This window comes from Vanellus vanellus, assembly GCF_965231255.1.
Source record: "Vanellus vanellus genome assembly, chromosome: 4".
Classification (NCBI taxonomy): Eukaryota; Metazoa; Chordata; class Aves; order Charadriiformes; family Charadriidae; genus Vanellus; species Vanellus vanellus.
In genome coordinates, this window is record NC_138909.1 from 19,414,262 (window position 1) to 19,475,209 (window position 60,948).

General features: G+C 43.8%; 3 protein-coding genes across 3 annotated transcripts in view; 1 reads left to right on the forward strand and 2 right to left on the reverse strand.

Annotated features, from left to right (window-relative positions):
- Window positions 1–4,349, reverse strand: part of LOC309671212 (AF4/FMR2 family member 1-like) — a gene marked incomplete at its 5' end in the record, with an annotated part of 40,571 nt that extends 36,222 nt beyond the window's left edge. Inside the window, one exon of the mRNA XM_082482417.1 lies at window positions 4,335–4,349. Within this exon, the coding sequence (XP_082338543.1) occupies window positions 4,335–4,349 (15 nt within the window). The remainder of the gene's footprint in view (window positions 1–4,334) is intronic.
- LOC309671545 (kelch-like protein 8) overlaps window positions 1–12,451 on the forward strand; it is a gene marked incomplete at its 5' end in the record, with an annotated part of 659,404 nt that extends 646,953 nt beyond the window's left edge. The window contains 5 exons of the mRNA XM_082482806.1: window positions 4,522–5,070; window positions 7,641–7,827; window positions 8,514–8,650; window positions 9,848–9,966; window positions 12,040–12,451. Coding sequence (XP_082338932.1) covers window positions 4,522–5,070; window positions 7,641–7,827; window positions 8,514–8,650; window positions 9,848–9,966; window positions 12,040–12,235 — 1,188 coding nt within the window. The 3' untranslated portion in view covers window positions 12,236–12,451. The remainder of the gene's footprint in view (window positions 1–4,521; window positions 5,071–7,640; window positions 7,828–8,513; window positions 8,651–9,847; window positions 9,967–12,039) is intronic.
- Window positions 12,452–26,089: 13,638 nt separating this feature from the next.
- On the reverse strand, window positions 26,090–60,435 carry LOC309671257 (AF4/FMR2 family member 1-like; the record flags this gene model as incomplete). Its single annotated transcript, XM_082482463.1, has 17 exons — window positions 26,090–26,444; window positions 29,145–29,374; window positions 30,753–30,796; window positions 30,899–30,992; window positions 31,613–31,684; window positions 32,875–33,011; window positions 33,856–33,919; window positions 34,897–34,988; window positions 36,017–36,263; window positions 39,299–39,390; window positions 41,960–42,250; window positions 45,709–45,871; window positions 47,306–47,343; window positions 47,475–47,529; window positions 52,599–52,650; window positions 53,025–53,052; window positions 60,421–60,435. 17 exons carry the CDS (start codon window positions 60,433–60,435, stop codon window positions 26,323–26,325), a joined length of 1,836 nt encoding a protein of 611 aa, XP_082338589.1. The 3' UTR covers window positions 26,090–26,322.
- Window positions 60,436–60,948: the final 513 nt, after the last annotated feature.

Consider the following 60,948-nt stretch of genomic DNA (forward strand, 5'->3'; position numbering starts at 1 on the left):
AAGCTCTGGGGAAGAGCACAAAACGAAGGCAATGCTGGTATTTGCCAGTTATATAACAAACAGCAGACATTGCAGCCTGTGCAAACACATAAATCTGCTTTTAATGTATCAGCAAAACCACTGAGCGGCTCCTGGCAGGACACCCTCCTGCACACGTGCGACACCACGCATCAGCAGTGTGGGTACCGCTGGGCAAGGCGCAGGGGCTGGGACAAGCACAGTGAACGCCTCCTGCTCCTCAGGCACGTGGGGACGAGAGTAACTGCACAGCCAGGGCGAGCGGCGATGCCCCCTGACAGAACCCACCTGCCCCATGCCCAGGCTGTGCCTGGTGGGAGAGGACGCAGCAGCAGGGCCCTCCTTCCCATGCCCCTGGCAGAATTAGGTGCTGGGGATGCTCTGCAGCAGGACCTGCACTGTTTCCACGCACTGACTCGCCACCTGGCCACAGGGAACACCACTTCACTTCGATGGATCGGCTTATCTACTAGCAACGCATGTGTTTTGAAAGCACATGTCGTTTACACATCCTTTCCCAACCATTCCTATCAAAGGAAATCGGAATGAAAAATAACCAAAGGGCTGAGTAGTTAAAATGAGCAAAGTGCATCCAAGACCAGCTTCTTGCCTATAAACAAGAGATTCAATGGAAATGTTCAGCAATCAGCATAACCGCTGAAAAGGGAAAGGCCACTGAGACGATCCTTGTGTTAAAGGAAGAGGGTAGCGAGCTACAGTGCCCCATCAGAGGGATCTTCCCCAGATCAAGGTAAACAGCAGAGCAAGCAAACACTTTAATCAAGTCAAAAAGTGTCATCCTTCACACTCTCACAGAAAGGTCACTCATCTGTTTCCCATATGCTGCACTATTTGCATTGGAGGGACGAGAGCAGGTATTACAGGGATTATTAAAAGTTACCAATCACTTCAAGATTTTTAGCAGTTGTTCAGCCACAAAAGATAGAGTATTCCCCATAAAGAGGAGGTATTTTTCAAAATTCCGATCAGAAAGCACAAAACAGTCTTTTCACTTATAAAATTCTAGCATTCAACTATGTTAAGAGAATGTAGGTAGTGAAGGTAAAGGAACAATCCACTACTTATTTGCGTTACAGGAGTGCTTTCTTACAGCCTTTGTCATTCATCAGTCTGCGCTAACAAAGGGATGGCTGAGTTAAGCAACCGGTACTCCTGGCAGACTCAAATTACATCTTCATTTTCAGATGAAGGCGTTAAAGTGAGTGGTCTTGCAATGTAAAAATAAAAAAAGGGTGGGATATTAAATTATAAAGGATAATTTGGAGTTTTTTCTATCTCTGATTCAACACACAATTTCTCTACCCTTTTTAAAAGTGTGTGTTATCAACACAAGTGTAACCTGCCTGGTGAGCAGTAAGTCGAGGCTACAAGGAGCTGAAATTGCACAGTTACATACTGATCAACTGTGGGAACCTGCTTAGAAGGCAATTTGGGTGAGGTCGAAGTCATGCACGTCCTCTCTTGGACTGTTAGCATCTTAAATGTTTACATTTCTGTTGTAAACTTCCTAAATAAAAAAAAAAAATACAAACACCTAGATAGAGATGCCTCAGATCCAACAGGTATTCTATGCTTTCCATACCCCTGCCCAAATTCACAGCCACCTCCAGCATACGTATTCATAGCTTAATCTTCAGGCTGTTAAATGCAATGGATGTGTGACAATATCTCCTTTAGTGTAACATCGCAGAGCTCTCCAGCTTCAAAGAACTGAAGGAGAGAGCTGAATATCCTTCCAAGCCTCATTTGCTTCAAATACAAAGATGTCATCTTCACCGTCACTGTTGGAAGACCTAGGCTGCTGCTGCTGCTGCTGTTGCTGCCGCCTTTTTCCCTTTATCAGATGTTGTTTTGCCTGCTCTGGAACCATGGATTCTGAAGCCATTGGCTGTTTCTTCTTGCACTGTGTCCATCTTCAAAAATTCATGCCAAGACAAAATCCAGCCCATCAGGAGTCAAATCCTAAAATGCAGTTAAATTCTGTTCATGTTCCTGTTTGGAAAAAAAAAACAAAACCCAACACAAAAAATGATGAGACATTAGGTACTGGTAGTACCTAACAATTTGATTACATGTTATAAATACTACCTATAACCTTACTTGGGGAAGGTGGGAGGAGAAAGCAGGGAAAAAAGACCCACAGTCAAGAACCCTACGCAGGTACCTTTAGGAAAAGCCATTGTTTGTGAACTTGTTGCCCACGCTTCTTGAAAAAAAGACAAGAAAAAGAAAAGGCAAGGATGTATCCTCCAACATTCCTGATCTCACTGCTGTGGATGGCAGAGGAACAAAAGCGACACGGCCCACACACAACCGTGTTTCTTTGGTCCTTAAATAGCATCTCTCATCACTGCTGCCATAGACAAACTATTGATCTGACCCCGATGGGTATTTTGTACATACTTATTACTCAGCTTTCCTCGGTCTCTTAAAAAGCTAAAGCAATCCTTAAGTGTTTTATGCATTTATGCAAATGTAAGCAAAATATAAAAAGCTTCTACACAATTAGAGAACAAGAATTTACACTTACAGAAAAATCTTGGAATGAAAATGATTTCCTTTTATCTAGCAACCTTATTAATCCAACAGATTGATAATTAAAGCATGACAATGAGGAGCAAGTTTGCTCCTGCTTGCTAGCTTTTATTTTATACTGTTTACCCAGCTTAGCTGAAGATATTTAAGGTGTCTAAGTTTTATACAGCTCGGACTAAAGGAATTGTAGCCATACTAACATCATAGCCTTCCCAGGGCTGAAAGACAAATCAGGGATACCACAGACAATGGGGAGAAGGTTTTTTCTGCTTCTGCCACTCGAGTATTTTACTCTTCCTGCTACTGTGAGCTTCAGTTAGGTTAAGATTTAAGTCCAGCTTTTTATTTGGAAAAAAAAAAAAAAAAAACAAACTTAAGCATTAGGGGAAGAGCAAATATTTTTCCAGTTCAGTAGCATATTTGAAGTTTCAGCTCTGTGTGCCTAGAACTCATGAAAGCCACCTCAGTGAGATTTAGGCCATGCATCCACACGTTTTGTGGAAGATTATGAAGTCCACAAGAAAAAATGAAATACTGTTTGAAAGCATGGAGTTACTGATCTAGCTTACAAGCAGGAGTTCTGTTAGATTTTGGCAAGGAAAGCAAATGGATTTGTAAGGTTTTAAGACAAAGTCTCTGGAGACGGTATTTAGTAGCGTGTTCCTCTCTTACGCTGGCTACGAAACTTTGGTTTTCATGTTTTCTGGTTAATTTATTATGCATTCATTCTTCGTTTTATGCTAAGAGTTGATGATTGCTGTAGTTCAGTGATTTCTGCTCATGGACTCTGGTGTTGGAGGAAGTGGACTGGCTGAAGTAACAAAAAAATTATTCTACAATAAAAATGTAAGTCGCATGTCTAGGAGCAGACTTGACTTTCTTCTGGGGTATTTGGAAAGCGTCCATGCTAAATTTAGAACTCCTCAGGCATCGGTACTGGAGAAAAAGCAGGAAGTCATACTCATTTCTGCTGTAGGTCACAGGGTTGTTGCCAGCTCCTCGTCCTGTGCAGTGACAAGGCTGTTGGCTGCACTGGGCCAGGCAGGTTAAAGTAATATCACACGTGCCTAGAATATTCACTGATGGTGCTGTAAGCAAGGTAAGTATTCTTCCTTCAAAAGATACCTAAGAGAAAGATCTTACTTATTCCAAAATCACAAACTAGTTCACAGATATTACGGATCACAGGATATTTACATAGTTTATAAGAAGGAATACCTTTTCCTGCTGAAAACTTAATTTCTACTATGCCAGATTTGACAAATTCCTATACTAAGATGTTTTTCTAGTTAGCTAGGGGGAAAAATCTTGATATTTTGGTTCTCTTAACTTCAAATTAATCCTCAACTACTGGTATTCACCACCTTTGCTTTGTTTAACATTCCCTTTGAAGAAGTCACTATTATCATTGAGATATAAGCTTCCGAGACAACCTACTTAAGTTACAAAAGTGAACATAAAAAAGCAAGAGGAAAAATGAGAGAGGTTGAAATGCTGTACAAGGGTTTTGAAAAGCACCACGTATTATTCATTCAGAGGTCAGATATAGCATCTTTAGCTTACACTTCCAGGGAACTCTTGCTTGTTTTGGTCCTGTCAGTCTCCTCCTGTCTCCAAGATGCATCTAGAAGGTTCCTAAGGATGTTTCATTTAAGAAATAGGACACGCCTCTTAAAGAAAAGCAAGTTCAGTGCATCAGTGCTATTGCTTCTTTGTGTTACGGCTTTGCCCTACTCTGGTGACCAAGTTACAACTCAGACCTGCTTGGGATACATTGATCTGATGTCAGAAGTACAGGGCAGATGGAGTTATTTTGCTTGAACAAAATACAGTAGCTCAATGCATATTGAGTTCAGGATTCTTATTTCGGCTTAACTGTCCGTCCTATCGTAGCCAAAACTGACATTCCAGTGAAAGACTGAGGGTTATTTTCTTCTTTTTTTTCAGGTTGGTCCAAAGCTTATCTCCTGCCACAAACTGGTGCTAGCTTGTGTTATACCTTACTTTAGAGCCATGTTTCTTTCGGAAATGGCTGAAGCCAAGCAGACATTGATTGAGATCAGGGACTTTGATGGTGATGCAATAGAAGACCTGGTGAAGTTTGTGTACTCCTCCCGGATTACTCTGACAGTGGATAACGTCCAGCCTCTCTTGTACGCTGCTTGCATTCTTCAGGTGGAACTGGTAGCAAAGGCGTGCTGTGAATACATGAAGCTGCACTTCCATCCCTCCAACTGCCTGGCAGTCAGGGCATTTGCGGAGAGTCACAACCGCATTGACTTGATGGACATGGCTGATCAGTATGCTTGCGAACACTTTACAGAAGTGGTGGAGTGCGAAGACTTTGTGAGTGTGTCACCACAGCACCTCCATAAACTCCTGTCCTCCAGTGACCTGAATATTGAAAACGAAAAGCAAGTTTACAACGCTGCTATCAAGTGGCTGCTAGCCAATCCACAGCATCATGCGACGTGGCTGGATGAAATACTTGCACAGGTAGGGCAGGCTGAGGCGCCGTGTGCCTGTCTTGTCACTGGTTTTGTTGTCTAATCAACTGTTTGTCCTTGGGTAGATCTCATGATGAAAATTGTTCTCGGCAGTTGGCACCTCCTCTGGTATTCGCAGTTGTGAGTTAACAGTAGAATATCAGGAAGAAGTCATATTCTTCAGTTTCTCTTGTGAGATGAGTACTCACTACATGCTCGTGGCTGGGGAGTGGGGAGCCAACAAAAAGCTGCATCTGTGTTAGAGCAGAAAATTCTTAGATTTACACATAGTAGAGTACATAAAGCCATCACTTCACTTGGTTTGATACTACTACAGCCTGAAACACTCACTTCCCTTGCTGGTAAGTGTTTGTACTTAAGAAAAGAGAGCAAAGCTGTTGAGGAGCTTTTTACGTGTCTAGGAGAGTAAAACTGTAACGGAGATGTGTCATATCAAGTTGTGCTACTTCTAGAATGTTCCTATATTTAATTAACAAAAGACCAAGACATGTTAGCCCTATAAGCAGGCTAGGAAACATATGCTAGACCATTTAATGCTCACTAGGCTAGCACTGCTGGTTACCTGTAGGAGTTAGCAGTTTAATGATCTAGACTTGATGAGAGTCCACTGCTTCTGAAAGAAACACATACGGGTATCAAAAGGTCACTTAGCTGAACTTATTTAAACACCCATCGGACCTCCTCCTGTCAAAGCGTTAGGTACGTCAGTTATTCAAGCTCCGTATGCGTTGATTATGGGAATTTAAAATACAGTATTTGAGACAGGTATAGAGAACCTGTGCTGGGGAGGAGGGTGGTACATGCTGTGCACTGCAAAATGCCCTGTGAATCTTAGCAGGTAGGATCAACTGTGCCATTTCAGTTGTCACTGAACTCCAGCTTGAATGTTTTGCATTCAGCAGAAGTGCTAATATTGGCATCATGTGAGTAAAGAGAGGTCCACTAGAATACTGCTGTCATTGTCTTCATGCATCATTTTTCACCTTTCCTGGTAAAAGATCACAACTGTTTATTAACTGTCTTCCCAAAACTTTCAGTTTCGTCTAGACTAGCATGATGGTTTTGGTAGAAAAATTCCTTCTTTAGTACACTATAATTAAATTTATAGGCAATATAATTTGAGATTTAAAAAAACCTTCATTATTACCCAGGTGTACAAGTAGATGAGATTAAGATCTTTGTTTTATTCATGGTAACCAGTCTAGAATGAAACAATGAAAAAGTAAACCCCTTCCTGTAAATATGGGTTATTTGCCAGAGTATACGGAGCCATCAGGTGATTTGGACATTATTGCTAGCAGAAAACATGCCTGGGCTTCGCGATAGTTATTATCCACATCATAATCAGCCTTAGGGGTTGCGCTGTCATCATGAGGTTCTGAATTTGTCAGCCTTGTGCTCTTACCGCATCACTTGCCTCATGAGTCTATGAGCAGGGCTATGGCTGTGCTTTTAATCGGCCAAAACCAAGACAGGCCAAAGTAAAGGAAGAAGTGGGACTGAAAGCAAGCGGGTAAGGAAGAACTGGTAGAAACACTTGCTTACTTCAAGGCAGGGACATGTGTCAGCCATGTAACAGCACCCTTTTGCTGCTCTGAGAAGCACTGGAGATACTGGACTTCACAATTGCTGCTGAGCTAACTGGGAGGCGCCTGACAGCATCGATTCCAAACCTTAGGAAGTCAGATGCTGGTTTGCTTCAGTCCCCCCTGCTAACACCTGTCCCACCTTTGCACCCGATTGTACTTCATATTCCTCACTGTTTCTCTCAAAAGGACAAATGAACGGTTTGCTGAAATAAGTGACTGTGGGGAGGAAGACATTTCAAGGCAGCCTTGGAGAGGCTGACCTTATTTCAGATGTGCCCTGTCGCTGGGGATTGCTCTGGGCAGTGACCACCTATAGCCTTACCCAGAAGGAGCCTTTCTTTCCTCAGCCTGCTCACCAGCTCTCTGCTAGGGAACCACAGGAAGGATTTGGGGAAGGAAACAATTAGCTCTCAACGTTGGGGTTTTTTTAATCCTGTAGTCTGTCAAGTCCACACTAGAGAAAGGTGTTACTGCACTATCAATACCTCCTTAATAGACAGACACTTAGTTCATGCTGATAGTGTTTCCTCTTTGACTTGCCACCCAAAGAAAATCAGCCATTCTAGCAAAAGCCCTCTTATACTGGCATAGCAATGAGCTGAAAATTCACCCCCTCAGCAGACTAACCTGACACGGGCTATCCTGGTACAGTCACGGATGCTGCCTGCATCACATCAGGCAGGTGCAGTTGCAGTACAGGCAGCGGCACTTCTTCCTCCGCTCAGCCTGGGCCAAGGGGCAGTTCTCCACCGCTGCTTAAATGCAAAGGGTTGTAGCAAACGTTTGTCACTAAAAAGAACTGTTCGTATCGCTGTTATTCTGGAAAAAAAGTATGAACGCCTCCCTTTTTAGTGAAGAGCGTGGGGCTGGCAGCTGGCTCAGAAGCTGCCATCTGTTATGCTTGCGTCACTGTAAATGGTGAGACTCAGTCAGTTCAGCCAGTTACTCCAACTGTGTTCATTTCTGTCAGGTACGGCTGCCTCTCTTGCCCATTTGTTTCCTTATGGGTGTTGTGGCAAAGGAAGAGATTGTCAAGCAGAATCTAAAATGTAGGGATTTGCTGGATGAAGCAAGAAACTACCACCTTCACCTGAGCAGCAGGGCAGTGCCAGACTTTGAGTACTCCATTCGCACAACACCAAGGAAGCAGACTGCTGGTAATTAAATGTGTGTCTGATTATCCCATAGGGAGTGGTGTGGAGAAAAGGCGGTGCGTCTGTGCAGGGTTAGGTAGCTTGGTAGAAATGGTTGTTAATGACTTAATGCAAAACTGGGAAAGCCGTTGTGTACCTCTCTGGTAATTAGCTAGTGTGCTGCATTGTCCTAGCAGAACTTTAGCTGTCATTTTCTTTCTTTAAAGCATTATTTATTTATCCTGATTGGCTCTATCTGTATTAAAGCTAGAACTGTTAAGTATGTTGTGACCAGGCAGCATGCTCACAGCTATACCGACAACAGTGGACACTTATCTTTTGGCACGAGAAGGTTGAGCTAACTTTTAAACTCTTTGGCTAACCTACACCAAAAGTGAGTGATGAATATTAGACTGCAAATCCGAATTTTTACATTTTTATATTTAACAATGTTTATCTCCCTGAGCAAAAAATCACAAAAAGCATATTTAAAATATGCATTGGTTTTGCATCAGCATAGATAGTTAATTGCCATAACAGCATGCCAAGCAAAGGCAAAATCCAGCACCCAGTTACGCAGGGCAATGACTGTGCCCCCTGAAGTGAAATATGACTTCTCCCGAACTACATAAGTTTCAGTTCACTCTGCTGTACAACTTTATCCCCCATCTTCCTGCTATTTTTCTGGAAACCTGTTTTGTCTTCTTCAGGTGTGTTGTTTTGTGTCGGTGGTAGAGGTGGATCTGGTGACCCATTTCGCAGCATTGAATGTTACTCTATCAGTAAGAACAACTGGTTCTTCGGCCCTGAAATGAACAGCAGGAGAAGGCACGTGGGTGTGATCTCTGTGGGAGGTCAGTAATGCTATTCTAAAGGCACTTGTTTGCTCCTTTTGGTGGAATCGGTACTTTTAATAAATAAATCTGTCTTCCAATGGCTTACCTGTTGGATATTCTTCAATTTAGTAAGGCTTCTTCCCCACGAAGGGGTTTGTGATTCGGAAACAATCTGAGAGCATGCTTACTGAAAAGATATTACTGTGAACTGGGAGTTGGGGTGGTTCAGCCTGCAAGAGGCTCTGGGGAGACCTTACTGTAGCTTTTTAATACTTAAAGGGAGCTTGTAAGAAAGATGGGGACAGACTTTTTAATAGGGGCTGTTGCAATAGGACAAGGGGTAATGGTTTTAAACTAAAAGAGGGAAGATTTAGACGAGATATAAGAAGACATTTTTTACAATGAGGGTGGTGGAACAGGTTGCCCAGAGAGGTTGTAGATGCCCCATCCCTGGAAACGCTCAGGGTCAGGTTGGACAGGGCTCTGAGCAACCTGGTCTAGTTGAAGATGTCCCTGCTCATTGCAGGGGGGGTGGACTAGATGACCTTTTAAAGGTCCCTTCCAACCCCAACTATTCTATGATTCTATGAACGGTACATAGCCTCTTCTCTTAACAGGCGATTTAATTTTTTTTTTAACCCATTTACAAAAAAATAGCCTTACACAGCAGAGTCACCGAGAATTTGCTAGTACTCATACTAGCTCCCTTCACACTTAACTCCATACAGGCAAGTCACTAAGACCATAAATCTTCCAAGAACAGACCTACCTTTATTTTTGGGTCTCCATCTTCTCAAACCAGGTCCGTGCAGTCCAGAGCAGCTTAGCACCCATGATGCAACTTCTCCTTGTAAACGGTAGCTCCTGTGTTGCTGCAGCAGAACAGAGATTTCCCCCCCCCCCCCCCGAAAATCTGGAGAGACTGATATAAATGTCCAAAACTGATCTGACCTGCAGTACTCAAGTGATGGGAAGATTTTTTTGTCTACATATCTCAAGCTTTGTATAAAAGTCCAAGTTAGAAACAGATCTCTGGTTGAGTACAGCATATAAAAATATAAAGTCTGTACTTACTAAAATCTTGATATTGAAAACATTTGAAGACTTTAACCTTTATTTGAGCTTGTTGTCTCCACATAGGCAGGGATATTGCATAAATGAAAACTGAAGTGTTGCCAAGCAATCTCTGTATCAAAAGATGCATATGTGTTTCGGGTAAAGTCTACGCAGTAGGTGGACATGATGGAAACGAACACTTAGGAAGCATGGAAGTATTTGATCCTCTCACAAACAAGTGGATGATGAAGGCATCAATGAACACAAAGAGGTACGTGATCCAAATTTTAAGTCCTAGTCTGCGATAAATAATTTCTTGCTGACGCTGAAAAACACCATGTCTGTCCTGTCTTTATTTGGGTTTCCAAACTGTGCTATTTTTAGTTTTGTTGTTGTTTTTTTTTTTTCCTATTTTGGGGCTTTATGCTATCAAACACCTTTATTTACTAGCTGTAAAGCAAATACAAATTTGCATCACATACTTGCATACATCACATATTTTCAGAAACACAACGTTGTGTGTAACATACTATTTCAGTGCAAAACTGCATAATATCTCTCTCTCTCTAGGGAGAGGCCCTGGCTGGTAACATTGGTTACGTTTACACTTTGGCTTTCTTTTGTCACTATTCTTTTCTTTCTTGGGGGCCTGGCTTCTGGAGCAGAGAGCTCTTCTACTCCAGCTGTGCTTACATTCCCGTATCTAGGGCATTTCTGCTATGCCCGATAAAGAACTTGAAACTGATAGACTTCTGTGGGTTTTTTGCGCTTTTTAAGAATGAGCAAGATGACTGCCAGTGAACACGCACAGTGAAATTCTTCATGCCCAGGAAACCTTCATGCTGCCTATGTTTTTGCCACAAAAGGCCAGACGCACTAAAACACTTAAAGTCAGATTGAGGCTTTTTCTTGCCTTTTGACATTTAGGATTCTTTTAAGGAGTCACAGATGGGTAATTTTTTGTTTCCGCTGTCATTTAAATCAACCTCTTGAATTCTACATTCTGTTTTGTTATTTGTTGTTTCTAAAAGCATCATGTACAAGCAGGAGTGAACTACTGAACACGGCTAAGTCCTCAAGCTATTTGTAGCTGTGACATAATCAAAGTAAAAGACCCAGACTCCCAGAAGGAGCTTCTTACTCCTCCCTACTGCCACCACCACAGGGCATATTCTCTGCAAGCATCAGCCCTAGATTTCTGTGACATTTCTTACTCAGTACCTTGGTAAATGGAAGGGCTGCTGTGCCTTGGCTACGCTCCATTCCTCCCATTCATGGACATGGTGTCCGAATACTTAGTTGAGAAAAAACTGCCACCATTGATGCCATCTATGTTACCTGGTGAGGCAATGCAAGATAAGGTCAGGGTATCTCCCCAGTGTGTGTTCTGTAGAAAGACTGTGCATCCCTTGCTCCTGCCTTGGTATCTTCGCACCTGCCCTCTGTGTAATGAGGCAAGAATGTTCTCAGTGAAATGGTGAATCACCTGTCTTGGTACTTAAAGCAGAAACTTAATGCTTCTAATGAGTCTAGACCATACTTTGCATTTTGTAATACTGATTGTATTCTCATAATTGTAGATTCAGTAGAAAAAAATCTGACAACTATTTTAACACAGACTTAATAAAAAAGAAGAGAATGGAAGAAATTGTAACTAAATCTTTCTAGAGTTCACTCATCTAATATCCAGCACAGGCTTGCTTTTAATATGTATTAATATCACCCCCCAAAAAAATCATTCCCAGATTGTAGCAGCAGCTATACCAGCAAAGTTAGAACCAGCAGGTTTTGGTTCTCCATAAAACAAAATGTGGTTCTTCAATAAAACAAAATAGGAGGCGTAAAATTCAGTACCAAGAAATCACATAGCTAAGCTAACCTCATATATCTAAGCGTGTAATTAGAAGACTTGGGTCTTGGGTGACATTCAGTCAAAACAGTATTCCGCGTCCCCCTGCCTTTATTCTTTAAACAGGAGCTTTGTCGTTTTGCAGTCTAGAAATATTCTAGCTGCAACAGTCCTGTTCATGGATCACACAATAACGTAGAGGTGCCTGGGAAAGCTGAGGTGAAGTCAAGATAAAACTCTAGAGCCCCTCTCACGGGAGGATGCAAACATACGAAAGACTTTCAGGATAAAGCTGCAAGACTGATGCAGGTGTACAGAGGGCCAGCCGCAGTTACTGGTCATTATTTATTATAAACTTCACTTTTAACATTTTCATTACTTTTTCCCCCATAGTTTGAAACAGGTACCAGTCAGGTAACATTGCACTTGATGTGTCTTTCCCATTCCTTTTCCTTAAGGACTTGCACTGAGGTGTTGATCCTGTGGTTTTCTTAGGAGAGGAATTGCTCTTGCCTCCCTTGGTGGCCCCATTTACGCAATAGGAGGTTTAGATGACAACACTTGCTTCAGCGATGTGGAAAGATATGACATTGATTCTGATCGATGGAGTGCAGTCGCCCCAATGAACGCTCCCAGGGGAGGAGTTGGCTCCGTAGCCCTTGTGGTAAGTGACTGTTTCCTCCCAAGTTGAGGCCATCTGAGGAACTGAACTGCTTTTCCCATCTGCTTTTACAAGGCAGAACACAGGATTTTGAACAAAATGCAGCTGGTAGGTCTTAGCACCTCTGGTCATCAAAATCCTACTGAGCTGTGCAAAAGATGAGGATATTTAGGATAATACTCAGATCAAACTGAACTGCCTATATGAAAACGCAACATAATAGAAGTAGTGCGCAGCAGGAGTCTATCTATTGTTTCCTGGTAATAATTGAGTAATATCCATGACTAGCGATGCAGGAGTGCTGCTTATGCCATTAGGTTCTTCTTGTAAATATTAGAGCACTACCTCCTCCTCCTTCTTTCCGTCCTTTGTTCTCTTCCTTTCGCTCAATAAGAATCTACATTCTTCTGGTTGTTTCAACCCGATTTTGCACTAAATTTACCAGACAAATAATGAGCATAAACTAGCAAGGTATATTTTGCACAGACTATATAACTAGGCTGTATAATAGAATTTCAGACACAGAAAAGAAATACTTTCCGCTTGCTCAGAAAGAACAGGAACTTATTTTTCTTTTTTTTTTCCTCTGCCATCTTCTTTAGGTGGGAACTCGTCGGCCCTGTGTCACACTGCAGGGCAGGGGCAGGCGTGGCTGTGTGCTCTTGTCTCAGCAGCCAGATCCGGGACGTGGGCCAAGGATCCAGCAATGTTGTTGACTGCATGTGAGCTCTGCTGCCTCCTCCAAATTCCAGAGGAACGATAGGAAGGGAGGCACTGCGGAGCTTTTAAACACCGTGTTTTGTATGGTAGGTTAAGAAATGCAAACAATACATTTTCTTTGTGAAGATGTTACCTCCTGCAACTGTAAAGCTTTTGGTGGCTTTCTATCAGTAGTGATACGGAAAAGTCTGTGAAAACATGGAATAAAAGTATAACTCACAGGAGAAAACCTGCCAAGAGCTGCAATCATCCCATTTCTGAGAAGCTGTAATTTCAGAATCATTTGAGGCAACTGGTACAGGGACTCATTATTGAACTGTAAACCAGGCATGGGGTGAGGAGAGAGAGCAGCAGTTAGTACTGCTGAGCCTTACCCAACAGCCCTGCTACGCATTTTCTGAAGGACTCGAGTGCCATTTAATGTAACTTATTTTCGGGAATGTAGTCTTAAACATTTCCTAATTGTGTAAGAGCTTTGTAACACAAAGCGTCTCAAGTTTTAGAAGGTAACGACATCCCTGTTGCACACTAAGAGAAGTGGAGCAGAGAAGTTCACTGCCCATGTCCGAAGGGACTGCTGGCAGCAGTGGAAATAGCAGGTACTTGGTCTGAAACCTGTCTTTCAATGTACTTTCTCAAGCTAATATACTCGTTAGAAAGCTGAAAAGATTCTTGACCTGAGCTTACCCACTAGAATACTGGAATTCTCAAGTCTTCAAATAAAATTTGTAGTAACTACCCCCCCAAAGGCAAGTTTCTGTTGAGAGGTCATTCCTGAAGTAACGAGTGTAATTTGTCCTACTTTAAGATGGCAGTGTGTGAAAATGTCAGCTTCAGAGGTGTCCGAGTCACCATTTTTATACAAAATGGAAACGTACGGTAAAAGTTGCAGTATTCTGTAAAGACCTTTAAATGCAGTTCTAGGAGATGACATGTCCATTTTCAGTAGCCAGTAGCAACTCAGTGGTAATTCTAGAGGTACAGGCTCTTTTAAGATAGTTAAGCCTCAAAACAGATGACTTAAAGCTTCTATAAGCCAAAGAGAATCAGCAACAAAAAGAATTGGAAATAAACCAGTACTTACACGAAAAATTGAAATATGAACTTGACAGTGTTGTGTACAAGGTTCTGTTGTTACGCATTCAGAAGCCCTGTATTCCAAGTAACGTCCAGCTGGAAAGACTGCACATTGCTGTTCCTGCATCACCACGAACAGACCGACAGCTGACAATCCTTTGTGACCAAAGTTTGTTCCAAGTGACGAGGGAGAGCAGCAAACTTCTCTGCACGCAGTACCAGGGAAGAGGCAGGGCAGTACGACCATAAGGTACAATCACGTTTCGCTGTTGAGTTACTATCATTTAGCTTTTCTGTTTCAAATGGCTTTGCACTTTGGTAGCACCCAGGGACAAAGTGGACGGTACTGTAAATAATGAAACATTGCAATAAAACATTTGTACTTCAAAGCACCTTGTTTCTAGCATGACTGGAGCATGCTATTGTGGGGAAAGGTTAAAACAATGAGTCTTTTTTGGTTTCTGCAGAGTATAATTCCCAACCGGAAACATTTGTCAGCAGAGAAAATCCTGCGTTATTAATCTGAGATAGCACCAGAACTACAAATATTTTGTGCAGAACTGTTTTTAGAAACATTATTGCTGGAAATGTGATAATGATGTCAAAATATCAAAAATAAAAAAAAGCGTAGGATTACTGTGGCAACAAAGTAATGACTTACCTGCATATAAAGCCCTCGTAATTTAACACCAGCAAACTCGTTTTTCTTCTTACTGGCAACAGGATAATGATGACAAAGAAGTACCCCACCCCCCCAAGGCTGAGGGGAGAATGTAGCCCACCCTGGCTCCCCGTGGTGAGGCAGCCCTCCAGTGGCAGCAGGCCCTAACTCCCACCGCATCGTCTAATTTAGAACTAAACTCGGGATTTGCTATAGCAAAGTATTTAAACATCCAAGCTCAGGAAATCGTGCATCATGTTTAGATGCAACTTCTGATCCCAAATGATCCCGAATCCCAAATTGTTACTGCTTCTGTTAATGTTTTTCCTGCACCTAAAAGCCTTGAACTGACCCATAAAAATCATGAACCCAAAGATGTCCGTTAGAACATCCTTTAAACACATAGAAAAAATCAGTTTGTAAGAATCAAGTGCGGTCACAGTTACTCACGTCCAAGTTTCCAGCCTGCTGATTTGAACACCGTCATGGGTTTCTGGGAGGAGCAAGACCAGACTCGACCACTCCCGACCAGCCCCCTTGGCCCTGTATCTCCAGTCACACTGGTGCGCAGCCAGTGCTTACGGGTCACCCTGCTGCCGCCCCAGCTTCTGGGACATGTCGCCTCCCATCTCAGCTCTCCTGCTGCCTCACAGCAGCCTTCACGCACGCCGCTGCTCCTCACCTCAGGACTTGGGACTGTGGCTTCCCAATTCCTTCCAAACCGTACGGCTGCCAAGGGCCACGCGTTGTGTTTGTCTTCAGGACATTTTAGTCTGAGCACTTTTACGTATGGAAGATCAATACAAAGACAAAGATTTCTCTTTAAGTCAGGATTCCGTTTGCTACATTCAAATAGTAATTTCTGATTGTATTTTTTTAGGACACACCATAACACCATGATGATGCAAGGATCTTGCATGTCTTCGTGTTTATTTCAATTTTGTAAATTATGTCTTCTCAAAATAATCTTAAATTCATACCTTATTGTTTACATTCAAAGAGGGTTGTGAGAATTTGGTTATACTTTCACAGCTTTGATTACTTTTTAATATTGCCGTTCCCCAAAGCCATCTCATTCCTAAGAGAGCCACGCTTGCAGCAAAACTGCTAAAACATTCAGACGTGGACAGAAGACTTTAGAAGGCAACGCATGTGCTACTTGCATATTTTAAACCATAAACAAAATACACGCATGCACTCTTAATCCCATCGGAAAGACTATTTCCGCTTGTTTGAACAGGGGTGGAGAGAAAATTATTTCACCGAAACGTCTGCCTGTAGAGGGGGATGCAGCCCTGCAACCAACCAAGCGTTCGCAGAGGGTTTGCGCGCACCCTGTGTTTACGCAGCACAACCAACAGGCAACCAACCCACTGCCTCGGGCTGCTGCAGGGAAGCAGGAGGTAACAAGGATGCCAGCCAGGCGCTGGAGGGATCCCGTGTCTGTCTCCAGGATCTGCTTTCACCTACAGTGGGATCCGGAGGCAGTTATTCCAGCGTCAGCGTTCTTAACCCTCGCAGCATGCACGCACGTAGGGAGACTGAACACATCAGGCACAATTTACTCATCAGAACCCAGGAACTTTTCTTGCTCCTTGTCTTGGTAAGACACTTTTTTTAGAGCAGTGGGAAGGTAATTAAATAAAAGCACAGTTGCCACCAGCATGACTTGCAGCAGGCTCTGAAACCAGCACTCTGTGCTCAATCCGACTGCATTCAAGTGCCAGCAAGAGAGATGCAGACAATCCAGCAGCAGTAAGACTGTCAAAGCCCCAGGAAATTTTATGAGATTACTTTGCTGCTCTGAGCTTGTGTATGCACTTCCCTAAAGTCGGGATGCCTTCCTGCATCCCAACTGCATGACCTCAGTTCTGTGTCTCACCGCCACTTGCAACAACATTTTGACTCTGGAGTGATTCCACCTCTTATAGGAGTTAGAAATGAGCTGCATGAGAAAATTCCTGTCAACAGGCAAAACCATCTACAAACCGCAAGCACTGAGGAACGGGGGCAGGCCCCGTCGACTCGGGGAAACTCCTAAGTAAAGAAAGGTTTGTTAAAGATGAAATTGAGTGCTCAAAATGCAACCCTGATGGCGCAGCTTCCCAACAACTCCAGCCCAATGTAACCGCCCTGAACCACAATGAGAAACAGAAGCGGTTGTGTTTCCCTCGTTTGCTGCCTGTCTGCTCCGTCTGCTGAGACTGCTGCAGGATGCTCCGTGTGATCTTGTGTGATGGGACCACGGCTGCGACACCAAATGACACGGAGACCCATTTTACAAATAAGTTGTCATCGGGTGATAAAAATTCAGCCAATAAACCTGGTCAAGCTTAAGTAGAACAAATGCTTGGAAAGTCCGTAACTCCATATTAGTCCCACAGTTAAATGGGGCTTTCTATCTTCATTTAGGCTGAAACTGCTTTTAAAACTATTTTGAACACCGCTGCAGTGCACATTTCTGCAAACCCAAGTACTCTATTCCAGACGCTCCACTTAAATTTTTTTGCTGGCTGCTTTTACCACATCTGTATTTATTTTCTGAACCTTTGCATGTTCTCTTGACTGGAACTGGCAGCAAATAAAGCACTCTTAGCCAGGAGATGAACCCTATATTTGTAATTCTTTCCTGGCTCTGTCAGCATGGTTGGTGTTGCTGCCACTTCACGGCATTTTAACGCAATTCCTTGGATTCCAGTTTCATTTTCAACATGTTCCAGCACACACACACACACAAAGTCAACAGGCAGCTTTGTAATTTCTGCCATCTGACTTGTCTGGTCTGCAGGGATTATCGTGTTCCATCACTTCAAGCAAAAAGCCCATGCAGATACACACCTGCCATAAGTTTTGCACTGAAATGGTGACTCAATCTTTCAATGAGTGCACACAACCTACATCAGGTGGTGCGGCAGCCAGCGTCCTGACAGAGATAATAAGACACATGTACACTGGGCTGTGATGAAGAGAATGCACGCGTGCGTGGCTACGGCTGCCTGCCTGACTTCTGAAGCGGCCCTGCTACCTGGCAGCGTCCCACAGGATAATTTCTCTCATGCTTATTAAATTAACGGTCTTGAAAATTAATAGTCTAAGCTTGCAAGTACACAGCTACAGCCATTCCTGGGAGTGGCAGCGAGGCTTGGCTCTGGTTCAATAGCCAACGAGAAACATTTTTGTGTCCTTATTTGCTTGATGGGTAAGACTTAACTTGGGCCAAGAATCGTAAGCAAATTATCTTCCCCTACACACATTTTCAGTACACCTAACTCAGCACGGGCTGCTGGAAGAAAGTAATTGCAAAACCGTGAACTGTCCTGACACAGTCCAAGTCAGATCTCCAAATGAACAGCCGCCAGATGAAACAAACAGCACATTACAGCTGCCAATATCAGTGCATTTAGATGTCACATTGTCATTGCACGTTAAGCCACATGGCAACTTTCTCCTCCTGCTTCTCACTTTTCTTTTGTCCAAGCAGGTGCCAGCTCCCCAGCCAAAATCTTGGTGAATGCGGGACAGAAAGGACAGGAATGGAAAAGCAGAGCCAAAGAGCCCTTCTTTCTTCCTGTCCTCAGTGGACATCCTAGCTGCTCTCGCTACTCCCATTTGGTTCCCAAGGTCTTCCTTTTACCTCCGAGAGACTGCCATGCCTCTCTCTCTCTCACCGCTTCTTTCCCAGCAACTCACACCTTGGTCTGCTTGCCCCCAGGCTGGTTTCCTTGCTTTTTAATCACTCCACACCTGATGTGGGTTGCTGGAGCACCCCTACACCAGCTAACCATAATCCATCTTATCTAATTACTGCCAAAGATCTACGAGTTCACGCTTCCCCAAGGGCCAGCCCCTCTGGCTCCACACACTCTCTTTTCCTCCTTGCAACGTCTGCACACACACGCACTTTGGCTTTCAGACAAAGCCCATTTCACCTTGGCACCAACGCTGCTCCAAGGCATGCCAACAACGCTGCTCCAAGGCATGCCAACAACGCTGCTCCAAGGCATGCCAACAACGCTGCTCCAAGGCGTGCCGACACTCCCTCCACCACAGCCTCTCAGAGGGGAAAAAGGAAAGCTGATGTGAGCATACACTTGCCCTGCTCTGTAAAGCCAGTGGTCACAGAAACACACAGCCCAGCCCTGCTGAAGTTGTTAGCTGGGGCACTGCTATCTCCAACCCCTTGGGGTTATGCTGAGATTCATCCCCCTGCACTCATGTGCTGCTGATTCACACCTACTGATGACTGGGCTTTAGCAGAAGGTTAGTTACTGCCCTTAATTAAAGTCTTCCTCACCGAAAGAAGGTCAAAGCTGTCAGACAAAAGGCACCAGTAAACCAAAAGACTAATTCTGTTTTCTTTTTCGGGTTATAAACCAAAAGACAGAGGGCAGCATCGGACTACTATGCATGTACCATTAGAGGAGAGAAAAAAAGGAAAATACATACGTACCAGGTATCTAGAGCTTCTGAAGACACTTGTGCCAGTAAAACATACCCCACACTCAGGCAAAATAAATGGGATTTGGAAACACGCTTGAATATTTTGCCAGAGTAGTGCTTACAAAAATTAATCCCATCATCACGGTCTCATCAGGATGAACACCCAAATTTCAAACTTCAAGGTTAAAAAACCTGAAATGCAACATTTTGATATCTTCCCTCAAAAAAGCGGCAATGAGGTGAAGGCAGTGACAAGTTTGTGCTGTCGAATATTTTAAGAAATGCAACTGCATACCAAGGAAGATGCGTGGCATGATCACAAATTGCATGGCCACACCAGCCCTCGCCTCCGAGCAAAGCTGCACCCAGGGGCTGTGCTTGTGCAACTGTGCGTGAGCAGAGCACAGAGGAGGGCGAGACATCTCAGCAAAACAAGAAACACCCCCTCCCCCAGGCAGCTCGCTTTTAATTTCGTCTTTACAATTTTCACCAACATCTCTTTCATCTGAAGAACTTGAAGACAAACAAGTCAAAATTCATATTTTAATTTTATATATACATACACACACACACGCAGCAATTCATCCTCAATACAGAAGACAAACAAAAGATTGGTGGCACAGTATCTTTGGGGAGATTTTTTTTTTTTTTAAGCTGTATCACACATCTGATTTTTATCTTTTTCATGGACTATAAAAGGCAGATACTTCTAATTCACAGAAGCCTCAGAGTGTGGATTCAGTGCTGAAGCCAAACACATCAGTCTCCTCCCCTCACTTATTTGCACATCTTTACCCACTGGAGACTCCATTTTGCAAGAGGTTTGGCGTCCTCATTTCTCCATGGGGCTCTAAGACGTCGCACCTCTCCCGTCACTGGGCCACCGCGGTGTGCCAGCACGGGAAGAGCTGCTGCGAGAGGGATGACTGGCGTGTCACTCCCCACGGGACATGGACCATTTAACAGATTTAAGACCAATGTTCTGTGCTCAGGAAACCTGACAGTTACTTTTTAAGGACGTTCTCACTGAGAATTGCAGTTTTATTTACACTCTAAGATGATGCCTAAAGCGGGGTGAAAAAAGAAAAATCCCAACCCTGTATGGTAACAGTTGAAATAGAAATCCCACAGAAATGACCCAGAAATGCAAGGCTGGCAGCTGAACAGACGGGCAGTGGCTTGACCAGCATGCCACAATTCACGTACTGCCCAGAGACCTGATGACACGAGTCCTGCCAGCACCCACCGCACTACCGTACACATTCACATCGCAAAGAAAACACCACCCACAAAACCTTCAGCTCCTGCTCTGCTTTGCAGATTGCATCTTGCTCAACTCTCTCTCCCAACGCCCTCCGGAAAAATAAGACAAAGCAAAAGCCTAACTAGCTCTTCTCTGAACAGCGAGGAAAGCTCATGAGCAAGTTCAGAGCCTGCTGCACCTCACGTGTAACAAGCAAAAAATTGCACAGATTGGAGCAACTTTCAGAAATACCTTTCAGCTGCCACAGACCACATACGGGCTGATACACGGCTTCAACTATTGAAAGAGAACAGAAAAAAGCTATCGGTTGGGATGCAGTTTGGCTGGCTCAACAGAAGCGGACAACATTGCTGTATTGCTATGATAGGAAATGCTGGACCCAAAGAAAACCTTAAGTTCAGCAATACTGAGTAGGAGAGGAGAAAAACCCAGTGGGAATTCCAGGAACCCTGTACCTTGACAAAACACATCGCAAACCAGCAGTGATCGCACGCTGCCATTGTAACATGCACGAGTCCTTGTTTCAGGAACGCAAAGTTTACAGAAACACATTCAGAAATGCTGATGATGGCCCAGGAACACTGTTGGTTTTGGGTAGTGACGGGGGTCAGTAAAAGTGCAATTAATATAAAGAAAGCACAGGCTGCCAATGGGCTATTTTAGTGTTTGGAGAGCAGCATAGGGCTGAGAAACTGCCAAAAATAACATTTGCCTTTGAAAAGGGTAAGCCAAGCCAAAGAGAGAAAGCAAGCTAATCTATAATGTATAACAAACCTCAACTTAAACACAGTTGCAAAATTAGGTTTGGTCAATAAAGGCTCAATAAATAACCAAACTACAACAACAAAATATTCTTGGAAAACCACCCCAAAATATTTTTGACCCTTTTAGCCAAGGGGGGGCGCTGCCCCAGGGCAGAAAGATGAGCAGGATGGTCAAAACCTGCTGCAGCCCCATGGCCGCCTGCTCCCCCTTCTCACGCCCTGGCTTTTGGATGACCTCCCTGCTGGCACATCGCACGCCCTTCCTCTGCATCCCTCCTTCCACTCCCCATCTCCATTCCCACCTCCAAAACTAACTTTTGCCTCAAGCAAGGAGTGTGTGAAACATACTTTTTGGGGCACAAGGGGGTAGGAAATGGTGGGTCAGAGGACGAGAGCGACACAGGAAAACCAGCTCCACCCTGGCCGGCAGACAGGACAGCTCGTGTCCAATTACCCCTCACGACCCACCGAAACCAGAACAAAATTCACAGATGCTTAATCCACATACATACGTCCACAACCACAAGCTATCTTCCCGTCCTCTTTTCTTACCCTCCACGCACCTTTTAATCAGCCTGGGGCTGACCTGGTTTCATGCCACTTGAAACACTAATTGATGGCAGTGAATCGAGTCCCAGTCCCACCTCGCCTGAGCAAACACGCCACCGAGCTCCTCCTGTCTAGTCTGTAGCTAAAAATCCCAGCAGATGCTCATCTGGGTACATTTCGGTTTGTTTTTGTTTTGTTTTTTAACTAACTAGGTATTTTTTCCTTTTATTCATACTTCAATTCCAATTTTGCCATTGGGATTTTCAGCGTGCAGTGACCAAAAAAAGTCTACATTGCTATATATATCTGTAACAGCAACATATCTAGTGGGTATTAAAACAGGTTTCAGCATACCCTACAATTTACTACATTAGAAAACCACATCCATTATTAGCAACCATCTTAGGTGCAATGCCTATTGCAGAAAGGACCTGAATGATATGCATGAATTTTAGCACAATCGTGCACAGAGAGATGCAAAAACCATTCTTCCAAGAACAGTTACATTGCCCGACATAAAACAAAAAGTGGGAAAAGCCCCAAACAAGAGTAAGGCCATTGCAAAGAGACCACCCTGCTTAACCAATGAGAAGCAGAGCTACCATGGGGCATGAAATCCTGTGGGATTCCCTGAGGTGAATCCTCCTTGCAGCACTTCAGAAACGTATCCATGAACTCAACTTGAGCAGACCTTCCTCCCAGCACTGTGCCCTGCAACACCTTTGTGGCACACGCAAAGCAGCACGCTTCAACTGCCATTTGTGTGCCCTGTCTCCTTCTTTTCTTATTTAACTTGTTCAACTGCATGAAACCAACCCGTGGGATTTTCCGGTCAGCGAGTGCTCAGAGCCAGGCTCTGGCAGCTCTCAGAAGCTGACCCCAGCACAATCTTCCCTGAATCCCTTTCGGGAGGACAGGAGGCAGATGTCTTGAGGCGTGATCCTCCTGCCACTCTGAGCATCTAGATTTGCACCCATTCTTGTTCCTAAAGGAAAGGACAAGGGGCGATAAACAGGGGAGCAATTGAAACAGACATTTCTTGTATAGAAATTCATCCTTAAACCTCGTTCAGAAGGGAAACACTAAGACCATTCCGAGAGAAAAGGCAAATTACAATTTCTCTACAAAAAGCTGAGAACACGAGGACTCTTGCAACAACTCATAACACAGGCTACTTCATTTATTGTTTATTTCCCCAGATGAATGAATCAACCATTTCGGAAACTCCATCACACACAGGGCAGGAAAAAAGTTATTAACAAGAGGGACATACATCCCCCAAATAAGCTTAAGGTGTACAGATTTATAATGGGAACCAAGAGGGAGGGGAGAGGACAAAACCAAAAACAAGGACATTGCAGTCAGACTTTTGACTTCCTGTTACAGAAGAAATCTTCATCTCCATGTAAGTGGGGCTTTCAGCTATTAAATAAATGGCATCTTAAAAATAGAACATTTGACAATTTCAACACGTGTATTATTTCTTCTAAGTAAATATTGCATGGAAATGATGCTGCTTTGCCACCATAGCTGCCTCCTCTCCTTCTGGGACTCAACCATCACCGCTGTTTTTTCTTGGATTCATGGTTTTCTTTCCTAATGGCAAATGCTATTTCCTCCACTGTTATGTTTTGGTTTGGGGTTTGTTTGTGGTTTGTTTTGGTTGTTTTTTTTTGTTTTTGTTGGTTTGTTTTTTTTTTAAAGGCCTGGACAGGCCCAAGTGAAAACAATGAGCATCTTTCCTAACCCTTTGCAGGCCTCTGACCTGGCTCAAGGTTGAAATATGATGGCTTTTTAAAAATTACCTATTATTTAAACAGTCTTCTCCATGACCTGAAACAAAACATAGCTTCCTGCTATGTAGCTTGGTATTGATGCTTCCACAGATCGCTTTTGAAATGAGAGCCTCCAAATAGCCCCCACATGCCTTTGACACGAACTGCCCGTGATCTCCTTTCCTCCGAAGCCCATGGGAATTTGCCCTGGGACTGGGAGCAGCCCTTGCACAACCGCCTCCACATGGTAGCAGAGCGCATGCTGCCTTTTCCCAACCGTAAAGAAGCAAATGCCAATAGTTCATCTGCCTTCACCGGGTGTCTTCTTACCAACTTTGCTTGCCCGACACCCTTGCATTTGCTTTCCTAGGATCAGGACAACAGATTATCACTATCTGGGCAGCAAATTGACCAAAGGGCAGGTGAGGACAGGACCTGGTGCACCCGCGGGCTGCACCGAGTTGGAGGTAGGACAGGAGCAGTTGCACACCCTGCCTCGCGGGTTGCAGCAGGTCCCCCTGGGGCAGGCAAGCTGTGAGCAAGTGGCTCTCCGTTGGGAACCCGGCCTGGCAGCAGGGAGAGAGGTGGGTGTATGCAAGTGAAAGTACTGGGGGGGGGACACACTCATGTCCCTGCTTCACCTTATGCTTACCCCTAACACTCTGCTACGGTTCTGGCAGACTCCGACAGCGGTCTTCAGGTTCAATAAAGCTTTTTTCTTTCCCTCCTCCCCCTCAGCTGGTGATCCTAAGAATAGCTTTGATGGAAGATAAAGTCCGAAGAAGGTATCGACCCACTAGTCTGGAATTGAGCTCCAAAGTGCACATCAAGACTTCAGGCCAGCTGGCCATCCCTGCGCTTCCTGAGAACAAAACAGTTAATGCTGAGCCCCTCTCTGTCCCTGGCTTACTCAGAGCAGTCTCTCCCCCAGGGAGAAGGAGCACAAGTGAAGTTTGATAGGTAAAACGGGGAGGGGGAGGACATGGACCTTTCTTCCACTGGTTAGGACAGCTTATCCCTGAAATGCACTATGGCTTTTAATAAAGTGAACATAAAAGGACAGTCCCTTGAAGGTGCGGGAAGACTAAGGCAGGATCCCAGTGGTCCTGCGCTGCCAGGGGAGGCGGGAGGAGAGCTCCCTTGTGCTCTGGTCTAGGGCAGAGTAGCAGCACACTCCCAACAGCTCTTCCCAGAGGCAAAATGACTCCAGGCTTCCCGGTGGCAGGGGCCATTTCTACAGAAACTACTTTTGGAAATGCAGACCATTTGCTGATATTTATGTGCTGTCCATTTGCATGAGCCTCAAAAACAAAAGCAGGTATTTTACAAAGGGAGTACCACTGCATGCATGCAGACCTGTTCCTCCATCCTGACAATATGTGTAAAAGGGAGCTAATTCTTTCCTGTAAGCATAATTATTTTGGGATACCATCCTTCTCTTCGCCACTCCCACAGGCCTGTCAGAGATAGGACAAGGGATGTGAGAGGGGACCAGAGGGCTAAGGCACACTATTAGATATGAGGATGGCAGGATGCTGCTGTCACACAACAGGACATCTTTGGGTAGAGAAGGGTGTCACCTTACTGAATACATAAATGCTGAGGATGCTGCTTTCACCGTTATTGTCACCTGCAAAATTGCAATTTCAAAAATGCAGCTCCTGGCAAGGAAAAAATGCTTGCAAACAGCTAATTATTCCCTTTCGTGTTCCCTTGACAGATTTCTAAGTTGCTGGGCCCATGCTGTAGTTTGGTTGAGAAAGAGCAAGTGAGTTATCTCCCACATGAAGGATGCCCTACTTTGGTACCAAATCCTGCTCTTAGATATTCACCAAGACCAGCAATGGTTGCAGGCAAATATCCAAACGCAACATTTGTCTTATGTTCCACATTCAGCCACGTAAACAGAAGCGATTCCTCCCCATGTAACCTCTCAGACTCAGAACAATGTCCAAGCAACCACGGTGACCCAGTACAGCTGTCCACCCCCACCCATTGAAGCGACAATAAGCAACCGGACAAGGAGTCCTCAGTGTGAGCAATGTCCCTCCACCACAGAAGAGGGGTAGAGCTGTTTCCAACCATACCTGGTCATTTTGGCACCCCAGCTGTGTTTGGCTTACAAGCCTTAAACCAAGCAAGACCCTAAGTAACATAGCTCGAGTGCTAAGGGCATGTGTGTGCACGAGTGTGTGGCAAGGAGGAGGACCAGAGCAGCAATGACTTAAAAAGTGAACTTGCAGCGCTGAAGGCAGTGGCTTCCCCCAATTCTCAGGACAGCAGCTGGTTGACAAATGCAAGAGGGTTAGGTTGGAAAGCTGGCAAGGCAGACCAATTTGCTGTTTTTACTGTAACATAATGCTGTTCGGTGCTGATGAGGTTGCTACTTGCCATCTGAGGAACAAAGACACCAAAGATTGCATCCGTGCTTGCAAAAACACTTCTCTGACATGTCTTCTGGGCACACAACTGTTGTGGACTGTGGGATGTTGCGTAATAACGTCTGGAGGCAGATTTCCTTCTTGTCGGCACTTCTTCATGTGTGATTATTGTCCTGCTGGTTATTCGTAATAGAAATGTTTATAGACCATCAATACATTGAGCCATTCAGACAATTTATTGCACTTTGTCGTTTTAAAGGAAGGTGCCATCATCATCGAGGCTTTCCTCCATCTCTTCTTTTTCAAGGCAGCAAAGCGCTACCCTACAAACACCATTCAAAGTTTTTCCAGTGTAACCAGATCCATTCCACCTTAACTTATTTTCCCTTGCAGGTGCTTTGTATCCAACGATTCAACAAGTCAGACTGTTTCTGAGGCTTCAAAAGTGCAAAAAAGTTCAAGGTACTTAACCACCTGGAGCACCAGTTAAGGCGTATTTGTTTCCAGTCTCAGCCACTGTAAACCCTGTCTAGTGTAGCGTACCAGTTCAGTCATGCTACTGTTCAGTGCCAGAGCGCACGTCGCTGTGCCGAGTTCAGCAAAAAACTCTGGAAAAAGGGTAGGGAGAGAGAAAACATGTGGTTGGTTTCACGTAACAGGCATGTCTGACAGGCAAGGGGGCAGCAAGGAGCGACAACAGCAGCACACTGTCAGCCGGCAAGTCCCATTAAACGCATTAATGCAAAGAGCTCAGCAACATTAGAAGGCTGGGAAGCATACCAAGCACACGAGGCAGGGCACATGAGAGGAAAACGTACTCACACACACCTGCATACACTGAACTGCCTCCCCAACCGCTGGGTTTAAAGGGACGTCGAGACTCCATGGTAGGTGGGCAAAAGTTTGGGTCTTCACACATGTGCTGTGTGCTTCCCCCAGATTTTAAACAGGCCAAATTCGAGTGTCTTTCTGAGCAATGCCCAGAAGCACACACAGCTGTCGTTGGACTGGTCCCTCTCCTTCATCCATCCTCAAACGTCGAAGGCATCATGATTTCTCAATTGAGCAGGTTTAAAAATTTGGATAGCTTGGCAGGCTATACAGCTCTGATTTGAGTTGCTTACAGCTGGGCACATCAGGCAGATTTAACAGAGTCCTATCCTGCCACCAAATTCAGGCACCGTGCTCCTCCTCCGGCACAGGCAGAAAATGGATCTTGCAGCATATCTGAACCTGCCGGGAGGTGCTGGCAGGCTAAATGCCCTGCTCTGCGCTGGCAATCATCTCGGCAGGTGACAGTGAGTTACAGGAAATTATCACACCTTTCCAAGACATTGCTGCGTGACCTGCCTTCCAGCAACACGGGCTCACCCCAGTCCCTCCAGCCTCAATCGTCTTGCCAGATACCTTTTGAGAACCTGGCCATTCTCAGCTCTACTTTTTTACACACAAAGATTGAACCTGGAGGCTGAAAATTTCTGCTTGGCTGTGCAAGGAACTCTTCAGAAGCAGAGAACACAACGCTTTCCTTCTAATACTTTCCAATTCAGAAGCAGAAAACGCATTTCCCCTGATTTTCCTTCTTTTGTTTACAAAATGGGTATCCATTCCCTTCATGGGGAACAGAAGAGCTGCAAGCAGAGACAAGGAGTCCAAACTCCCTGCCTGAGCAAACAGAAGTTAATCTGATCTGTGACCACAGCACCACGTGAAAGGAGAGTGACTTTACATGCACACATGCAACCTCTGCTCGTCATTGCTGTGGAACATCAGAGGCCAGAAGGCAACGTGTTACAGCCTCATGGTCTGAATTACGCACTGCTCTGAAGTGAGGAGCTGGGTCCTGCACTGGAAGCACCTAGTTTTGGACCCGCCAGAAAACACCTCAGCACAAGTGCCTTGGACATCAGTTATAACTAACTGCTTTCCACTAACTTCTCCATTTAAGGGAACTTGATAGCTGAAGGCCACTGCTCTTTCTTCTTCTTAAGCCCTATGAATTGCATAAAAGAATCAAGGATGTGGCCTTTTCAATAGTTTTAGGTACTCACTCTCTGTACCTCTTAGAACCTGTACATTACACCAAATATCAACAAATATCAGAACTGGAACTCCTCCACCGTCCTGAACAGTGACAGCAAATGCAAAGCCTACAGGAGTATTTACTGTTCTCCTGCACAGATCCACTCCCTTGAGAGTATTTACTGCAACACAGAGCAGGTTTTGAATTTACTCTTGATTGATGAAAGATTGTGCTCAGGCTGTCCCTCCTACAGGTCTTCCTCCATGACTCATTCCTCTGGCTTACCAGCAGTATCCACTGAGCCTTCTGTGTGACAGTCTTTTATCAGCCTTTTGAGGACATAATCCAAAATACTACACATGAATTGCTGCTGTGAGCACAGATTTGCTCACAAGACAGCCAACAACTGGAGTTACTTTATTCAAAGGTGACTTGCAAAGCCTTTTGAATTTCAGCAACTGCCTCATTAGCATGAGTACTTTTACAGCCTTCCAACAATTCAGCCAGGCGCATCATGGTTACTTTCTTTTGCAAGTTTGCCAACAGACCGTGGCAATACGTCCCTTTGCCCACAGTAGCTCACAAAACTTTGTGTTTGATGAAAAATGACACTGCAAATGCCACGTGGGATGGCAGGTTATAGAACTGCACCCACTCTAGGGCTTTTGCTTACTCACCACTGCTTGTACCACAGGACAATACAACTTTTTTATTAACAAAACTGTAAAATAAAAAAAGTAGCAGCAATTTTAGGAAATGCTACCGGCAAATACTGGTCACGTGCCCAGCAAGGACTCCAATTCAAGTGCTGCTCAGATCCTCTGTTAGAGAAGCCAGTTTCACCGTTTTCAAGACAAAAATACCTGGAAGTTTGACAAACAAACTAAAACACAATGCTACAGGCCAAAAAGCTGTTTTTATAGAAAGTGAACCGACTCAGAAAAGCTCTGTGCCCCAAAGGGAAAAACAAACAGCAAAAAACCCCTTATGCTTCTTGTGTTACCATGAAGCAAGTTGGCTGGTTTCCTGCATTTGATACCCTCATCCCTTAGCTCTTAGACGTTTGAGGATGCCAAGACTATCTTTTAATTGGAACACTCCTCAATATATCACCATCAAGTATCTCTGCCAATAACCTGCCAATATGCCATAGCTGTCTATTTCAACATATTTAATGCTTTGATCTTTAGGTATGGTGTTTGCTCCGTTGAGTGTTAGGATTTAAGCGAGAACATACACATAACCACAACACACAAGACAGAAAAGCCAGAAGGCAAAAACTTACCCTTATTCTTCCTGGCCAGTGCATCAGCCTGTTCCCAAATATCATACGCATAGAGGATACAGGAAGTGATGTTGACATAGGAAGAGGCGATGCTTGGGATATTATAGGGGACAGTGATTGAAGAGCCAATGCTGTTGCCACTGCAGTTGCTAGCATTCGATCCCGGCTGAGAACTCACAGAACCGGCAGGAGAGGACATTGGAGAAAGAGCAGAAGGCATGCCTGTGCTTCTGCAGGAGAAAGAAACACCATCGTGAACATTTAACTTCAGAGTTAAAAGCCTTGCCACGAGACTATCTTATGCCAGGAGCTATCCGCTATCATCCAGGCCTGCAGTATGGAGCGGAGGATTGAAAACTGAGATGTGTTCAGCAACATAACAAGTAATTGTCCTTCAAGTGCAAGGCCAAGTTTTTTGAAGTGATTTGCAACTCTAAGGACTCCTCTTGACAAAAGAAAATGCAGAACCAGACATCAGAAAGGGCCATCCATACCTTCCAAAATCTACACCTATTTGTGGAAGCCTTCACCAGATTATCTGAGTGTTTTCTTTCTAACGACTTCCATTTCAGGCATGCTGAAGCTCACCACTTATAGAGGCTGGAGCTTTCTGACAGCTAGTCAAAGCAGCCAGGTGCGCCTACCCACACTTATTTATAGATGTAGGGAAGCTACATGCAGTCAGCTGCCCGCCTTCCAGACACAGGCTGGCTTCGTCACATCACTTCACCCCCACCACTTCTACCAACTTAACTTTTAGTACCTGGTATGAAAGGGCTTCCACCACTGCTCTTGGGAGACCATTGACTTCCCAATAAACTATATTGTGCAAGGCAGCAGAAAAATAACTGGAATTTCAGCATTGATATTAAAGACCAAACAACCCTCTCTCAGCTGCAGAGTTTAAAAGGGACAGACGTGGAACCAGGTAGCTATCTGCCAAATGCAATTACCACAGCACACAGAAAAACTCTTTCTTACTCATTGTCGTAAAAACACAGGCCCAGTCTGCAGGGCATCAGGTGAAACACTGTTATGTGACAGCTTGCCCTTTGCTTTTGCTGCCACAGACACAGCAACGCTGCTGTAGATACATAGAAAGGACAAAACGCTCAATAACTCAGAAAATTAGTTTCTTTTTCTTAATTGGTGACTAAGCTAAAGAGACAAATATTGAAGTATCACCTCAAAGTTATGCTACCCCAGGACGAAGGCATAATCATACTGGACAGTGGCCAGGGAGATGGGGATGCTATCCCATTAAGTCTCAAGGGATCTCTAACAGAAAAAAGATGACAACAGGGGCTTTGAAACAGCATAGTGACGATACCTTCCTTGCTCTGATCTGCTTATCTGGTGGAGAACTGCTCTTCTTGATATGCTGTAACTCTGGACCTCATAACACAAAAACAACCCCTTTCCAACAAGAAAAGACAGGAAAGAGAGAGAAGAAAAGTACTCATGCCCCCTAACAGTGTGATTTCAGGTGGCAAGAAAGAGCGAGAGGTGAGGCGCTCTCAAATGCAGTTAGCAACTCAAATATTCCGGCTACTGTTTTCACTCACACCCTTACAGACGCATTACAACATATGTATTTTTAAATCTTACCTTGCAACACATGGAGAAGGTGCTTGTGTTACTCTGGAAGAACTCTGCAGCAAGGAACAGAACTCTTGTTAGATTTGGGCTATTCGGCCAACATCAGTAACTGCCGCAGCCATTCAGCTGGCAGATTGGTAATATCTGTGCCCTACCTTAAAGTGGTCATTCAGGATCCTGGAATACTTGATTGCAGTGTCTTTTTTGTAACGAAACATTGCCATGTGCAGAATGGACTGGCAGCGCATGCTGTGAACAGAAACACACCCAAGCGTCAGTGTTCATGCTCGCTGCTGCCTGCTCAGCAGTCATCAGCCTTGTGGGACAGAGGCAGGCACACATCAGCCGTACTGCAAAGTCAAGAAAGCTCAGAATTTCTCCTCCTCCTGCTCATCTTAAAAAAGGACCCTGTGAAAAAATCACAAGGCGAAAAAACAACACAAAACAAAACAAGGGCGGGCCATGTCTGGTGTTATATTCAAACAGGTGCCCGACCTCTTATAGGTGCAACAGGCCCGTTAAACCCCTGTCCAGAAGTGCCTCAGCTATGTTCAGTGACAGCTTCAGTTACATGGCTCAAACATGGGCAGCCAAATTGCATTCTTTCACCTTAGGTGAAAGCCTTTGTGTGCTCTCAGGTTACCAGCAGATCAAATTTTAGAGCCTGTGCCTTCCACATGTGGTCCCTTGTGATAACGTGGCGCACTTTAGAGATGTTCCAGTTCATTCTGGTTTTTATTCTGTGGGTTTTTTCCCTTGTGGAACTCTGATTCCCATTTAACTCATTCCTTTGCCCCTGAAAGTAATGGGTCTTTCACTCTATCGAGTCTAAACACAGAATAGGAAGGCAGAGAAAAACAGTTACAAACCAAAACACGGCAAAGATTTTTTCATGTGAAGATGCTGAGGAGTCCGTAAAGGATTTCAATGTCATGATGAATCTAAGGAAACAAAAAAAACAGAATCTTGTCAGCCATCAGTGCTCTGAAGTCCTGCTGTTTATGAAAAAACAGCGCATGCCGTTATCTCTAACATCAGTCCAAAAGTCATGAAACCTAAACCTGCCTTGACTTCTTAAGTCCTGGCACTGAGTGCTTTGTATGATCTTGAGCAGAGTACTGTCTCAGAATGCGTTGTTTTCCACGCAGCACGAACAGATGTGACCCCTTATGCGACCCACTCTCCTCTTACAGTGATTACACGCTAACTTACAGGCCTGGGACCCAGAAGAGGTGCCCCTACTACTGAAGGTGAAATATGAATTCAATTGTTTCTGGACAAGACAGACATCTTAGTCGAAATGTTTCTTTTGGCTAACAACAAACAAGCAAGTCTCCTTTATGAAAATAAAGCAACAACAGCATCTTGGAAATACAGTCCATCAAGACCACAAAGCAAACAATGTAATTTAAAAAGTTTGAAGTCTACCACAAAAAAAAAAAAAACCAAACCTGACAGCTGTTTCAGCTCTAAGGCAAGAAGTCAAATCAGCTCTCAAAAACACTCATATAACCTGTAATTTCGGTATGAATAACCGATACCTGCCTCTTTTCTACCCAATACATGGTTGCTTGGGTTGTGCTGCTTGTATACGTCATATTATCTACGTGCATCTACAATGGTTGTGAAACTAAATGGGGAAGGTTGCTAAAAGAAACCTCAATAAAGTGTACTAGTAGAAAGACACATGGGAGAAACCAGCAAAGTCTGCCTTCAATCAAGCTACAAGACCTTTGGGACACAAACTGTTCTTCCACATGCTATATCTTTGCTTTGCTTTTTTTTAATTTAAATACTACTGAGCTCACATGCAAAAGCAACTTCAGACCTGTATAAAGTAAAAACTCCTTCATGGCCTTGATTGTCATAACCAGCATCCTCTGGTGTACCTCAGCTGCAAGGCTCAAATGCTGAGGAGGACACGGTGCCTACTTCTTCTGATAAGCAATGCTGAAGCACTTCAAAGGATTTGCCTCTGATGCCTCCGGATGGTCTTTCTCGTGCTTGTACAGCAACCTGAACTCTGCTCCATGGTGGGAATCCAAACTGGCCACAGTTGCAAACAAGCAATGCAACTAACCCTTCCCCTCCAAACACGCAGCCTAACCATCGCACTTTGAAAACCGCTTACTTGATGAGATCTATGGTGCCGCTGAATAGGCTGTGAGCTGATTTTGGTGCTGATGCATCTGATTCCAAGGCAATCCCATATTCAATGAAGGAGAGGGCAGCATCTAGGTACTGAAAGGCCCTTCCAGTCTTGTCGGTCTATTGGGAAGAAAATTCTCATTTTTAGACTAAGACAAAAACTACTTCTCTCAAGTGTACCTGATTTCCTTTTTTCTCCCTAGTTAGGCAGGATTTCAAGAAAGAAAAAGATGCAAGTCGGGCCTCCAGGAGATAATTAAAGGGTTCTCAGCAGTAGCCCTAATGTGGGCCCAGTCATCAGCTTTGTGTGCTCTGGCTATTTGTATCTCTTACTCTTGCTCAATCTTTTCCTCCAGTAATTCACCATCTTCACTTTTCTTGGATATTATTTTCTGGTCTTGGAGGCCTGCCTCATGAAAGGCAGATGAGGCTTTTCCTCTGCAGTATTCCCCCACTTCGTTTTCACAAGTAAACGACAATTAGCAAATGTACATTATCTGACTGAGCCATAATTAGCAAAAAAAAAAAAGCGCTCATTCATACACACTGTTAAACTGCACACAGTGGAGAAAGTCAGTCACATTCCACAAAGGGCACTTCCAAGTCTTGTTCGCCAGCAACACAATTACTGTCAGGATCCTGATGTTTCAGAGTAAACTGTCTTAAAACTAACTGTTCCTTGTATTTTCTGAGGACTTTGTGATAGCTCTGCAAAGCAAACAGGCCTGCTAACCTCAGGCAATGTCAATTCCAAATCCCGTTCTCCAGGCATATTCCCTAGATGTCTTTACAACAGAGGGAAATGTCTGAACATTTGGCAAATAAAGACAGCCTCCCCACATATAACTTGAACGTACTCCGAGTATGGAAGTAATGTTAGCGAGCGAATCTTATTCACATGCACACAGGTATTTGGTCCGAATGCAAGAGAAGGTTAACATTTTAGCACAGGGCCAGGACTTACCATTGCATCAGCTTTGTGCTTCAGCCTCTTGGCCTCTTCTATGTAGTATTCTGTCGGATGCTGTCTGAATTGGGGACAGAGAGTGGAAAAACAGAAAGCAGAGAAAAAGGGGGGGATAATTCTCAATTTTACCTTCAGATCTATAGGATGCTATGAGTCCAAACGTCGTGTTTTGGTAAGCCTGTTACAGTCTTATCAAACACACCTTACAATTATGATAATCACTAAATGAATGTTGTCTGCCTGTTCAGAAATACGCAGCAGCTGAACGCACAGATAAAGTTAATTGATTTCTTAAAAAATGTATGTTAGAATGACATTGAAAACTTACATTTTGAAATAAAAATCCACCAGAAGTTAGGTTACTATGAGGCCAAGTTTACTTCTTTGCTCCCATGGAAAGACAGTAGTTGTGTGATCTCCTGCCGTTCCTCAAGTACAATACCACAAACACATTCTGATTGAAACATACAGTAAACTCTGCAGTACCACACTGTCATCTTGGACCAAGAGAGCTTGCATTCGAGCTATTTGCTTACAAGACATACGGTCACCAAGGCTTCTACAGGTCTTGGGTCTCAATCATGACACACATTTCTGTGCACTGGGATAATCTATTCACCGTGCAAATGGCACACAGCCACCTGTACACTAACGAGTGAGTCATGCCCTCTCAAGATAAAGTCAGCTGCCTGCCCAGCACCTTGTCACAGAGGAATTTGCCGCTTGCCAAGAAACACATAAATCAAAACCCATCACTTGTTGGCAGGCATGAGACACCTCTCAGAGTTAAAAAGTACCTAATTTCCAGAGTAGCTTCCCTCAAGCCAAGAACTGTTGTAATGAGACCTTTGCTTTGTGGGGGGTGGAGTAAGTCCCAGGCATGAGAAGACAGTACAGGGCAGGTCTCAGACATCTCTTCCTCTCTCTTTCCTCCCAAAAGAAGGGCTCATTAGGAAGCAGAAGCCAGGGCGGCTGCAGGGCCAGGCTTGCCTGGTGTCTTCAGAAAGTACAGACAAGGGGTGTAAAACAACAACTTACTCTTCAAAGTTGAGTTGAGGTCTCCTTGACTTGGAGGTACCATTCGTCAAAGAAGGCACTGGGAAAGGATTTGTGACATCCCCTACAGATCCCTGAAAAACAGAGCAGAGATAAAGCTGGTTAGAGAGGTACATCTAAATCAATTCCAAAGCCTGGCTTTCCTAAATTTCAAGAGAAAATATTTAGTTGTCCCAGGCACAGTTTACTCTCCAGGTTCTCACCATCTTCTTACCTTCTTCCCCAGCATCCCATCCAATAACAGAAATAGAAACTTGGCTTCTTACCTGACTGCTGGTAAGGCTTAATACCACTCAAACTTTTCCCAAGCATTGAGAAATTAAGTCACAGGTTTGCTTGCACAATGGCTAAGACAGCAGTAAGGCTGCAAGCAGAACATTTTTCATGGCCACTAGCCAAGGCAGGAATGGGTAATATCCATTCACACTTATTCCAGCTTAACCACACAGCAACTGTTGGTTCTCTGTTACTCACTCCATTATCAGGAAAAAGCAAGCAGTTAGAAGCCAGCTAATACAGTGTGCAGAATCTGGCCTAACACACACAACAACAGACTAGACCACACACCCCCAGCCACCAGAAAACAGGAATATAATTGAATTTTCTAATAAAAAAATGCAAAGATCCAGCTGCAAGGATCATTAATAATTTTGTAAGCAAGCCACAAAACCTTATATCCAAGCTGCAGCCAAAACCACAGGTTGCTTGTTTCTTACTTTGAAGCAATCCACTCCTTTCTGTAAACACACTTATTTTTACGCCAATATTGTACTTGCAGTCGCCTACAGTCAGAAACGGTTACTACCATAAACATGATTCTCTTGCCTTGGGTTTTTACACGGTCGTCTCTTTACACTATTGTTCACTGGTGAAATGAAAACAGCTGATGGAAAGTCAGCAGAGAAGTTACAATGCAGGCTTTCGGGCTAGCAACATATGGTCCCAGACAGCCATTAAAGGAGCAAAATTGCTTCAAAGAGCTTTCTTTGGTGGCTCATTTATCTTCCTTCCTTTTTAATATCCTCAGAGCATATTTCTAAAGACAATCACACAGCACTCACGACTTGCAGGAAACATCCCACCAGTTATAATGGATACCTACTTCGATGCCCTTTGGCAATTCAGTGTGATTTCTCTCCACTTTCTTGTGCTTGGAGAACAAAGGATCCTTGTGGTCGCTCTTGTTCCTGGCAGTGTTATCCATGGCAGGCAGTTCACCAGTCTCACTTCTGGGTCTCTTTTGGGCCATCTTGGTTGACTTTGGTGGAGGATGTGCAGGAGACATGGGTGGCAGAGGTGGCGGTAGCAGGAGATCTCTCTTCTGGTTTTCAAGTAAAGCTTTTGGTGCTCTGGAGATGGGAAGCGAATTCAGCAATTGGGGTGAATATGGTGTACATATAACGTAGGTTTTTTTTAAAAAACTTAGTTACTTCATGTACCAATTCTGTTTAAATTTCTCTGGAAGTATAAGAGGACTTGTTAACATAAAGAATCAAACAAAAGCAAAATGAAACTTCAGGGATTTCATTGTGCATTAGATACCACATCCTCAGCTGCCAACACCACACAAGAAAGTTTCTTTTCAAGTAGGAGTAAGATTTGTCCTTGGAGTAAAGACTTGCAACCAGAATATCAGGATGTTGCAAAAAAGGCATCCCTCCAACACAGCCTCTTTTCACTGAAAATGGGAGAGGGGTAATAACAGCAACTAAAATCCCTGGGACAAATCACACAACAAGGCAAATGAATTGCAGCACTGACTCTCTCTCCCCATTATGCTAGAAGATATCTTCTATGGTCAGAAATACTAATCCTGACACTTGATCCTGTATATGCTTTGACCGAGTTTAACTGGGTACCGACCTTGGTACAGCTCTCTCCCCAAAAACGCATCCTTATCCTTCCCACTCTGCAAGCTAGAACACGGCTAAAAGGGGTGCTCATTTTCACTGAGCAAAAGGGAGGAGTGAACCCCAGAATTAAAGCCCTTCTGTATCCCTTCATACAACTAAATGTTAGCCCCAAAGTCTCAGTGCTTTAAGAGCACGTCAATGTTTTCTCTGCAGAAAAGCAGTTTAGTCGTATTGTCAGGACACAAACCTCAACGCTACATACCAACCCAATACCTCAAATTCAAGCAACAAGCAAGCAGGAATTGATCGCAGTGCCCCGTGACTGATGCATGAGCCTCCCCTCTCAGGGACACTGCCCATTTGAAGACATGCTCCTAGAAGCATTAGCTCTAGCAAAGAGCTAGCCAAAATGCTGGCAGTACACTGGTATGCAAATTATGGGTTAAGTTTCAGGAGACGTACCAGAAGCACTGCAAATGCTATGCTGAATAAATGAGAAATTCCTGGCCATGAAGGCCATCTGAAATTCCACAGTTTCATGATTCAAAAGGCATGCTGGCTGTGTGTCCATTAGGTCACATACAAAAAAGACAAAGACAACGAGATGATTTTAGTGGAAAAGGGAAAGGCTCCCTACCCTTACTCACCTATACATACAACTCTGTTTTCTGGATTGGGCTTTGTGCGTTTCACCCATATACAAATTTGGGCCAGTCACTGCAAAAAGCTTATTGGCACTGCATCATGTTGGTTTAGTTAGAGAAAGGGGGAGCTGCACACCTATGTGCTTCTGAAGCATCCCAGTTTAGCAGCCTCACACGGCAGCAAGGGAAGAAAACAGAGTTCTGCAATGTCCATCACATCCACCTCTGTGTTGTCAAGCTGGGAGAAGACAGGTCCCACCTAGCACAGACACCGTGTGCACCAGCAGCCAGCCGATAAGTACAATTCAAAGCCTGTCACTGGTGACAGCAAAAGCAGCTGAGGGAGCAGACAGTATCAGCATTGACACATGACCTTTTTCTTTCATCAGAACCTGTCCAACTAAGAAAACAGCAACAATCACCAAGTCGAAATTTATGGACATTCAGTTACACTTAGCAGAATATCCTTTCCCAAGAGGCTGCCAGAACTGTCTCTGCTCAGTCATGGGAACGAGAGTCATGACTTCAGGGCTACACTTTCAGCTATTTCACCTGTTTGCGGCAAGAATCTGATCAAGCAACTCAACTTGTCTGCACCTCGGTTTCTCTGTGTGCAAAACGCGTTCACCTCATCTTCTCACCTTACAAAGGCTAAGAGCTTTAAATGCATGTGAAGTACCACGAATCTGACAAAAAGCTTTCTGCTGCTTCTCATGCAGTGAGAGCACAAACTTCCCCAAAATAAGTATGACAGCAGAACCCAGAATGAGGAAGACATGGGCAAAGAAAAAGAAGTTCGTAGTATCATAGAATGGGTTGGGTTGGAAAGGACTTTTAAGGATCATTTAGTCCAACTCCCTTTTTAAAACCATTTTAAGGCTAATTCCATTTCTCATGAAAGCAGAAATAACTGATGCTTGAACTCTTAAGTCTTACTCACCTAGAATCACAGAATAGTTTGGGTTGAAAGGGACCTTTAAAGGTCATCTAGTCGACACTTTCCCCCTCTCCCCCCGTCAGGGACATCTTCAACCAGAGACATCTTCAACCATCTTCAACCTCTTGCCATCCCCTGAAACCCCTAAACTATCATGCAGAACAAGCACATGCTACTCCCCACAGAACAGCTGCCACCTCCCAGATCATCTAGGGCAATCATCTGCTGACAGATTACCACCATGGTAGTTTGCAGAAGGGAAAACGACTCCTGCATCCCGCAGGCAGGCAGTCTACCACACTGTTTGTAACTCAAGCAATGTAAAATTCTTTTGCACTGATTTGTTTCCTGCATCTGGTCTGAAAGACAGCAGTGCAAATGGTTGCCTACCAGCTTAGAAGGAAAAGCAGCATGGGCATAACTGGCAACTAAACTTCTTGCAGCATAAACAGATTTTTTGAGCTATGCGTAATACATGGATCAGAGCATGCAGCAACATAAGCTGCAGGATGGACAAGTTCATGTTTAAAATAGTAAAGTCTTCATTCCCATCTCAACTGTAGGAAATCAAGGCAAATGCAACAACATTCAACGCTTTTGCAGCACTGTAAACCAAGTATGGGAAGACAACAAGCCACTGAAACATCAGCTTATGCTTGAATGATTAGAACCATAATCCTCAGCGTTGAGAAGACAGAGGAAGATAGATAAGTGACACCCAACCTTCACATCTGCAACAAATAAAAAGGTGAATAAATTATATTCCCATAGCCACATGTTTGGTTCCCGGATGTAAAGACAAATCTGCAGCAGATTAAGTTTCAGAAGACACATTAAGTTATAAGCAAACTCACAAGCATAAGCACAGGAGATACAGTTCCTCGCCTTAACCTTTTTGAGGAAGACTCAGCTTTATGCATCTTTTTGCCATCCCACCACTGTATACTCACTTCAATTTATGGGAGTCTTTGTTAGCTGAAGACTGCAATGGTTTTGTTTCTTTTTCTGATTTCATTTTCTTCCTATCAATCTCCTTCTCCACTTCCCTCTAACAGGAAGAAAGGAAAAAAAAAAAGAAAAAAAAAGAAAATCACTCAGGTTTTGAATGTGCAGGTAAAGTACAGACGAACACATCTAAGTTTGACTGATTCTGGTTAGAAAAAAAAAGAAAATATAAGATACTGGAACTGACAAAGTGGAAACCCAGAGCACAGCGGATATAGATTTCCGTCTCACTGACAAGTATCCTAAAATGATATTATCTACTTTTGCTTGGATAGATTAATTATTTTGTAGTTGCAGGGATGGAAACGCAAAACCTCTTGTTGCCAACAGTAATCAAAATTAAGGCACATCCATTGCTGAAAAATAGCATTTCATCTGTTCTGGATGGTTGTGTTTTTTTTTTTCTCCTACTCAGTATGAATTGTACAGAAATGTATTCAGATTCCTCCTGGCAAAGTCATGAACTGCAAGCAATTGTGTTTTGTGATAGGCCTTATCAAAGGGAAGGAAAAAACTGCATTCACAGGAGAGTTCGATCACTCAGATTTCCAAGATGCACAGGGGCTTTTGGTTTCAACAACAAGAATCTGATACCAGAAGAACAGGAACCATTAAGGCAGAGAGGTAATAAATAATACTTTTAAATTGCACTCGATAGATCTTAACAATACAAAGCATCCTCATCTGCTTACCTGAATCAAAAACTTCAGAATAATTTGCTACAAGCCAAGAAAATGTAAAAGAAACTACACTGATAAGTCAGCGTTACCCATAGTGCGCCTGGTGGCAGCCAAAAGCATTGCAGGACTTTCTGTCTCTCTCTCTCGAGTACATCCAGGTTTACGTCACTGTGGTGGTGCTCAGTGGGTTATGCTCAGCACAGAGTCTACCTCTGGCAGCGTGCTCAGGGCAAGCCTCAAGCACCTAGATCACGTCCTTAAACCGTTTCCCAGGTTGAGCTCCACAGTGCCGCAAAAGATGTCTGACAGCTGCACCTGACCAAACTGGCTGTGATGAAGCCTGAGCCTCCAAGGACACTGATGCATGCTGATATAATACAGATGTTGAGTCTCTTAGGAGGGTTTTCCTGCAATCAGATACTCAGGCTGCAAGGGAAGACACGTCTAGTATCAAATAGCTCCTCTCTTGGCTCTTTGAGACAACAGAAGCAGCAACAGATTTACTGCCTGTTCACCTTTCTCTTGCTGCTCTGCAGGAGGGGGACTGCCGGGGTCTCTCAAGTTTCTTCACCATTTTCCTGCTCTTCCCCACAACTATGGGAAGCTCAGAAAATGACAAGACTAAAGGAAACCCACGTGGGAACCAAGGTAATTCACCCACACATGCTAAGCCACCTGCTCTGTGAGGAGGACCAAAAAGTTACACAGGCACTGAAACGTCCACAGTGAATACCCATTCACCTTAACACCTGCAGCCAACTCTCTGTGCAGCTGAACCAGCTGGCTGGAAGTATATCCACAGTCCCCTTTGGCAGTTAGCTTTCAAAAACTCTCATGAGCTACTACCATCGCAGTTAAATAAAGGTCTGTCTTGGAATTCAGGGGAAAGCAACTATTATAGCTGAAGGACTCTACAAATCCCCTTAGTGGATACACGCATCTTTTAAGCATTAGCATTGCTGCTAGCACCACAGCAGCTCCAGGAAAACCAAAGACATTTTCTACATATTTATCCAAGCGCTGAGATCCAAAGCAGGGTTTAGTGATGGTTGTTACTATCAGTGAACCTGGTTCAGTCAAAAGTCTGCATTTATGGAAAAGTAAAAGGCACGGGGCTGCTGCCATCACCCCTAGTAATAACACAGTTTACATCTGCAGAATTCAGTCCTCTTTGCATAAGCAAGCCTTCACAGCTGTTTCATGGAAATAAATAATTCCACACAGGAAAAGACTACGCTACTCAGACTGTGGTTGCGTGACTAAAGGCAGCAGAAGGTGCATACATGGACAAAACCAAAAACCACAGACCAGGGTGGCCTGGGTCAATTGTCCCTGTGGGCACCCCCACAAACTGCAGGCAAGGTGCTCTCCCACAACAGACACTCAATGGGTAGCACAGATGACTCCACAGTCTGGAAGGTGCTTCAGATACTATGCTGCTTTTCAAGGAGTTGCAGGGGGAGGGGGAACTGCAGCCCTACAAAGCTCTGCTTGGGCTGAAAGCAGAGAAACCCACAAATGCTCCCAGCAGGCTGGCCAGCTGCATGCTGTGACACAGCCTGCTGCCCAAAGGTCCTCTCTGACATAGGAGGGCTGAGGTTTTGGTGTCTGAGAAAATTAGTATTTCAAGAAAACACAGAAAAAAATGTTTTAAACCACCAAAGCATTTGTTAGACAGCTTACAAGGCTTTTCATTTGCTCAGCAGGGGATTTGTGATCAACAAGAAACATCTGTGGAAAGTTTTGGTACGCATTCCCTTTAGAAGTTTGATAGCACCTTTATAGGAGGAGCATAATGGGTGCACTCCCAACCTATGAAGCAGAAATGAACTCTCCGCACGGGTTTTTCAAACACCACCTTGGCCCTTGTACAAACCCACCTCCCCCTCCACCCCTCACCTTCCTCTTTTGAGGAAGACAAGTCTGCCTGAGCGAGGGCTCCTCGGTGCGCACAGGAGACTTCTGGCAGTTGTGTATGGTTGGAAGATGAGTGTCCTGAGGAGCCCTGGCTGCTCGGCCGGAGCTTTTGTGATGAGGCTCCCTCGGCTCAGCGTGCTGGTGGGAAGAATTGCTGCTGATGCCATCGCCCTGCTCCTGGCCCTCCTCACATCCATCCCCATGGGCGATTTCGCTGAGACTTTTGGTTGGCACTGCTGGTGGGTTCACCTTGGTCAGCCAGTTGTTGAGCTGCCACTTATTAGAAGTTGGTGGGTCAGGCTGCAGACAAAAAGAGAAAAGAAGGATGCAACACTGATGCCTTTATGGGCTATTTCCATCCTAGCACTGCTTATCAGAACCCAGTAAAATTTCCTCCTTATTGTTAAAAAAGGCGCGAAAGTGAAAGACCGTGAGACAGTGAGGATGCTCTAGTATGTGCACATGAACACTTACTTCAGGAACACAGACCTCGTTTTTGCACAGGATCAAATATGTTGCACAGCACTCCTGGTTCTCTGCTAGCCCTACCTGTCATCCAGTAAGAGAGTAGTCTACATGAAAGCTTCATCTTGGTTTGCCACTAACCAACATTGTTGCACAATCAGACAACGTCTAAAAAAAGCAGCAATTGTAAAAACGGTTTAGGTGCTGTCCTCACAATGCTTTTGGAAAGTTATTTGCACACAGCAAAACGGACAAGGGGCTGTGCCAGCTATCACATCTCATTGAAGTTTGACAGGTAGGCTGTCAGGCTCCTGTGGTTTAACCAAAAGAAAACCATTTACCATAAGAAATTGTATGGCTACCGCATCAAGTCCAGCCTCTTCTGAGTCCTCTGCCTACACAACTTAACACTTGCTTCCCTCTGGGTCAAGCAAGGCATGAGCAATGACCAAGGTCTGAAGGCCTCTGGAGTCACAGTTTAGGGCTGGGCTGGCCACTAAATGAATGACAGATGTTTTCTATTAACCCCTCTCCCTTCCCAGAAGAGAGAAAGGAGAGAGGATAAGGGAGAAAGACTTACGGCTTGAAAAAAAACCCTAAACCAGCTTTAATGAAATATTAACAATAAAAAGAAAATATAATAATATTAATAAGAAAATAATGAAATATATACAAATATATATAAACCCAATATCGAGCTCCCAGGATGACAATCACGTCACCAGCCAGCACTGGGGAAATCCCAGACTGGACTCAGCAGCAGACAGGAACTGGGTGCAGGAACACACAGATCAGGATCAAAGGCAGAACAGACAGAGTCCTCCTCCGACTCCAGCCACTGAAGAAAAGGGAACTTGAGCCCTTGCTCCCTCAGCTTTATAATGAGCATGAGGCAGATGGGATGGAATACCCCGCTGGTCAGTTTTGGGTCATCTGTCCTGTCCGCTCCTGCCCGCTCTTCTGCTTCCAACTCGGTACATAACAAAGTTAGCTAACCCTGGTTGATACAGAGATAAGTATAAGCAAAAGCCTCTCGGCATACTATTCCTTGGTACTAACTATAAGCATCAGACTTTTTGATTGCCAGAAGCAGACACTGTCTGAAAAACATACCATTAATTTCAGAGAGTGCATTCAGTTAGACCAGACTAAACTGAAAAGGAAAATTATTGAAAAGGAACATTAGTTTTGTTCTATCTCAAACCAGGACACACGGTCAGATAACGTAATGTGGTCGCTACAAGCCCTGCTTAACCTAACAGGAGTCTGACAAATTACGAGAAAAAGAGCAGAGAGATGATCAGAGGGCTGGAGCACCTCTCCTATGAAGACAGGCTGAGAGAGGTGAGGTTGTTCAGCCTGGAGAAAAGAAAGCTCTGGGGAGACCTTATAGCAGCCTTTCAGTATCTAAAGGGGGCCTACAAGAAAGACGGGGAGGAACTTTTTAGGAGGGCATGTAGCGATAGGATGAAGGGGAATGGCTTTAAACTGGAAGAAGTTAGATTTAGATTAGATATTAGGAATAAAGTTTTCACTTTGAGGGTGGAAGGCACTTGAACAGGTTGCCCAGATAAGTCGTGGAAGCTCCATCCCTGGAGGTGTTCAAGGCCAGGGTGGATGGGGCTTTGAGCAACCTGGTCTAGTGGGAGGTGTCCCTGCCTATGGCAGGTGGATTGGAACTAGATGATCTTCAAGGTCCCTTCCAACCTAAGCCATTCTATGATTCTATGAAAAGCAAACCCAACTAACCCTAAAAAAAGACAACAGAAACTGCAAAGCAGGAGCATTATTCTCTGGGGCCTGTTCTGAAAACACCACGTATGGGTCAGCATCACTTAAATGTGTAGCTCATTATTTGGGCACCATCATGGCACAGTTACACTCCTGCCCTTACCGATTCTCCCCAGTCACAACTCTCCCTTCTCAGAAGTCCCACAACTCTTCCCCAAAAAGAGAAAGCCTGAAAGGTTTTCCAAGACTAATGAATCCCTTCTACCACAATTTTCTTCTCTATCCAGACTCAACTCACTGTAGAACATGTGGATAAACAAAACATGTCTTCAACTGTGTTTCAGAGAGTCAATCTAGAAACCTGGTTTAAAAACCAGTTTGGTTTTACCGTGGGGTCGTAAGAAAAATTAAACCACAAATTCCATTATAGTTTTCAGACAACACAAATCAGCTTTGTTTTCATTAGAATTTTAACTCATTAGCTACCGAAGAGCATTTTTTTTTAATTTAAACACTATAAAAACGTGGCCAAAATACTTAGCAAACTTCAGTTCATAATGTAGGTAGCTAGCAGACAGTGGCATACTCTGATCCTTTTCTAGCACCTTCTACCATTGGTTACCTTGTTTGTGATCTACACCATCATACGGGCTTTCCTTAGGTATTCCAAACACAAAGAATAGTAAGAGACTTCAAAAAAAAAAAAAAAAAAAAAAAAGAGGAACTATTGCCTATAGGTCTTAAAGTCTGTGCTTTTACATGTGAAGAACTGACTATAAACAAATGGGCCATGTGCAATAATTTGCTCCTTGAGCACCATGGATGAACAGTTTGCTGAATAAAAAAGGATAAGATGGTCAATGGCAAATAGCTAGGATTTCACTAAAGCGAGAAGGATCTTGCAATCCAGTATTTTCAAAACAAAGCAGGCAGGATTGGGTAAAAGAGTAGAAGTATAATATCTGTTTCCTTCCAAAGACAACCGCATTGCAGAAGGCAAACTCCGTAACTGAACTGCTGGAAGGTGAAGTGTATTAGATATGAGAAGAAAAGCTATGCCTTCTCAAAACTTGTTTTCTGCACATAAAATTCTCCCTTTCATGTGCTTCTAAGGCAAAAGAAAGGCTCTTCTTCACATATCAGGAAATTGGTCTCACCCTGAACCAGCCCATAGCCTCAGCACTCAGAAAACCTGCATGGGCAGAGGTGCACCCCAAACATCCCAGACAAGCCGTGCTTCTCATCTGTGCCTTACTTGTGTCTCCCCAGCGATGACACTAATTCCTCCAGGAGTGCTAGACAACGATGCCAAAGTAGAAGGGGGAACACTTCAAGGTTAGGCACGTAAAAGTCTAATTATGCTGTTACTAAGGATTATTTAATTGACAAACTCTAGAAGGGAAGCAAAGGGCAAAAAAGTCTGATGATGAAGCAAAGATGTCAAGGGGACACATGAATGATGACGTTATTTCAGGTCTCCTGTCCTGACTGCATTCAGGCAGCAGAGAGTCTAAAGCAAGAGGCTGTATTAAGCAGCCTCTACATTTTATTTTAATATTCACCTCAGGTGCTGACGCTCTCGCAGGGTCGTTTGCTTCACTGTCACTGGAGGTGCTCTCTGAGGTGGTCTCCGAGTCTGAAGAGCTGTCTGAGTCACTGGTGCTCCCTGACTCCGAGCTGCTGGAATGTGCTGATGCCACACTCTTGGGCTGGGACTGTAGGGCACTGCTAGACCACCATGAGCTAACATTAGAAAGCAGCATGGGCGAAGGTTACTTATTATATTGACACGGCAAGATTCAAAAGTAAAACTGAAACCCCATGTTTTGGCAGTGAGCGGAGATGGGAGAAGGCCAAAGGAATACATTGCCATACCCAAAAGATAAAGCACCGGAATAAAAAACCTCTGGAAATAATAAAACCTTCAACTCCAACCCAGTCAGACAAATACATAAGCAGGACATCACTGCTACACTATGAAGCAGCATTTAGCCAACCAAAGTTTAAAAAACAACTGAAACTGACAAGTGCTTTTCTGAAAGCCCCAACCCTCAAAAGAAAAACTTCCAATAAAGGCTAACAAGATGGAAACACACATTCCAGGATGGTTTCTCTTTTTTGTATTCTCCCCTTCACCTTTTCACTTCATCTGTGTTACTTGGTCAAGGTGCTGTAACTGTTTCGTTAACAGCCATGTCAAGCAGCGGCTTTTTTTCAACACCCTCCCCTACTCAAAAGTGTTTTCCTCCAGCACTGACAATGGGAATGAATAGAAGTGAGGGAGAGCCACGACTTTGATGCACAGCTTCTTTTTGCTTTGAAATGGGCTTACAAAATCAAAATGTTGGGGTTTTTTTTATTTTTTTTACTTTGAAAACTGTTTCCCATATCAGCATCAACACGTTTGTATTACTTGGAGGCAAGCTCCTTGCTGATCCAGACTGATCTCAAGAGAACACTCTATTTCAAGAGCTTGCAGAGACGCAGAAATCATGCCAAGAATCGGCATGCCCTTCTGCATGTCTGACTTTGTCGACCATTACCCTGTGCTTGAAGAATACAGATATCAAGCCAAAAATGTCTGTCAGTGCTCTCCTGTAGGAAAAATTCTGGGCTTCTCCACCTTTCTTCCTCTAATGCTGGCATGTGGCTGTTGAGTCTACCTTGAATATTGCTTCTGACTAACAATACATGGCAGGAGCTGCTTACAATCAGCTGCCTTATCAGGGAGCTGAAACAGCCTCAATGAGTCTATTTAACCGTTTCCTGTTCTTCACTCACTTGGCTGTTTTGGGCCTCCTTCCAAACTAAAACTGGATTCACATCCATCACTACTACAACTGAAAATCCCATTAGCTCCAGCGTGATCTACATACACAGTGGTGGACGGGAAGAGGAGAAAAAAAAGAGAACAGCTGGGGAAATAAAATTACGGTTCACAGGCAAAATCCAGCATGACTGGATTACTCAGTTCCAATTGGAGCTTTCTGTAAAACCCCCCACAAGCCAATTTTCAAAAGCAGCTTCAGGCAGCTAGAAACAAAAGCCTGTGTCTACAAGAGAAACCAGGAACCCTTACCTATCTACCCCATATACAAAAAGTAGTTTTGTTTTTCCTCCTTATTTGGTCTAGCTAGTAGTTTGGGAACAAACCTGTACCTTGGAGGAGCAAGTGAAGAAGGTGGCTTTTCAACAACCTGTTTTGTTCACAAAAACAAAGAGGAGAGGGGGAGGAAAGGTTAGCGTAAGGAACTCGGAGCAACGCAACAAGTTGTGGTGATTTAAAGGGATGTCTGTGTGCCTAGTGTATAAAACATCTAAAACTGACTTGGTCGTCACCACTCTCTTCACTATCACTGAGCTGCAGGTCGTCCTGGAGCATTCTGAAAGACAACCAGAAGATAAATATCAGCCAAGGCAGACACATTTTCAAGCAGCAGACACTGAAAAAGACTTGGTTTGCACTTGCCAAAACAAACCAACCTCCCACATCCTTTTTGAACATTTGGCATGCTCAATCTGCTAAACCCTCTCACTACCCGAATGAATGATAAAACGACAACACACAACCTCAACGTTTTACTGTGCTTTCCAGTCGATCTCAGGAGCTGCGCAATTGGAGGTCAGTGTCATCGGCTGCCATCTACAGGCAACTGAGACAAAGTTCTACGAGGGCAGTGCTCCTCAACAATGGTTACCTAGCACACTAACACAGCGAAGAAAAGTTACCTAGGCACTAAGACCGCAAGGTGGCGTGGAAGAAATCTATCTGCTCCTTGTATAGCAAGAAATTAGCACGCTATTAGCCTCCACTGGCTCCCCAAGGGGCAGAAAGCATCGTCTTTGCACCAGAAACTGTGCGTGTTCACACTCTGAGGGCCTGTGAATATTTCTTCTGTCACAGGAGTTCTCTTTTTGCTGCTGAAGTTTCCTATCGCACATACATAAGTAAATGCCAAGGTCAAGCCTTTCTCCTATTTCTTCTCTACACAATGAACTTCACACTTGTGCACATCTCAGCAGTAACCATAACATTGAGCAGTTCAGATACTCAAAGTGGTTTACAAGTTGGGAGGCACAAACTCTTTTTTACTATTGCTAGAGTAGAGAGCAGGCTGCCCGCAAATGTTTCCAAAAAGCCTAATGTAGTCCTCTACATGCAGGTGCTAACTACTGCTTGCAATTTCAATGCATTACCGAGGTCCTTAAAAGGCTGGAAGGGAAGGATTTGTGGGGAGGGACCCAAAGTTCTCCCAAACTGTTATCCCCCACTTTGGCAATCATGCAGGCACCCCCAAAAGGAGTTGGAAAGCAGACGGGCAAAACTCTTGTTATTCAAGTGTACGGTGGTTCAAATCTTGAAACTAGCTGGAGACTGACTCCTCAACCCAGAGAGTTACACAAGTGTCCAAAAACTGGATAAAACGCTTAGGAACCGAGACAGGGGTTCTAATCAATCAGGTCAAAACTCTGTTTATTTCAGCCTCATTTCAATCTAAGGGCTCTCTGTGAGAAATAAGAAAAATAAGCCTCCAACCCTTCATGACAACACATTTTATAGCATGAAAACAAATATGAAAGATCCCCAGCGAACCACATCACCTTGGAAAAGTGGGGAGAGAGTGTTCCTGGTGCTTGTTAGGAGAAGGAAAACTACAGAAACCTTCACACTCTTTTAAGCCTTCATTTCAAATTATGAACAAAGCGAAAAAGATTTATGGCCCTGTGGGTCACCTCTAATGACCCTGAGCAGTTTGCTTTTATGATTCCATGACAAAAGAGGAGTAAAAACTTTGAATAAAAAAGTGATTCCCTTATTTAAGTACTGTCCCCACTACCTAGATAAATTCTTTTACACTCATACCAAAGCAGTTGACATGCATGGAGATACTTTCATTGGAATAGGACCGTGTTTACGGTTGAAGCTGGCACGATCTCAAAACAAATAATTCCACAAACCAGAAGGGATGAATCTACTCTTGCCCATGGAGCAGGACAGCATGAAGAAACCCCAAAGGTCTCCTTGTCTACCAGTACGGAGCCAACCCCTCCTGCATAGGTGACACCTCCTGCAAAGGTACTGACCCCACAGTCCCCAAGTACCTCTCTCTGATGCAGAAGAGGCTCTCAGTGCCACAAAGGCGCTGTCTGATTACACTCATGATGACCTACGCGCTTTCTTTGTTCAGGCATTTTGCCTTTGCCATTCCCCTGTGACTATCCTCCTCCATCTCCCAGCCTCCACTGCCTCAGTTCCTCACACACCTTCTCAGTGGAAGTCACCTCTTCCCTCTTCTTTAGAGTAAACACTGACAGGAATCACTATGAGACACCACCTTGGAAAATGAGGCCCCCGAATTTCCTACAGAAGGCAAATGGCATGCAGTCTGCAGCAATCCTGCCTGTGCCAACTTTGCACGTGGGCTAGAGCTGAAGCTCACCGCTAGTCCACTGAGGCATAAGTAGGAAAAAAGGAAGGGTAGCAACAATACAGCCACTCTCCACACTTCTGGGCAGTTTGGCAAATGTCTGTTGGCATCTCAATGAATTCTTTTTTTTTTTTCCCCCAATCCATTAGAGAAAGTAATCCTTCAAAGGTGATAATGAACAAACTTCCAGGGATGCTAAAAAGTTCTGAAAATGTTTTCATTTTTTCTTTTGCCTTAAGAATTGTGGACTACAGATGCATTTCTTTTAGAGGTTAAGAGAATAATGCAAGGAAACTCTATCTAGATCTTTTAAATCTGATTTAACTGTTTGTAATAAAAAGGATCACCTTTTTCACCTGAGCTGCTGGTAAATAAAACAAATCAGCATAAAAGAACATTGCAACTACTTAAGTTCAATTTAGGATCAAGGAAGGAAGAACACTAAAACTTTAAATGAGTCATACTTCTACAAGGATAGACAAAACCAGTTTCCCCAAAACAAGGTTTCAACAAATTGTTAAATAGCCTAGTTAAAGAAAATAAATCTGCTTTAATAATTTTAATGCTTTAATTAGCTCAGGAGTTAATAGATGCCGAGTTTTCATTCGCAGGACCTGTTCATTTGCAGCTTATATACACACCATCAATCTCCCTGTAAAGCTATTTAAAAAGAGCTCTTTTAGCGAGAAGCAGCACTAAAATTAACATCACTTGCCAAACAACCCCACTGAAAGCACAGGCTGGTCCCTCTCTGCCAGCCAGGTTAAAGATGCATCACCAAGAATGAGCTTGGCATCTCCCCTTTTAAAAGAAGGGCTGCTTCCATTCCAGTGTAGCCAGGTGCTAACTTCGGGGCTCTGTTCAAGAATGAAAGCCATCTGGGAAACCCTTGCATGCTCTGTAAAGCTGAATGCTTAATTTGGGCACACAGAGGCACTGGGATTTCAACTTCTAATTAACCAGCACAAACGCTGTTTGTTTTCAGCCAGCTACACTTTGTAATGCAAGCTACTCTAGGCAGCTGAATTTTCAGACAGTCACGTGTGCGTTAAACAGCAAAGAAAACAAGCCCTGTTGTGCAAATGAAAACAAAAACAAAACAAAAAAGAAGGGACGCATGAGTTCGAGGGAAAGATGTAGAGGAAGTTCTTGGGCAAATCTTGCTTAATTCCATTTGGGACGTAAACCTAAACCACCCTGTTCCTCCTGCTTCAACTGCCGTCGTCGATTGTGGGTATGCATGTCCCTGGGCAGATGAGTGCTGGCTCTGAAGTACCCAGAAGGACGCCGAGCAGAGAGGGGATGTTGGCTAAGGACAGAGCTATGTACCATGCCATATTTACAATTCTGGACCTTTGGGCTAAGAAAGGAGTATTTTCAGATTCTTGTTTACAGTGAAAGCCTCTTCTCTCTCTGCCACCTGGAAAACTGACTACAGTTCTAGGGGGATTTTTACAAGCAGCTGAGAACAGTTGAAATAAAGATGATGGTTGTAGGGTAGCTGAGGAGGAAGGCAGAGCCTGCTGCAGTTGAAACTAGTATTTTTAATACTGCAGTGAAAATTGCCAGAAATTGTTCAGGAGGAGCAAGCTGGGGTGGAAGAAGGAGGAGTAAAATAAAGAATGGATTAAGGGAGTAGCTGATTGCTCCCAGTGAGGGCGGGCTCCTCTGCATGATGCTGGAACAGTATAAAAAGGGTTGTTTTACAGATCTTACAGAGATTGAATGCAAAATTCTACAATCTCAAACAAGATGGAGAGATGCTCTTCCTCTTAGTTGTGACTAGCCCAGTTTGGGGGTTTTTTAATTAAATTGTTCACGATAAGGAAAAGGAAAACACATGGAGTAAGCTTTGTGGTCTGTAGTTTGCAGCCTTCCATGGAACATGAGATCTTTATATATCACATGGACTGATAAGCATTTAATGGTTCAGCAATTGCCTTGCCCAGGGACGCCTTAGCTTTCCAGACATGGAAAGATTTCTATTTGTTACTCAGGGCTATCAATGCTGCCAATTTGGCCAGGTTAATCCTGAAAGACTAATGTCAGCCCACACAAAACTACCTTCAAGCAATTTCTGCAATTAACCTAATTAATAGATAATTATTAACCTAATTAATTATTAACCTACAAGGACAGTACCAAGTTATTTTATCCACCAACTTAAAATTTTCTATTGGACCGATTCATTTGTTAGTTGGCACTCCTTCCTAGCCTTGTAAAACTTTTGCAGTGATTACGCATAAACATCTTACACTGAGACTCAAATTCTAAGAAGCTTTCTTCTGAAAGAAAACGTAACATGATAGGAAAAAGAATAACTAGACAAAGAAAAGTAGAAATATATAAATACTATTTAAAAAAGCTCTAGAAACTTCATCTTCACCCCACTTTGCAACAGGCTAACATTCTTAGAATATAAATAGAGGTTTTTAGAAAGTCAACATTTAAGTTTTTGCCTGTTTGTTTGCTTTTAAAAATGAAAACAGAATTAAGACAACACTTTTTAGAAAACTTTTCCTTGCACAATTGCAGAAAGTTCTATCATACGATTGCTTTAAAATTTCACCCCTAGTTTTCAGAGCTTTGGTAGCTGTAGCTTTACGAGCCCCCACAAGCTTCAAAATTATATGCAGAACAGATCAGATTCATTTTGTATCCCTTATCGTTTATGTCAGTTTAATAAATTATTAGTAGTTTGAATAGCACTAAGTGTGACAAGATATTATGTAGCCACAGCTACATAATATTAAATAATATTAAAAGAGAAAAAAACCTTAAATCAGGTACATTAATGGTTGGGTTTCTTTTCTTCAGCTTTGTTTTGTTTTTAACACAGTCATTATAATCATGAAACAGTAATGTTTCTGTTGGTGAAAATTCCCTGCATTGAAATTTTCTGAGAAAAATCAGACTGGTAAAGCCTTAATCTTCAGAATCATCAAGTAAGCCAAACTGTAATTCATTCCAGGGTCATTTAAATAACTGCACAGTAGAGATGGGAACTGAGTCTGGTTACTTACGATGTTCTCGGCTGAGAAATAGGCAACGTTTCTGAAGGTGCTTCATACTGTTCTGTAAATCAAAAATGAATCAGTTGGTTTTATTTGCCTCACACTAAAGTAGGTATTTTAACCTATGGTCTCTGAGCATCAGATTAGAAAGTCACCTTCTTCCAGAATGCAATTGTTTGCCATTAAGATTATTCATCACTCCAAACAGGGTTTCCTAACGAAATACTGCTTGCTCTCTGTTGAACTGCTGTCTTAGTTTCTAGGTAATGAGTGTATGCAATTTCTTAAGCATTTTCTAAATTCATCACTGTTCAACGTTGAATTAAATTCCTTAATCAATGTAAACATTTGATGTTCACTTCAACGTATAGCACACAACACACAACTATCTGTCAATACACACATTAAGTGCGTTTTCTTTGGATTTCTACTTACTCTGATTCTGTGCTACAGATCCAACATGCTGTGATTCTTAGAAAGAAAGGACAAAGTGCAAATTAAGAATAAAATAAATCAGCTCTCTCTTAATAGCAGCATATTGGTTACGTACTGTAATAAATACTTTGACTAACTTGTCAAAGTATGACTTTGAAGTGTCCAATAGTCTAAGCTGGCCTGACATAGCTTAAGATGGACAGAGAAGTGATACGTGCTACTGCCACCAAAAATGGGTTCCTAGCACATCAGTGGTATGTGCATTTTTGAAGAAATATTAAAAAAAAAATTATAAGAGCTGCCAAACACTTCTGTTTAACACAGTCAGCAAGTATTTTTGTTGGCAATAAAGATGAAATGGTTTTTATGCGGCAACAGAGATGAGATGCTTAAAATGTTTCGGAAAAGCAGTCACATTTCAAGCCCACAATTGTAACAAATGTGTAAGTCATTGAAATATTAATTCATTCATCCCCCTCTGGCTCAAACGTCTTTCAACTCTAAAAATACAAATCTTGCTTAAAAAAATAAAAAAGAGGAAAGACAGTTACACTACCATATAGCCCACTCAAAACCAATTACTCAGAAGCACAATCTGATCTAATTCTCAGTAAAATGATACATTGCAAGCAGCTGTTATACAACTCAAGATCCATTGTGCTTTAATTTGTCTGACTTCTAAAGATAATATCTCCTAACAGCCTTTATCTATGAAAGAGGGACAAAATCAGATGAAAACACATGCAAGAGCCGGAAAGAGTTCCTCTAATTTATCAAAAACCCTGGCAAAAAGAGGGTGTTTTACCTTTGTTGGGAATGGAAATTTGGAAGGCTCTGCTGTACTAGGCGTATGAATAGCTGTCAGGGGAGGTGGCCATGAGTGGGTCATTTCCTGGAAAGAGATTGAGAGAAGCGGCTTACAGTATTTTTCGCTGATACACACAGGTGAGGTTTTAAGCTTAAGAGGTTCATACAGATCTTCCCATAAAGTCCTTATTGACCCGATTGTAAAGCTGAGCTGGTACCACAGCAAGAAACCCTCCTTTGATCACAGCAGCCAGACCATGGAGAGGACTTGCTCCTCTTCTGCAAGCATACTCCCATTGCCCAAGTAATAGCAATCTTAGTGAAGCTCGTAGAGAGTTAAGTACATATTGTATTTGCAGGATTAGGCCTCAGTCTTACAGCTATCACAGTTAATAAAGGGAAAAGTAAATAAAACCTGTAGGAGTAGTTCTGGGGTTCCTCAAAGCACAGGACTTTCCTGTTCACAGAAGTTCTTATAACCCCTTACAGCAACAACACTCCAAAAGGCTTTTCACATAATGTGAGGACGTCAGCCAGAGAGTGCTGACTGCCAGCCGTTCCCCACGCTATTCTGCCTGGACTATTGGCTTTTGCTCCGACCGACCAAGACATCTTTGATGCAGAGCTCTGGGACGTAGTTTCAAACCAAAGAAAGAGACTGCCCGATGTGCTATGTCTTCAGGAATTCTCCTGCCCTGTTCCCCTGCCCTCACTCTCACCCACCATCACTAACAGATGAATGAAAGTTAGGAATTATGTTCGTGCGGAACACATCTCATGATGAGCATGCACCACACGCAGTTTGCTCAGGGGCTTAAAAATAAAAATTATGAGAAACGTGTCGGTACAAAGTGCATCTTTGTACTTTTGGCATGAAATAGACTGAAGCGTGAAAGTCTACTGTGCCATAATTTACAAGTGCCGTTTTTTCAACAAGGCACAAATATGAAAGTTTAGGAGTGTCCCTAGTTTCCTTATCTATTAGGAACAACATGAAACGCAAAGATACATAGGGAATGAAACCACATTGCTACCTTTGGCTCTATAAGAAGGGATTAGAGCAATCTGCAGGGGTTTCTGTGCAAAACTTGGAAGCAGCCTACAACTAACCTGAGTGACTATTTGATGGCACTGTTACCACCCTTGCCTTCTCTTTTCTCCCCTCCCACTGTTCAGCTCATTGCTCGCTTCACTGACTAGCTCTCCAATCTTTCCGTAGATTATAAACTCCTCAATATACTGCACTACACCTCTCCATGCATTTGTCAGTGCTTCCCTGTGGTTGCTACAAAAATAGTGTTATGCGTTGCACACAAGGCAAGAAGACAGGATGTCTTGTGAAACACAAAATGATGCAGTATTTCCAGGAGGAGTACTTGTGCTGCAATACCAACCAGTGCACAGCAGCTAGTGAGCACCTGTGCACAACTACCTTTCAGCTACAACACTGCCTCAAGAACAGCTTCTCGAGAGCAATAAAGGCATCAGGATCTGAAGCAACCTGAAGCAACAGCGAGGGAAGCGAATCACAGAAACCAAACACCTGTTAGGACTCCCGTGTCTCAGAACAGCATTTGACATCAAGGAACTGTCTTCTCAGTATCAGAACGACCAGCCATTTCTTACTTTATTAAAGTGTTTTTTACTGAAGACCTTTATTAAAGGTCCCAGTGCATTTTCACACCCTGCACAGTGAATGGGTGACATGTACTCAGAGCCAGCTACTGGAAGCCTGCACACTGCTCACAGAGCCGACTCTAACACAAAGTTACGGAGACGGTTTTGCATCAGAGCTGCCTTAGCTTTGCACGAATGGACTATAATTACAGTGAAGAAGAAACAGTGCAGCAGCAGTGCCCTGCGCAGGCAGGTGGGACGGATGCAGGTGCGTGCTCCTGTTCAGGGCCATGCTGCTGGGGCTGGCAGTATGGACAGCAGGCAGCATGTCCAGCCCCTTTGGAGGAAACACACTCAATAATGGCAACCCCCTGACTCGACAAAGGAGCAGCTCTGGCTGTTTCAGATGACTTGTCAGTCTTGCTCTTGAACTGCACCACACTGCATTACACTTACATACTGATAGGAAGACCATTATTGGTCTTCCAACTCCACCTGTATCTGAAGCTTTTATCTTTACTGCTCCACGGCATATCCCAAAATACACCACTTTTAGTGACTACAACATCCACTGACAGAACAGAAACAGAATGACATTCTTTCCCCACACGCTAGTTTAATGCATGCAAAATATAAGCAACCACAGAGACTGACTATTTAAGAGCACCTACCTTCAAAATTTCTTCACTGGAGTGGACATCACTGGGGAAGGTTTGCTACAACAAAAAAAGAGGGAAGCAGCATGAGTTTGTTTTGTTTTTACCAACTGACATGAGACACAGATGCACTCATTAAACACTGGCTTACCAACAGTTCTATAAATTTCATGAAAGCCCATTAATAATAAAATCCTAGTAAGAATTAAAGGCCCCATCAGAAGGCCAGTTAATAATGCACTTCTACAAAGCCTGTTCTTTTCAAGTCTTTAGTAGAAGATACATTCTAAGAAAGATTAGAAAGAAGGAAAGTGAAACAGCTCATTCAACAGTGGTGCTCGTTCAGCTGGCAGGATTCCTCTTGTTTCATGGCTCACGTTCTTCTACGAACTCATGTGCTTTCAGCAGAAAAAGAAGCCAGTACAAAGCCCTAAGCTTGGAGAGGGCAAAGCAGAGGTGGTTTTAAGTGGAGGAATCACACACCAGACCCTTGAATGCCAGCTCTTGGGCTCGTGGGAACATCAACTGATATTAAAAAATAGAAAAGCATACAATTGTAACTTGCGCAGTTCAGAACAAAACCTTGAACGTACTGCTGAGTAGGAACAACATGGTGATTTCTGGAAAAGTCTGCAGATGACCTCGATCAAGGGACTGCCCCTGTGCTTCCCCCACCCGTTTCACTGGAGCCCAGGCAGTGACCACCACATACGTGCCCACCTGGCATGGGCCAGGACTCCCGAGCGCAAGTGTGATGAGGACCTCTGAAAGGAGGCCATCTCTTTGCTGGTGCCCTGGCACTCCAGCAGTGCCACCTGAAGGGAACCAGGCAACAGCCGTAGCAGCGCCCACAGCTGCCTTCAACCAGGCTCCCGAGCCCAGGCACAACAAAGCTCTGGGGAAGAGCACAAAACGAAGGCAATGCTGGTATTTGCCAGTTATATAACAAACAGCAGACATTGCAGCCTGTGCAAACACATAAATCTGCTTTTAATGTATCAGCAAAACCACTGAGCGGCTCCTGGCAGGACACCCTCCTGCACACGTGCGACACCACGCATCAGCAGTGTGGGTACCGCTGGGCAAGGCGCAGGGGCTGGGACAAGCACAGTGAACGCCTCCTGCTCCTCAGGCACGTGGGGACGAGAGTAACTGCACAGCCAGGGCGAGCGGCGATGCCCCCTGACAGAACCCACCTGCCCCATGCCCAGGCTGTGCCTGGTGGGAGAGGACGCAGCAGCAGGGCCCTCCTTCCCATGCCCCTGGCAGAATTAGGTGCTGGGGATGCTCTGCAGCAGGACCTGCACTGTTTCCACGCACTGACTCGCCACCTGGCCGCAGGGAACACCACTTCACTTCGATGGATCGGCTTATCTACTAGCAACGCATGTGTTTTGAAAGCACATGTCGTTTACACATCCTTTCCCAACCATTCCTATCAAAGGAAATCGGAATGAAAAATAACCAAAGGGCTGAGTAGTTAAAATGAGCAAAGTGCATCCAAGACCAGCTTCTTGCCTATAAACAAGAGATTCAATGGAAATGTTCAGCAATCAGCATAACCGCTGAAAAGGGAAAGGCCACTGAGACGATCCTTGTGTTAAAGGAAGAGGGTAGCGAGCTACAGTGCCCCATCAGAGGGATCTTCCCCAGATCAAGGTAAACAGCAGAGCAAGCAAACACTTCAATCAAGTCAAAAAGTGTCATCCTTCACACTCTCACAGAAAGGTCACTCATCTGTTTCCCATATGCTGCACTATTTGCATTGGAGGGACGAGAGCAGGTGAGGAATCTTCTCTTTTCCCTGCAACCTCATTTGTCTATGTCTACAAAAGGCTCTCATTGAGGCAGCGCTCATTTGACAAAGATTTGACTTCTCTTCAGAAAATCATGCACGGATAGCTGCATCTGACCTTACTCACCTCGAGACAAACAGAAGCTGAGGCACGGCCAGATAAGTCACACGAATGAAGGCAAGGGGCTGGGATCTTGCTTGCAGAAGCACCCCACAGCAGGCAGGAGGAGGGGAAAGGGAGAGCAAACAGCAGGGAACTTCTACCACACAGCAAGACATCGGGAAGCTTCAGAACTCACAGTGCCAAAACGCAATCTCTCTTTTCCCCTTTTTCTTCCCAGCAAGCTTAACTTGATAGCTCAAACACCTAATTTACTTCTTAATTTAATAAGTGGTGAACAGCAGGCACAGAAAAGCAGCGTTCAACCAGCAGATTACTGCAGAAAGCTCCTGCGATATCCCATGAGAGCACCACAGTAAAAAACCTTCCCACAAAACATAACGAATCAAGATCCCACCTGGACAAAGTATTCAAAAACCTCTCTCTACAATGGATCAATTGCAACAAATCAAAATCCGTTTGCTTCTCCCATTCCAGAAACTTGAGTTTTATAAAGTGATAACTGATGACAAAAGTGGAATTCAATTAACTTGCGAATCAGAGAATATCTGCAACAGCCAGTTTGGACCTCTCTTATCCTTGCCAAACAACTCACAGCCCTTCCTGAAGTTCTTTCAGATAAGCCTGAAGAGGCTTTGAAATTGATACAGGTTTACATACAATGAGTATTCATAGTGCAATTGCCAGGAGGATTTATCATAAGCCCGAAGGGCACTGTTCAGTGACTGTCTGCTGTTCTTCACAGGTCCGGTGGCTTAGCAGAAACCACTTTCTTCTTCGCAGCACAAAATTTAAAGGAAAGCAAACGCACGACTGCACAAGTACTGCAGAAGTCTGCAGCGGCAGCACAAGGACCTCTATTGTTTTTAAAGGACACAAGTATCCCCAAAATACGTGCAGCTCTGGAGGTACAGAACATAAGGTTTACTTTTGTCAGGATTGCTTTCAGCTTTGCCCAGCAGTTTATTCCCACAGCCACTAAGTTAGGACACGCTAGGAAGCCCATGCCCCTACTAGAGTCTCTCCCTGAAGAGGACAGGTTTTCAGGCATCTTTAGTCTCTGTTCTGCCATCCTGCGGCACCCTAAGACTGAAAAACTGAATGACGCTTTCACCAGCAGGAAAGTGTGCAATAGGCAAACAAAACTGCTGCCCACAAATGGACTTGCAACACCCATATCAAATACACGGTGAAACGTTTGCTCGAGAGATTAAAATCACAGACTGTTCAGGACACGCACAGAAAATTTCTTTTCAGTGCCAAAACCACAACAAAACTGGTCAGGGCCATTTGACTGCACCAGGGAGCCCTCCTGTCTCTTGGGTAGGTGTGCAACTGTCATTTCTACCGTAAGTTGCCACTGCAGCCCATCAGTCCTTGTGCCCCAAACCCGCTGGCCCTGGAGAGGACGGGCGTGCACCCTTTCACTCTGTCCCAGCTGCAGTGACTCTTACAAAGCTAACCGTCCAGCGCCTGAAGGAGTTGGGCTTTTCTGCACCCTGAGTAATGTTTTGCCCCCCTCCTCCTTTTTTTTTTTTTTTTTTCCCTACAAGTCACATGTCAGCTGTATTTCAGCCTGTAAACTACCATTAAACCACAACTGCCACCCAGCAGCAAGGGCTGTCCTTGCCACTTTGAAGAGAAGAGTTTAAGGAGAAATACAACGTTGGTCAAAGAAGAAGAGTTAAAAAGCCATAAAGCCAAAGAAATACTGAAACGAGATCAGCTCCACTGAGGACTGTGGGCATAGAAGATCAAATATTACATGTTGCTGTCTATCCCCACTAGCAGTTTGACAGCCTTTACAGGGAACAGTACATCGTACTCCCCACAGACAACTCGATTTAAGCCCTGTGCATATTTGCTGGCTGACACTGACATCTGCACAATCTCCAGCTAGGATTTCCTCATGCCACCTTCATACTCACTGTCGGTTTGGGAATGATGCAGATGCCTCCAAGTGCCACTCACAAAACGTTTTGACAGCCAAGGCCAAGCGCAATCACGGGACATCCAGAACCGTTGAGTCCCTGGGTTTTTGTTTTCGTTTTGCTTTTTAATGCCAACATTCCTACCCAAACTGATGCTGCGCTCAATAACAGGTCTGCAGGGCAGCATGCTTCTCCATTTACCATCTCCTCTAGCAGAAGCACCACCAGAGCCAGCCGCACATGTCCAGCTGCAAGCAGGTACTCACATCTGACCTAAGACTCCAGCCCAGTTCCTCCACTGATGCAGGCCCACAGACTCCGGAGAGGCTAAATAAATGGATGTAACTTGGAAAGAAATCTCGTTCAGAAAGACAGAAAACTACTTTAAGACAGCAGGCTGAAGAAACTGCCGCCTTTGTAATTTGCAGCGCTTATCCAGAAAAATCCGAGGGAACAGCTAGACACAGACCTTAACATGGTTCATGCCCGTTACATGGCCAATAATTTAAAGGGCAAATTGAAAATTATTCTCAAACAATAACATATGATGGGAGCAGAATCTGGACTGATGAATTTCCATAATAAGTTTTGCAAGGCTAATTTAACAGATGACTTCCTTACTTGCAAGCTTAAAAAGCAAAGAGAAGGGGTTTAAAAAGGTCATAAAGACTTTTTTCAGGTATCTTTTTGATGAGGATTCACGACTTAATTGGCATAACAGATGTTTCACAATGTCAAGGATAACTTTGGTTTTAAGGTTTTTGGGCCAAAAAGCTAGATAAACAAAGTCAAAGCCATTAAATAAATTTTGACTACAGAAAAACGCAGAGACTACTATTAATAAGACTTCTAAGCCTCTCAGTCACTAAAGAACAAGCAACATGCTCTTAAAACGGTGAGACGCTGCCACATTCTCTCCTTTTTATAATTTTTGCAATATATATGTTTTTCCAGTTCACCAACCCGCACAACTGGATCATGAAGGCCAAGTAATGTT